Source organism: Miniopterus natalensis, chromosome 11, assembly GCF_054644295.1.
Source record: "Miniopterus natalensis isolate mMinNat1 chromosome 11, mMinNat1.hap1, whole genome shotgun sequence".
NCBI lineage: Eukaryota > Metazoa > Chordata > Mammalia > Chiroptera > Miniopteridae > Miniopterus > Miniopterus natalensis.
The window spans coordinates 46033618-46105706 of record NC_142091.1 but is presented as its reverse complement, the minus strand read 5'-3'; positions in this window follow the sequence as shown (position 1 = coordinate 46105706).

The following is a 72089-nucleotide window of genomic DNA, read 5'->3' as shown; positions in this document are numbered from 1 at the left end:
TCGCTAACCCTAGCCCTCAACATAACCCTAACCCTAGGTCCCATCCTAACCCTAACCGTCTCGCTAACCCTAGCCCACAACATAACCCTAACCCTAGGTCCCATCCGAACTCTCACCGTCTCGATAACCCTAGCCCTCAACATAACCCTAACCCTAGGTCCCATCCTAACCCTAACCTTCTCTCTAACCCTAGCCCTCAACAAAACCCTAAACCTAGGTCCCATCCGAACCACAACCGTCTCGCTAAGCCTAGCCCTCAACATAACCCTAACCCTAGGTCCCATACTAACCCTAACAGTCTCGCTAACCCTAGCCCTCAACATAACCCTAACCCTAGGTCCCATCCTAACCCTAACCGTCTCTCTAACCCTAGCCCTCAACATAACCCTAACCCTAGGTCCCATCCTAACCCTAACCGTCTCGCTAACCCTAGCCCTCAACATAACCCTAACCCTAGGTCCCATCCTAACCCTAACCGTCTCGCTAACCCTAGCCCTCAACATAACCCTAACCCTAGGTCCCATCCTAACCCTAACCGTCTCGCTAACCCTAGCCCTCAACATAACCCTAACCCTAGGTCCCATCCTAACCCTAACCGTCTCGCTAACCCTAGCCCTCAACATAACCCTAACCCTAGGTCTCATCCTAACCCTAACCGTCTCGCTAACCCTAGCCCTCAACATAACCCTAACCCTAGGTCCCATCCTAACCCTAACCGTCTCGCTAACCCTAGCCCTCAACATAACCCTAACCCTAGGTCTCATCCTAACCCTAGCCGTCTCGCTAACCCTAGCCCTCAACATAACCCTAACCCTAGGTCCCATCCGAACCCTAACCGTCTCGCTAACCCTAGCCATCAACATAACCCTAACCCTAGTTCCCATCCTAACCCTAACCGTCTCGCTAACCCTAGCCCTCAACATAACCCTAACCCTAGGTCCCATCCTAACCCTAACCGTCTCGCTAACCCTAGCCCTCAACATAACCCTAACCCTAGGTCCCATCCTAACCCTAACCGTCTCGCTAACCCTAGCCCTCAACATAACCCTAACCCTAGGTCCTATCTGAACCCTAACCGTCTCGCTAACCCTAGCCCTCAACATAACCCTAACCCTAGGTCCCATCCTAACCCTAACCGTCCTGCTAACCCTAGCCCTCAACATAACCCTAACCCTAGGTCCCATCCTAACCGTAACCGTCTCGCTAACCCTAGCCCTCAACATAACCCTAACCCTAGGTCCCATCTTAACCCTAACCGTCTCGCTAACCCTAGCCCTCAACATAACCCTAACCCTAGGTCCCATCCGAACCCCAACCGTCTCTCTAACCCTAGCCCTCAACATAACCCTACCCCTAGGTCCCATCCAAACCCTAACCGTCTCGCTAACCCTAGCCCTCAACATAACCCTAACCCTAGGTCCCATCCTAACCGTAACGGTCTCACTAACCCTACCCCTCAACATAACCCTAACCCTAGATCCAAACTGAACCCTAACTGTCTCGCTAACCCTAGCCCTCAACATAACCCTAACCCTAGGTCCCATCCTAACCCTAACCGTCTCGCTAACCCTAGCCCTCAACATAACCCTAACCCTAGGTCCCATCCTAACCCTAACCGTCTCGCTAACCCTAGCCCTCAACATAATCCTAATCCTAGGTCCCATCCGAACCCTAACCGTCTCGCTAACCCTAGCCCTCAACATAACCCTAAACCTAGGTCCCATCCGAACCCTAACTGTCTCGCTAACCCTAGCCCTCAACATAACCCTAACCCTAGGTCCCATCCTAACCCTAACCCTCTCGCTAACCCTAGCCCTCAACATAACCCTAACCCTAGGTCCCATCCTAACCCTAACCGTCTCGCTAACCCTAGCCCTCAACATAACCCTAACCCTAGGTCCCATCCGAACCCCAACCGTCTCTATAAACCTAGCCCTTAACATACCCCTAACCCTAGGTCCCATCCGAACCCTAACCGTCACGCTAACCCTAGCCCTCAACATAACCCTAACCCTAGGTCCTATCTGAACCCTAACCGTCTCGCTAACCCTAGCCCTCAACATAACCCTAAGCCTAGGTCCCATCCTAACCCTAACTGTCCTGCTAACCCTAGCCCTCAACATAACCCTAACCCTAGGTCCCATCCTAACCGTAACCGTCTCGCTAACCCTAGCCCTCAACATAACCCTAACCCTAGGTCCCATCCTAACCCTAACCGTCTCGCTAGCCCTAGCCCTCAACATAACCCTAACCCTAGGTCCCATCCTAACCCTAACCGTCTCGCTAACCCTAGCCCTCAACATAACCCTAAGCCTAGGTCCCATCCTAACCCTAACCGTCTCGCTAACCCTAGCCCTCAACATAACCCTAACCCTAGGTCCCATCCGAACCCCAACCATCTCTATAAACCTAGCCCTCAACATAACCCTAACACTAGGTCCCATCCGAACCCTAACCGTCACGCTAACCCTAGCCCTCAACATAACCCTAACCCTAGGTCCCATCAGAACCCTAACCGTCTCGCTAACCCTAGCCCTCAACATAACCCTAACCCTAGGTCCCATCCTAACCCTAACCGTCTCGCTAACCCTAGCCCTCAACATAACCCTAACCCTAGGTCCCATCCTAACCGTAACCATCTCGCTAACCCTAGCCCTCAACATAACCCTAACCCTAGTTCCCATCCTAACCCTACCCGTCTCGCTAACCCTAGCCCTCAACATAACCCTAACCCTAGGTCCCATCGGAACCCTAACCGTCTCTCTAACCCTAGCCCTGAACATAACCCTAACCCTAGGTCCCATCCTAACCCCAACCGTCTCGCTAACCCTAGCCCTCAACATAACCCTACCCCTAGGTCCCATCCAAACCCTAACCGTCTCGCTAACCCTAGCCCTCAACATAACCCTAACCCTAGGTCCCATCCTAACCCTAACGGTCTCGCTAACCCTATCCCTCAACATAACCCTAACCCTAGATCCAAACCGAACGCTAACCCTCTCGCTAACCCTAGCCCTCAACATAACCCTAAACCTAGGTCCAATCTGAACCCCAACCGTCTCTCTAACCCTAGCCCTCAACATAACCCTAACCCTAGGTCCCATCCTAACCCTAACCGTCTCGCTAACCCTAGCCCTCAACATAACCCTAACCCTAGGTCCCATCCTAACCCCAACCGTCTCTCTAACCCTAGCCCTCAACATAACCCTAACCCTAGGTCCCATCCTAACCCTAACCGTCTCGCTAACCCTAGCCCTCAACATAACCCTAACCCTAGGTCCCATCCTAACCCTAACTGTCTCGCTAACCCTAGCCCTCAACATAACCCTAACCCTAGGTCCCATCCTAACCCTAACCGTCTCGCTAACCCTAGCCCTCAACATAACCCTAACCCTAGGTCCCATCCTAACCCTAACCGTCTCGCTAACCCTAGCCCTCAACATAACCCTAACCCTAGGTCCCATCCGAACACTAACCGTCTCGCTAAACCTAGGCCTCAACATAACCCCAACCCTAGGTCCCATCCTAACCCTAACCGTCTCGCTAACCCTAGCCCTCAACATAACCCTAATCCTAGGTCCCATCCGAACCCTAACCGTCTCGCTAACCCTAGCCCTCAACATAACCCTAACCCTAGGTCCCATCCTAACCCTAACCGTCTCGCTAACCCTAGCCCTCAACATAACCCTAACCCTAGGTCCCATCCTAACCCTAACCGTCTCGCTAACCCTAGCCCTCAACATAACCCTAACCCTAGGTCCCATCCTAACCCTAACCGTCTCGCTAACCCTAGCCCTCAACATAACCCTAATCCTAGGTCCCATCCTAACCCTAACCGTCTCTCGAACCCTAGCCCTCAACATAACCCTAACCCTAGGTCCCATCCGAACCCCAACCATCTCTATAAACCTAGCCCTCAACATAACCCTAACACTAGGTCCCATCCGAACCCTAACCGTCACGCTAACCCTAGCCCTCAACATAACCCTAACCCTAGGTCCCATCCGAACCCTAACCGTCTCGCTAACCCTAGCCCTCAACATAACCCTAACCCTAGGTCCCATCCTAACCCTAACCGTCTCGCTAACCCTAGCCCTCAACATAACCCTAACCCTAGGTCCCATCCTAACCGTAACCGTCTCGCTAACCCTAGCCCTCAACATAACCCTAAGCCTAGGTCCCATCCTAACCCTAACCGTCTCGCTAACCCTAGCCCTCAACATAACCCTAAGCCTAGGTCCCATCCTAACCCTAACCGTCTCGCTAACCCTAGCCCTCAACATAACCCTAACCCTAGGTCCCATCGGAACCCTAACCGTCTCTCTAACCCTAGCCCTGAACATAACCCTAACCCTAGGTCCCATCCTAACCCTAACCGTCTCGCTAACCCTAGCCCTCAACATAACCCTAACCCTAGGTCCCATCCTAACCCCAACCGTCTCTCTAACCCTAGCCCTCAACATAACCCTAACCCTAGGTCCCATCCTAACCCTAACCGTCTCGCTAACCCTAGCCCTCAACATAACCCTAACCCTAGGTCCCATCCTAACCCTAACCGTCTCGCTAACCCTGGCCCTCAACATAACCCTAACCCTAGGTTCCATCCTAACCCTAACCGTCTCGCTAACCCTAGCCCTCAACATAACCCTAACCCTAGGTCCCATCCTAACCCTAACCGTCTCGCTAACCCTAGCCCTCAACATAACCCTAACCCTAGGTCCCATCCGAACCCTAACCGTCTCGCTAACCCTAGCCCTCAACATAACCCTAACCCTAGGTCCCATCCTAACCCTAACCGTCTCGCTAACGCTAGCCCTCAACATAACCCTAATCCTAGGTCCCATCCGAACCCCAACCGTCTCGCTAACCCTAGCGCTCAACATAACCCTAACCCTAGGTCCCATCCGAACCCCAACCGTCTCTATAAACCTAGCCCTTAACATAACCCTAACCCTAGGTCCCATCCGAACCCTAACCGTCACGCTAACCCTAGCCCTCAACATAACCCTAACCCTAGGTCCCATCCTAACCCTAACCGTCTCGCTAACCCTAGCCCTCAACATAACCCTAACCCTAGGTCCCATCCGAACCCTAACCGTCTCGCTAACCCTAGCCCTCAACATAACCCTAACCCTAGGTCCCATCCGAACTCTAACCGTCTCGATAACCCTAGCCCTCAACATAACCCTAACCCTAGGTCCCATCCTAACCCTAACCTTCTCTCTAACCCTAGCCCTCAACATAACCCTAAACCTAGGTCGCATCCGAACCACAACCGTCCCGCTAACCCTAGCCCTCAACGTAACCCTAACCCTAGGTCCCATCCTAACCCTAACCGTCTCGCTAACCATAGGCCTCAACATATCCCTAACCCTAGGTCCCATCCTAACCCTAACCGTCTCGCTAACCCTAGCCCTCAACATAACCCTAACCCTAGGTCCCATCCGAACCCTAACCGTCTCGCTAACCCTAGCCCTCAACATAACCCTAACCCTAGGTCCCATCCGAACCCCAACCGTCTCTCTAAACCTAGCCCTTAACATAACCCTAACCCTAGGTCCCATCTGAACCCTAACCGTCACGCTAACCCTAGCCCTCAACATAACCCTAACCCTAGGTCCTATCTGAACCCTAACCGTCTCGCTAACCCCAGCCCTCAACATAACCCTAACCCTAGTTCCCATCCTAACCCTAACCGTCTCGCTAACCCTAGCCCTCAACATAACCCTAACCCTAGGTCCCATCCTAACCCTAACCGTCTCGCTAACCCTAGCCCTCAACATAACCCTAACCCTAGGTCCCATCCTAACCCTAACCGTCTCGCTAACCCTAGCCCTCAACATAACCCTAACCCTAGGTCCCATCCTAACGCTAACCGTCTCGTTAACCCTAGCCCTCAACATAACAATAACCCTAGGTCCCATCCGAACCCTAACCGTCTCTCTAACCCTAGCCCTCAACATAACCCTAACCCTAGGTCCCATCCGAACCCTAACCGTCTCGCTAACCCTAGCCCTCAACATAACCCTAACCCTAGGTCCTATCTGAACCCTAACCGTCTCGCTAACCCTAGCCCAGAACTTAAACCTAACCCTAGGTCCCATCTTAACCCTAACCGTCTCGCTAACCCTAGCCCACAACATAACCCTAACCCTAGGTCCCATCCGAACTCTCACCGTCTCGATAACCCTAGCCCTCAACATAACCCTAACCCTAGGTCCCATCCTAACCCTAACCTTCTCTCTAACCCTAGCCCTCAACAAAACCCTAAACCTAGGTCCCATCCGAACCACAACCGTCTCGCTAAGCCTAGCCCTCAACATAACCCTAACCCTAGGTCCCATACTAACCCTAACAGTCTCGCTAACCCTAGCCCTCAACATAACCCTAACCCTAGGTCCCATCCTAACCCTAACCGTCTCTCTAACCCTAGCCCTCAACATAACCCTAACCCTAGGTCCCATCCTAACCCTAACCGTCTCGCTAACCCTAGCCCTCAACATAACCCTAACCCTAGGTCCCATCCTAACCCTAACCGTCTCGCTAACCCTAGCCCTCAACATAACCCTAACCCTAGGTCCCATCCTAACCCTAACCGTCTCGCTAACCCTAGCCCTCAACATAACCCTAACCCTAGGTCCCATCCTAACCCTAACCGTCTCGCTAACCCTAGCCCTCAACATAACCCTAACCCTAGGTCTCATTCTAACCCTAACCGTCTCGCTAACCCTAGCCCTCAACATAACCCTAACCCTAGGTCCCATCCTAACCCTAACCGTCTCGCTAACCCTAGCCCTCAACATAACCCTAACCCTAGGTCTCATCCTAACCCTAACCGTCTCGCTAACCCTAGCCCTCAACATAACCCTAACCCTAGGTCCCATCCGAACCCTAACCGTCTCGCTAACCCTAGCCATCAACATAACCCTAACCCTAGTTCCCATCCTAACCCTAACCGTCTCGCTAACCCTAGCCCTCAACATAACCCTAACCCTAGGTCCCATCCTAACCCTAACCGTCTCGCTAACCCTAGCCTTCAACATAACCCTAACCCTAGGTCCCATCCTAACCCTAACCGTCTCGCTAACCCTAGCCCTCAACATAACCCTAACCCTAGGTCCCATCCGAACCCTAACCGTCTCGCTAACCCTAGCCTTCAACATAACCCTAACCCTAGGTCCCATCCTAACCCTAACCGTCTCGCTAACCCTAGCCCTCAACATAACCCTAACCCTAGGTCCCATCCGAACCCTAACCGTCTCGCTAACCCTAGCCCTCAATATAAACCTAACCCTAGGTCCCATCCGAACCCTAACCGTCTCGCTAAGCCTAGCCCTCAACATAACCCTAACCCTAGGTCCCATCCGAACCCCAACCGTCTCTATAAACCTAGCCCTTAACATAACCCTAACCCTAGGTCCCATCCGAACCCTAACCGTCACGCTAACCCTAGCCCTCAACATAACCCTAACCCTAGGTCCTATCTGAACCCTAACCGTCTCGCTAACCCTAGCCCTCAACATAACCCTAACCCTAGGTCCCATCCTAACCCTAACCGTCTCGCTAACCCTAGCCCTCAACATAACCCTAACCCTAGGCCCCATCCGAACCCTAACCGTCTCTCTGAACCTAGCCCTCAACATAACCCTAACCCTAGGTCCCATCCTAACCCTAACCGTCTCGCTAACCCTAGCCCTCAACATAACCCTAACCCTAGGTCCCATCCTAACCCTAACCGTCTCGCTAACCCTAGCCCTCAACATAACCCTAACCCTAGGTCCCATCCTAACCCTAACCGTCTCGCTAACCCTAGCAATCAACATAACCCTAATCCTAGGTCCCATCCGAACCCTGACCGTCTCGCTAACCCCAGCCCTCAACATAACCCTAAACCTAGGTCCCATCCGAACCCTAACCGTCTCGCTAACCCTAGCCTTCAACATAACCCTAACCCTAGGTCCCATCCTAACCCTAACCGTCTCGCTAACCCTAGCCCTCAACATAACCCTAACCCTAGGTCCCATCCTAACCCTAACCGTCTCGCTAACCCTAGCCCTCAACATAACCCTAACCCTAGGTCCCATCCGAACCCTAACCGTCTCGCTAACCCTAGCCCTCAATATAAACCTAACCCTAGGTCCCATCCGAACCCTAACTGTCTCGCTAACCCTAGCCCTCAACATAACCCTAACCCTAGGTCCCATCCGAACCCCAACCGTCTCTATAAACCTAGCCCTTAACATAACCCTAACCCTAGGTCCCATCCGAACCCTAACCGTCACGCTAACCCTAGCCCTCAACATAACCCTAACCCTAGGTCCTATCTGAACCCTAACCGTCTCGCTAACCCTAGCCCTCAACATAACCCTAACCCTAGGTTCCATCCTAACCCTAACCGTTTCGCTAACCCTAGCCCTCAACATAACCCTAACCCTAGGTCCCATCCTAACCCTAACCGTCACGCTAACCCTAGCCCTCAACATAACCCTAACCCTAGGTCCTATCTGAACCCTAACCGTCTCGCTAACCCTAGCCCTCAACATAACCCTAACCCTAGGTCCCATCCTAACCCTAACCGTCTCGCTAACCCTAGCCCTCAACATAACTCTAACCCTAGGTCCCATCCTAACCCTAACCGTCTCGCTAACCCTAGCAATCAACATAACCCTAATCCTAGGTCCCATCCGAACCCTAACCGTCTCGCTAACCCTAGCCCTCAACATAACCCTAAACCTAGGTCCCATCCGAACCCTAACCGTCTCGCTAACCCTAGCCCTCAACATAACCCTAACCCTAGGTCCCATCCTAACCCTAACCGTCTCGCTAACCCTAGCCCTCAACATAACCCTAACCCTAGGTCCCATCCTAACCCTAACCGTCTCGCTAACCCTAGCCCTCAACATAACCCTAACCCTAGGTCCCATCCTAATCCTAACCGTCTCGCTAACCCTAGCCCTCAACATAACCCTAACCCTAGGTCCCATCCAAACCCTAACCGTCTCGATCACCCTAGCCCTCAACGTAACCCTAACCCTAGACCCTTCCGAAACCTAACCGTCTCGCTAACCCTAGCCCCCAACATAACCCTAACCCTAGGTGCCATCCGAACCCCAACCGTCTCTCTAAACCTAGCCCACAACATAACCCTAACCCTAGGTCCCATCCGAACACTAACCGTCACGCTAACCCTAGCCTTCAACATAACCCTAACCCTAGGTCCCATCCGAACCCTAACCGTCTCGCTAACCCTAGCCCTCAACATAACCCTAACCCTAGGTCCCATCCTAACCCTAACCGTCTCGCTAACCCTAGCCCTCAACATAACCCTAATCCTAGGTCCCATCCGAACCCCAACCGTCTCGCTAACCCTAGCGCTCAACATAACCCTAACCCTAGGTCCCATCCGAACCCCAACCGTCTCTATAAACCTAGCCCTTAACATAACCCTAACCCTAGGTCCCATCCGAACCCTAACAGTCACGCTAACCCTAGCCCTCAACATAACCCTAACCCTAGGTCCCATCCTAACCCTAACCGTCTCGCTAACCCTAGCCCTCAACATAACCCTAACCCTAGGTCCCATCCGAACCCTAACCGTCTCGCTAACCCTAGCCCTCAACATAACCCTAACCCTAGGTCCCATCCGAACTCTAACCGTCTCGATAACCCTAGCCCTCAACATAACCCTAACCCTAGGTCCCATCCTAACCCTAACCTTCTCTCTAACCCTAGCCCTCAACATAACCCTAAACCTAGGTCCCATCCGAACCACAACCGTCTCACTAACCCTAGCCCTCAACGTAACCCTAACCCTAGGTCCCATCCTAACCCTAACCGTCTCGCTAACCCTAGGCCTCAACATATCCCTAACCCTAGGTCCCATCCTAACCCTAACCGTCTCGCTAACCCTAGCCCTCAACATAACCCTAACCCTAGGTCCCATCCGAACCCCAACCGTCTCTATAAACCTAGCCCTTAACATAACCCTAACCCTAGGTCCCATCCGAACCCTAACCGTCACGCTAACCCTAGCCCTCAACATAACCCTAACCCTAGGTCCCATCCTAACCCTAACCGTCTCGCTAACCCTAGCCCTCAACATAACCCTAACCCTAGGTCCCATCCGAACCCTAACCGTCTCGCTAACCCTAGCCCTCAACATAACCCTAACCCTAGGTCCCATCCGAACTCTAACCGTCTCGATAACCCTAGCCCTCAACATAACCCTAACCCTAGGTCCCATCCTAACCCTAACCTTCTCTCTAACCCTAGCCCTCAACATAACCCTAAACCTAGGTCCCATCCGAACCACAACCGTCCCGCTAACCCTAGCCCTCAACGTAACCCTAACCCTAGGTCCCATCCTAACCCTAACCGTCTCGCTAACCATAGGCCTCAACATATCCCTAACCCTAGGTCCCATCCTAACCCTAACCGTCTCGCTAACCCTAGCCCTCAACATAACCCTAACCCTAGGTCCCATCCGAACCCTAACCGTCTCGCTAACCCTAGCCCTCAACATAACCCTAACCCTAGGTCCCATCCGAACCCCAACCGTCTCTCTAAACCTAGCCCTTAACATAACCCTAACCCTAGGTCCCATCGGAACCCTAACCGTCACGCTAACCCTAGCCCTCAACATAACCCTAACCCTAGGTCCTATCTGAACCCTAACCGTCTCGCTAACCCCAGCCCTCAACATAACCTAACCCTAGTTCCCATCCTAACCCTAACCGTCTCGCTAACCCTAGCCCTCAACATAACCCTAACCCTAGGTCCCATCCTAACCCTAACCGTCTCGCTAACCCTAGCCCTCAACATAACCCTAACCCTAGGTCCCATCCTAACCCTAACCGTCTCGCTAACCCTAGCCCTCAACATAACCCTAACCCTAGGTCCCATCCTAACGCTAACCGTCTCGTTAACCCTAGCCCTCAACATAACAATAACCCTAGGTCCCATCCGAACCCTAACCGTCTCTCTAACCCTAGCCCTCAACATAACCCTAACCCTAGGTCCCATCCGAACCCTAACCGTCTCGCTAACCCTAGCCCTCAACATAACCCTAACCCTAGGTCCTATCTGAACCCTAACCGTCTCGCTAACCCTAGCCCACAACTTAAACCTAACCCTAGGTCCCATCTTAACCCTAACCGTCTCGCTAACCCTAGCCCACAACATAACCCTAACCCTAGGTCCCATCCGAACTCTCACCGTCTCGATAACCCTAGCCCTCAACATAACCCTAACCCTAGGTCCCATCCTAACCCTAACCTTCTCTCTAACCCTAGCCCTCAACAAAACCGTAAACCTAGGTCCCATCCGAACCACAACCGTCTCGCTAAGCCTAGCCCTCAACATAACCCTAACCCTAGGTCCCATACTAACCCTAACAGTCTCGCTAACCCTAGCCCTCAACATAACCCTAACCCTAGGTCCCATCCTAACCCTAACCGTCTCTCTAACCCTAGCTCTCAACATAACCCTAACCCTAGGTCCCATCCTAACTCTAACCGTCTCGCTAACCCTAGCCCTCAACATAACCCTAACCCTAGGTCCCATCCTAACCCTAACCGTCTCGCTAACCCTAGCCCTCAACATAACCCTAACCCTAGGTCCCATCCTAACCCTAACCGTCTCGCTAACCCTAGCCCTCAACATAACCCTAACCCTAGGTCCCATCCTAACCCTAACCGTCTCGCTAACCCTAGCCCTCAAAATAACCCTAACCCTAGGTCTCATCCTAACCCTAACCGTCTCGCTAACCCTAGCCCTCAACATAACCCTAACCCTAGGTCCCATCCTAACCCTAACCGTCTCGCTAACCCTAGCCCTCAACATAACCCTAACCCTAGGTCTCATCCTAACCCTAACCGTCTCGCTAACCCTAGCCCTCAACATAACCCTAACCCTAGGTCCCATCCGAACCCTAACCGTCTCGCTAACCCTAGCCATCAACATAACCCTAACCCTAGTTCCCATCCTAACCCTAACCGTCTCGCTAACCCTAGCCCTCAACATAACCCTAACCCTAGGTCCCATCCTAACCCTAACTGTCTCGCTAACCCTAGCCCTCAACATAACCCTAACCCTAGGTCCCATCCTAACCCTAACCGTCTCGCTAACCCTAGCCCTCAACATAACCCTAACCCTAGGTCCCATCCTAACCCTAACCGTCTCGCTAACCCTAGCCCTCAACATAACCCTAACCCTAGGTCCCATCCGAACCCCAACCGTCTCTATAAACCTAGCCCTTAACATAACCCTAACCCTAGGTCCCATCCGAACCCTAACCGTCACGCTAACCCTAGCCCTCAACATAACCCTAACCCTAGGTCCTATCTGAACCCTAACCGTCTCGCTAACCCTAGCCCTCAACATAACCCTAACCCTAGGTCCCATCCTAACCCTAACCGTCTCGCTAACCCTAGCCCTCAACATAACCCTAACCCTAGGCCCCATCCGAACCCTAACCGTCTCTCTGAACCTAGCCCTCAACATAACCCTAACCCTAGGTCCCATCCTAACCCTAACCGTCTCGCTAACCCTAGCCCTCAACATAACCCTAACCCTAGGTCCCATCCTAACCCTAACCGTCTCGCTAACCCTAGCCCTCAACATAACCCTAACCCTAGGTCCCATCCTAACCCTAACCGTCTCGCTAACCCTAGCAATCAACATAACCCTAATCCTAGGTCCCATCCGAACCCTGACCGTCTCGCTAACCCCAGCCCTCAACATAACCCTAAACCTAGGTCCCATCCGAACCCTAACCGTCTCGCTAAACCTAGCCTTCAACATAACCCTAACCCTAGGTCCCATCCTAACCCTAACCGTCTCGCTAACCCTAGCCCTCAACATAACCCTAACCCTAGGTCCCATCCTAACCCTAACCGTCTCGCTAACCCTAGCCCTCAACATAACCCTAACCCTAGGTCCCATCCGAACCCTAACCGTCTCGCTAACCCTAGCCCTCAATATAAACCTAACCCTAGGTCCCATCCGAACCCTAACTGTCTCGCTAACCCTAGCCCTCAACATAACCCTAACCCTAGGTCCCATCCGAACCCCAACCGTCTCTATAAACCTAGCCCTTAACATAACCCTAACCCTAGGTCCCATCCGAACCCTAACCGTCACGGTAACCCTAGCCCTCAACATAACCCTAACCCTAGGTCCTATCTGAACCCTAACCGTCTCGCTAACCCTAGCCCTCAACATAACCCTAACCCTAGGTTCCATCCTAACCCTAACCGTCTCGCTAACCCTAGCCCTCAACATAACCCTAACCCTAGGTCCCATCCTAACCCTAACCGTCACGCTAACCCTAGCCCTCAACATAACCCTAACCCTAGGTCCTATCTGAACCCTAACCGTCTCGCTAACCCTAGCCCTCAACATAACCCTAACCCTAGGTCCCATCCTAACCCTAACCGTCTCGCTAACCCTAGCCCTCAACATAACTCTAACCCTAGGTCCCATCCTAACCCTAACCGTCTCGCTAACCCTAGCAATCAACATAACCCTAATCCTAGGTCCCATCCGAACCCTAACCGTCTCGCTAACCCTAGCCCTCAACATAACCCTAAACCTAGGTCCCATCCGAACCCTAACCGTCTCGCTAACCCTAGCCCTAAACATAACCCTAACCCTAGGTCCCATCCTAACCCTAACCGTCTCGCTAACCCTAACCCTCAACATAACCCTAACCCTAGGTCCCATCCTAACCCTAACCGTCTCGCTAACCCTAGCCCTCAACATAACCCTAACCCTAGGTCCCATCCTAATCCTAACCGTCTCGCTAACCCTAGCCCTCAACATAACCCTAACCCTAGGTCCCATCCAAACCCTAACCGTCTCGATCACCCTAGCCCTCAACGTAACCCTAACCCTAGACCCTTCCGAAACCTAACCGTCTCGCTAACCCTAGCCCCCAACATAACCCTAACCCTAGGTGCCATCCGAACCCCAACCGTCTCTCTAAACCTAGCCCACAACATAACCCTAACCCTAGGTCCCATCCGAACACTAACCGTCACGCTAACCCTAGCCTTCAACATAACCCTAACCCTAGGTCCCATCCGAACCCTAACCGTCACGCTAACCCTAGCCCACAACATAACCCTAACCCTAGGTCCCATCCGAACCCTAACCGTCTCGCTAACCGTAGCCCTCAACATAACCCTAACCCTAGGTCCCATCCTAACCCTAACCGTCTCGCTAACCCTAGCCCTCAACATAACCCTAACCCTAGGTCCCATCCTAACCCTAACCATCTCGCTAACCCTAGCCCTCAACATAACCCTAACACTAGGTCCCATCGGAACCCCAACCGTCTCTCTAAACCTAGCCCTTAACATAACCCTAACCCTAGGTCCCATCGGAACCCTAACCGTCACGCTAACGCTAGCCCTCAACATAACCCTAACCCTAGGTCCTATCTGAACCCTAACCGTCTCGCTAACCCCAGCCCTCAACATAACCCTAACCCTAGGTCCCATCCTAACCCTAACCGTCTCGCTAACCCTAGCCCTCAACATAACCCTAACCCTAGGTCCCATCCTAACCCTAACCGTCTCGCTAACCCTAGCCCTCAACATAACCCTAACCCTAGGTCCCATCCTAACCCTAACCGTCTCGCTAACCCTAGCCCTCAACATAACCCTAACCCTAGGTCCCATCCTAACCCTAAACGTCTCGTTAACCCTAGCCCTCAACATAACAATAACCCTAGGTCCCATCCGAACCCTAACCGTCTCTCTAACCCTAGCCCTCAACATAACCCTAACCCCAGGTCCCATCCGAACCCTAACCGTCTCGCTAACCCTAGCCCTCAACATAACCCTAACCCTAGGTCCTATCTGAACCCTAACCGTCTTGCTAACCCTAGCCCACAACTTAAACCTAACCCTAGGTCCCATCCTAACCCTAACCGTCTCGCTAACCCTAGCCCTCAACATAACCCTAACCCTAGGTCCCATCCGAACTCTAACCGTCTCGATAACCCTAGCCCTCAACATAACCCTAACCCTAGGTCCCATCCTAACCCTAACCTTCTCTCTAACCCTAGCCCTCAACATAACCCTAAACCTAGGTCCCATCCGAACCACAACCGTCTCGCTAAGCCTAGCCCTCAACATAACCCTAACCCTAGGTCCCATACTAACCCTAACCGTCTCTCTAACCCTAGCCCTCAACATAACCCTAACCCTAGGTCCCATCCTAACCCTAATCGTCTCGCTAACCCTAGCCCTCAACATAACCCTAACCCTAGGTCCCATCCTAACCCTAACCATCTCGCTAACCCTAGCCCTCAACATAACCCTAACCCTAGATCCCATCCGAACCCCAACCGTCTCTCTAAACCTAGCCCTTAACATAACCCTAACCCTAGGTCCCATCGGAACCCTAACCGTCACGCTAACGCTAGCCCTCAACATAACCCTAACCCTAGGTCCTATCTGAACCCTAACCGTCTCGCTAACCCCAGCCCTCAACATAACCCTAACCCTAGGTCCCATCCTAACCCTAACCGTCTCGCTAACCCTAGCTCTCAACATAACCCTAACCCTAGGTCCCATCCTAACCCTAACCGTCTCGCTAAACCTAGCCCTCAACATAACCCTAACCCTAGGTCCCATCCTAACCCTAACCATCTCGCAAACCCTAGCCCTGAACATAACCCTAACCCTAGGTCCCATCCTAACCCTAACCGTCTCGTTAACCCTAGCCCTCAACATAACAATAACCCTAGGTCCCATCCGAACCCTAACCGTCTCTCTAACCCTAGCCCTCAACATAACCCTAACCCTAGGTCCCATCCGAACCCTAACCGTCTCGCTAACCCTAGCCCTCAACATAACCCTAACCCTAGGTCCCATCCTAACCCTAACCGTCTCGCTAACCCTAGCCCTCAACATAACCCTAACCCTAGGCCCCATCCGAACCCTAACCGTCTCTCTGAACCTAGCCCTCAACATAACCCTAACCCTAGGTCCCATCCTAACCCTAACCGTCTCGCTAACCCTAGCCCTCAACATAACCCTAACCCTAGGTCCCATCCTAACCCTAACCGTCTCGCTAACCCTAGCCCTCAACATAACCCTAACCCTAGGTCCCATCCTAACCCTAACCGTCTCGCTAACCCTAGCAATCAACATAACCCTAATCCTAGGTCCCATCCGAACCCTGACCGTCTCGCTAACCCCAGCCCTCAACATAACCCTAAACCTAGGTCCCATCCGAACCCTAACCGTCTCGCTAAACCTAGCCTTCAACATAACCCTAACCCTAGGTCCCATCCTAACCCTAACCGTCTCGCTAACCCTAGCCCTCAACATAACCCTAACCCTAGGTCCCATCCTAACCCTAACCGTCTCGCTAACCCTAGCCCTCAACATAACCCTAACCCTAGGTCCCATCCGAACCCTAACCGTCTCGCTAAACCTAGCCCTCAATATAAACCTAACCCTAGGTCCCATCCGAACCCTAACTGTCTCGCTAACCCTAGCCCTCAACATAACCCTAACCCTAGGTCCCATCCGAACCCCAACCGTCTCTATAAACCTAGCCCTTAACATAACCCTAACCCTAGGTCCCATCCGAACCCTAACCGTCACGCTAACCCTAGCCCTCAACATAACCCTAACCCTAGGTCCTATCTGAACCCTAACCGTCTCGCTAACCCTAGCCCTCAACATAACCCTAACCCTAGGTTCCATCCTAACCCTAACCGTCTCGCTAACCCTAGCCCTCAACATAACCCTAACCCTAGGTCCCATCCTAACCCTAACCGTCACGCTAACCCTAGCCCTCAACATAACCCTAACCCTAGGTCCTATCTGAACCCTAACCGTCTCGCTAACCCTAGCCCTCAACATAACCCTAACCCTAGGTCCCATCCTAACCCTAACCGTCTCGCTAACCCTAGCCCTCAACATAACTCTAACCCTAGGTCCCATCCTAACCCTAACCGTCTCGCTAACCCTAGCAATCAACATAACCCTAATCCTAGGTCCCATCCGAACCCTAACCGTCTCGCTAACCCTAGCCCTCAACATAACCCTAAACCTAGGTCCCATCCGAACCCTAACCGTCTCGCTAACCCTAGCCCTAAACATAACCCTAACCCTAGGTCCCATCCTAACCCTAACCGTCTCGCTAACCCTAGCCCTCAACATAACCCTAACCCTAGGTCCCATCCTAACCCTAACCGTCTCGCTAACCCTAGCCCTCAACATAACCCTAAACCTAGGTCCCATCCTAATCCTAACCGTCTCGCTAACCCTAGCCCTCAACATAACCCTAACCCTAGGTCCCATCCAAACCCTAACCGTCTCGATCACCCTAGCCCTCAACGTAACCCTAACCCTAGACCCTTCCGAAACCTAACCGTCTCGCTAACCCTAGCCCCCAACATAACCCTAACCCTAGGTGCCATCCGAACCCCAACCGTCTCTCTAAACCTAGCCCACAACATAACCCTAACCCTAGGTCCCATCCGAACACTAACCGTCACGCTAACCCTAGCCTTCAACATAACCCTAACCCTAGGTCCCATCCGAACCCTAACCGTCACGCTAACCCTAGCCCACAACATAACCCTAACCCTAGGTCCCATCCGAACCCTAACCGTCTCGCTAACCGTAGCCCTCAACATAACCCTAACCCTAGGTCCCATCCTAACCCTAACCGTCTCGCTAACCCTAGCCCTCAACATAACCCTAACCCTAGGTCCCATCCTAACCCTAACCATCTCGCTAACCCTAGCCCTCAACATAACCCTAACACTAGGTCCCATCCGAACCCCAACCGTCTCTCTAAACCTAGCCCTTAACATAACCCTAACCCTAGGTCCCATCGGAACCCTAACCGTCACGCTAACGTTAGCCCTCAACATAACCCTAAGCCTAGGTCCTATCTGAACCCTAACCGTCTCGCTAACCCCAGCCCTCAACATAACCCTAACCCTAGGTCCCATCCTAACCCTAACCGTCTCGCTAACCCTAGCCCTCAACATAACCCTAACCCTAGGTCCCATCCTAACCCTAACCGTCTCGCTAACCCTAGCCCTCAACATAACCCTAACCCTAGGTCCCATCCTAACCCTAACCGTCTCGCTAACCCTAGCCCTCAACATAACCCTAACCCTAGGTCCCATCCTAACCCTAAACGTCTCGTTAACCCTAGCCCTCAACATAACAATAACCCTAGGTCCCATCCGAACCCTAACCGTCTCTCTAACCCTAGCCCTCAACATAACCCTAACCCCAGGTCCCATCCGAACCCTAACCGTCTCGCTAACCCTAGCCCTCAACATAACCCTAACCCTAGGTCCTATCTGAACCCTAACCGTCTTGCTAACCCTAGCCCACAACTTAAACCTAACCCTAGGTCCCATCCTAACCCTAACCGTCTCGCTAACCCTAGCCCTCAACATAACCCTAACCCTAGGTCCCATCCGAACTCTAACCGTCTCGATAACCCTAGCCCTCAACATAACCCTAACCCTAGGTCCCATCCTAACCCTAACCTTCTCTCTAACCCTAGCCCTCAACATAACCCTAAACCTAGGTCCCATCCGAACCACAACCGTCTCGCTAAGCCTAGCCCTCAACATAACCCTAACCCTAGGTCCCATACTAACCCTAACCGTCTCTCTAACCCTAGCCCTCAACATAACCCTAACCCTAGGTCCCATCCTAACCCTAATCGTCTCGCTAACCCTAGCCCTCAACATAACCCTAACCCTAGGTCCCATCCTAACCCTAACCATCTCGCTAACCCTAGCCCTCAACATAACCCTAACCCTAGGTCCCATCCGAACCCCAACCGTCTCTCTAAACCTAGCCCTTAACATAACCCTAACCCTAGGTCCCATCGGAACCCTAACCGTCACGCTAACGCTAGCCCTCAACATAACCCTAACCCTAGGTCCTATCTGAACCCTAACCGTCTCGCTAACCCCAGCCCTCAACATAACCCTAACCCTAGGTCCCATCCTAACCCTAACCGTCTCGCTAACCCTAGCTCTCAACATAACCCTAACCCTAGGTCCCATCCTAACCCTAACCGTCTCGCTAAACCTAGCCCTCAACATAACCCTAACCCTAGGTCCCATCCTAACCCTAACCATCTCGCAAACCCTAGCCCTGAACATAACCCTAACCCTAGGTCCCATCCTAACCCTAACCGTCTCGTTAACCCTAGCCCTCAACATAACAATAACCCTAGGTCCCATCCGAACCCTAACCGTCTCTCTAACCCTAGCCCTCAACATAACCCTAACCCTAGGTCCCATCCGAACCCTAACCGTCTCGCTAACCCTAGCCCTCAACATAACCCTAACCCTAGGTCCTATCTGAACCCTAACCGTCTCGCTAACCCTAGCCCACAACTTAAACCTAACCCTAGGTCCCATCCTAACCCTAACCGTCTCGCTAACCCTAGCCCTCAACATAACCCTAACCCTAGGTCCCATCCGAACTCTAACCGTCTCGATAACTCTAGCCCTCTACATAACCCTAACCCTAGGTCCCATCCTAACCCTAACCATCTCTCTAACCCTAGCCCTCAACATAACCCTAAACCTAGGTCCCATCCGAACCACAACCGTCTCGCTAAGCCTAGCCCTCAACATAACCCTAACCCTAGGTCCCATACTAACCCTAACCGTCTCTCTAACCCTAGCCCTCAACATAACCCTAACCCTAGGTCCCATCCTAACCCTAATCGTCTCGCTAACCCTAGCCCTCAACATAACCCTAACCCTAGGTCCCATCCTAACCCTAACCGTCTCGCTAACCCTAGCCCTCAACATAACTCTAACCCTAGGTCCCATCCTAACCCTCACCGTCTCTCTAACCCTAGCCCTCAACATAACCCTAACCCTAGGTCCCATCCTAACCCTAACGGTCTCGCTAACCCTAGCCCTCAACATAACCCTAACCCTAGGTCCCATCCTAACCCTAACCGTCTCGCTAACCCTAGCCCTCAACATAACCCTAACCCTAGGTCCCATCCTAACCCTAACCGTCTCGCTAACCCTAGCAATCAACATAACCCTAATCCTAGGTCCCATCCGAACCCTGACCGTCTCGCTAACCCTAGCCCACAACATAACCCTAAACCTATGTCCCATCCGAACCCTAACCGTCTCGCTAACCCTAGCCTTCAACATAACCCTAACCCTAGGTCCCATCCTAACCCTAACCGTCTCGCTAACCCTAGCCCTCAACATAACCCTAACCCTAGGTCCCATCCTAACCCTAACCGTCTCGCTAACCCTAGCCCTCAACATAACCCTAACCCTAGGTCCCATCCGAACCCTAACCGTCTCGCTAACCCTAGCCCTCAATATAAACCTAACCCTAGGTCCCATCCGAACCCTAACCGTCTCGCTAACCCTAGCCCTCAACATAACCCTAACCCTAGGTCCCATCCGAACCCCAACCGTCTCTATAAACCTAGCCCTTAACATAACCCTAACCCTAGGTCCCATCCGAACCCTAACCGTCACGCTAACCCTAGCCCTCAACATAACCCTAACCCTAGGTCCTATCTGAACCCTAACCGTCTCGCTAACCCTAGCCCTCAACATAACCCTAACCCTAGGTCCCATCCTAACCCTAACCGTCTCGCTAACCCTAGCCCTCAACATAACCCTAACCCTAGGTCCCATCCTAACCCTAACCGTCTCGCTAACCCTAGCCCTCAACATACCTCTAACCCTAGGTCCCATCCTAACCCTAACCGTCTCGCTAACCCTAGCAATCAACATAACCCTAATCCTGGGTCCCATCCGAACCCTAACCGTCTCGCTAACCCTAGCCCTCAACATAACCCTAACCCTAGGTCCCATCCTAACCCTAACCGTCTCGCTAACCCTAGCCCTCAACATAACCCTAACCCTAGGTCCCATCCTAACCCTAACCATCTCGCTAACCCTAGCCCTCAACATAACCCTAACCCTAGGTCCCATCCTAATCCTAACCGTCTCGCTAACCCTAGCCCTCAACATAACCCTAACCCTAGTCCAATCCAAACCCTAACCGTCTCGATCACCCTAGCCCTCAACGTAACCCTAACCCTAGACCCTTCCGAAACCTAACCGTCTCGCTAACCCTAGCCCCCAACATAACCCTAACCCTAGGTGCCATCCTAACCCCAACCGTCTCTCTAAACCTAGCCCACAACATAACCCTAACCCTAGGTCCCATCCGAACCCTAACCGTCACGCTAACCCTAGCCTTCAACATAACCCTAACCCTAGGTCCGATCTGAACCCTAACCGTCTCGCTAACCTTAGCCCTCAACATAACCCTAACCCTAGGTCCCATCCTAACCCTAACCGTCTCGCTAACCCTAGCCCTCAACATAACCCTAACCCTAGGTCCCATCCTAACCCTAACCATCTCGCTAACCCTAGCCCTCAACATAACCCTAACACTAGGTCCCATCCGAACCCCAACCGTCTCTCTAAACCTAGCCCTTAACATAACCCTAACCCTAGGTCCCATCGGAACCCTAACCCTCACGCTAACGCTAGCCCTCAACATAACCCTAACCCTAGGTCCTATCTGAACCCTAACCGTCTCGCTAACCCCAGCCCTCAACATAACCCTAACCCTAGGTCCCATCCTAACCCTAACCGTCTCGCTAACCCTAGCCCTCAACATAACCCTAACCCTAGGTCCCATCCTAACCCTAACCGTCTCGCTAACCCTAGCCCTCAACATAACCCTAACCCTAGGTCCCATCCTAACCCTAACCGTCTCGCTAACCCTAGCCCTCAACATAACCCTAACCCTAGGTCCCATCCTAACCCTACCCGTCTCGTTAACCCTAGCCCTCAACATAACAATAACCCTAGGACCCATCCGAACCCTAACCGTCTCTCTAACCCTAGCCCTCAACATAACCCTAACCCTAGGTCCCATCCGAACCCTAACCGTCTCGCTAACCCTAGCCCTCAACATAACCCTAACCCTAGGTCCTATCTGAACCCTAACCGTCTCGCTAACCCTAGCCCACAACTTAAACCTAACCCTAGGTCCCATCCTAACCCTAACCGTCTCGCTAACCCTAGCCCTCAACATAACCCTAACCCTAGGCCCCATCCGAACTCTAACCGTCTCGATAACCCTAGCCCTCAACATAACCCTAACCCTAGGTCCCATCCTAATCCTAACCTTCTCTCTAACCCTAGCCCTCAACATAACCCTAAACCTAGGTCCCATCCGAACCACAACCGTCTCGCTAAGCCTAGCCCTCAACATAACCCTAACCCTAGGTCCCATACTAACCCTAACCGTCTCTCTAACTCTAGCCCTCAACATAACCCTAACCCTAGGTCCCATCCTAACCCTAATCGTCTCGCTAACCCTAGCCCTCAACATAACCCTAACCCTAGGTCCCATCCTAACCCTAACCATCTCGCTAACCCTAGCCCTCAACATAACCCTAACCCTAGGTCCCATCCGAACCCCAACCGTCTCTCTAAACCTAGCCCTTAACATAACCCTAACCCTAGGTCCCATTGGAACCCTAACCGTCACGCTAACGCTAGCCCTCAACATAACCCTAACCCTAGGTCCTATCTGAACCCTAACCGTCTCGCTAACCCCAGCCCTCAACATAACCCTAACCCTAGGTCCCATCCTAACCCTAACCGTCTCGCTATCCCTAGCTCTCAACATAACCCTAACCCTAGGTCCCATCCTAACCCTAACCGTCTCGCTAACCCTAGCCCTCTACATAACCCTAACCCTAGGTCCCATCCTAACCCTAACCATCTCGCTAACCCTAGCCCTCAACATAACCCTAACCCTAGGTCCCATCCTAACCCTAACCGTCTCGTTAACCCTAGCCCTCAACATAACAATAACCCTAGGTCCCATCCGAACCCTAACCGTCTCTCTAACCCTAGCCCTCAACATAACCCTAACCCTAGGTCCCATCCGAACCCTAACCGTCTCGCTAACCCTAGCCCTCAACATAACCCTAACTCTAGGTCCTATCTGAACCCTAACCGTCTCTCTAACCCTAGCCCACAACTTAAACCTAACCCTAGGTCCCATCCTAACCCTAACCGTCTCGCTAACCCTAGCCCTCAACATAACCCTAACCCTAGGTCCCATCCGAACTCTAACCGTCTCGATAACTCTAGCCCTCAACATAACCCTAACCCTAGTTCCCATCCTAACCCTAACCATCTCTCTAACCCTAGCCCTCAACATAACCCTAAACCTAGGTCCCATCCGAACCACAACCGTCTCGCTTAGCCTAGCCCTCAACATAACCCTAACGCTAGGTCCCATACTAACCCTAACCGTCTCTCTAACCCTAGCCCTCAACATAACCCTAACCCTAGGTCCCATCCTAACCCTAATCGTCTCGCTAACCCTAGCCCTCAACATAACCCTAACCCTAGGTCCCATCCTAACCCTAACCGTCTCGCTAACCCTAGCCCTCAACATAACTCTAACCCTAGGTCCCATCCTAACCCTAACCGTCTCTCTAACCCTAGCCCTCAACATAACTCTAACCCTAGGTCCCATCCTAACCCTAACGGTCTCGCTAACCCTAGCCCTCAACATAACCCTAACCCTAGGTCCCATCCTAACCCTAACCGTCTCGCTAACCCTAGCCCTCAACATAACCCTAACCCTAGGTCCCATCCTAACCCTAACCGTCTCGCTAACCCTAGCCCTCAACATAACCCTAACCCTAGGTCCCATCCTAACCCTAACCGTCTCGCTAACCCTAGCCCTCAACATACCTCTAACCCTAGGTCCCATCCTAACCCTAACCGTCTCGCTAACCCTAGCAATCAACATAACCCTAATCCTGGGTCCCATCCGAACCCTAACCGTCTCGCTAACCCTAGCCCTCAACATAACCCTAACCCTAGGTCCCATCCTAACCCTAACCGTCTCGCTAACCCTAGCCCTCAACATAACCCTAACCCTAGGTCCCATCCTAACCCTAACCATCTCGCTAACCCTAGCCCTCAACATAACCCTAACACTAGGTCCCATCCGAACCCCAACCGTCTCTCTAAACCTAGCCCTTAACATAACCCTAACCCTAGGTCCCATCGGAACCCTAACCGTCACGCTAACGCTAGCCCTCAACATAACCCTAACCCTAGGTCCTATCTGAACCCTAACCGTCTCGCTAACCCCAGCCCTCAACATAACCCTAACCCTAGGTCCCATCCTAACCCTAACCGTCTCGCTAACCCTAGCCCTCAACATAACCCTAACCCTAGGTCCCATCCTAACCCTAACCGTCTCGCTAACCCTAGCCCTCAACATAACCCTAACCCTAGGTCCCATCCTAACCCTAACCGTCTCGCTAACCCTAGCCCTCAACATAACCCTAACCCTAGGTCCCATCCTAACCCTAAACGTCTCGTTAACCCTAGCCCTCAACATAACAATAACCCTAGGTCCCATCCGAACCCTAACCGTCTCTCTAACCCTAGCCCTCAACATAACCCTAACCCCAGGTCCCATCCGAACCCTAACCGTCTCGCTAACCCTAGCCCTCAACATAACCCTAACCCTAGGTCCTATCTGAACCCTAACCGTCTTGCTAACCCTAGCCCACAACTTAAACCTAACCCTAGGTCCCATCCTAACCCTAACCGTCTCGCTAACCCTAGCCCTCAACATAACCCTAACCCTAGGTCCCATCCGAACTCTAACCGTCTCGATCACCCTAGCCCTCAACATAACCCTAACCCTAGGTCCCATCCTAACCCTAACCTTCTCTCTAACCCTAGCCCTCAACATAACCCTAAACCTAGGTCCCATCCGAACCACAACCGTCTCGCTAAGCCTAGCCCTCAACATAACCCTAACCCTAGGTCCCATACTAACCCTAACCGTCTCTCTAACCCTAGCCCTCAACATAACCCTAACCCTAGGTCCCATCCTAACCCTAATCGTCTCGCTAACCCTAGCCCTCAACATAACCCTAACCCTAGGTCCCATCCTAACCCTAACCATCTCGCTAACCCTAGCCCTCAACATAACCCTAACCCTAGGTCCCATCCGAAACCCAACCGTCTCTCTAAACCTAGCCCTTAACATAACCCTAACCCTAGGTCCCATCGGAACCCTAACCGTCACGCTAACGCTAGCCCTCAACATAACCCTAACCCTAGGTCCTATCTGAACCCTAACCGTCTCGCTAACCCCAGCCCTCAACATAACCCTAACCCTAGGTCCCATCCTAACCCTAACCGTCTCGCTAACCCTAGCTCTCAACATAACCCTAACCCTAGGTCCCATCCTAACCCTAACCGTCTCGCTAAACCTAGCCCTCAACATAACCCTAACCCTAGGTCCCATCCTAACCCTAACCATCTCGCAAACCCTAGCCCTGAACATAACCCTAACCCTAGGTCCCATCCTAACCCTAACCGTCTCGTTAACCCTAGCCCTCAACATAACAATAACCCTAGGTCCCATCCGAACCCTAACCGTCTCTCTAACCCTAGCCCTCAACATAACCCTAACCCTAGGTCCCATCCGAACCCTAACCGTCTCGCTAACCCTAGCCCTCAACATAACCCTAACCCTAGGTCCTATCTGAACCCTAACCGTCTCGCTAACCCTAGCCCACAACTTAAACCTAACCCTAGGTCCCATCCTAACCCTAACCGTCTCGCTAACCCTAGCCCTCAACATAACCCTAACCCTAGGTCCCATCCGAACTCTAACCGTCTCGATAACTCTAGCCCTCTACATAACCCTAACCCTAGGTCCCATCCTAACCCTAACCATCTCTCTAACCCTAGCCCTCAACATAACCCTAAACCTAGGTCCCATCCGAACCACAACCGTCTCGCTAAGCCTAGCCCTCAACATAACCCTAACCCTAGGTCCCATACTAACCCTAACCGTCTCTCTAACCCTAGCCCTCAACATAACCCTAACCCTAGGTCCCATCCTAACCCTAATCGTCTCGCTAACCCTAGCCCTCAACATAACCCTAACCCTAGGTCCCATCCTAACCCTAACCGTCTCGCTAACCCTAGCCCTCAACATAACTCTAACCCTAGGTCCCATCCTAACCCTCACCGTCTCTCTAACCCTAGCCCTCAACATAACCCTAACCCTAGGTCCCATCCTAACCCTAACGGTCTCGCTAACCCTAGCCCTCAACATAACCCTAACCCTAGGTCCCATCCTAACCCTAACCGTCTCGCTAACCCTAGCCCTCAACATAACCCTAACCCTAGGTCCCATCCTAACCCTAACCGTCTCGCTAACCCTAGCAATCAACATAACCCTAATCCTAGGTCCCATCCGAACCCTGACCGTCTCGCTAACCCTAGCCCACAACATAACCCTAAACCTATGTCCCATCCGAACCCTAACCGTCTCGCTAACCCTAGCCTTCAACATAACCCTAACCCTAGGTCCCATCCTAACCCTAACCGTCTCGCTAACCCTAGCCCTCAACATAACCCTAACCCTAGGTCCCATCCTAACCCTAACCGTCTCGCTAACCCTAGCCCTCAACATAACCCTAACCCTAGGTCCCATCCGAACCCTAACCGTCTCGCTAACCCTAGCCCTCAATATAAACCTAACCCTAGGTCCCATCCGAACCCTAACCGTCTCGCTAACCCTAGCCCTCAACATAACCCTAACCCTAGGTCCCATCCGAACCCCAACCGTCTCTATAAACCTAGCCCTTAACATAACCCTAACCCTAGGTCCCATCCGAACCCTAACCGTCACGCTAACCCTAGCCTTCAACATAACCCTAACCCTAGGTCCTATCTGAACCCTAACTGTCTCGCTAACCCTAGCCCTCAACATAACCCTAACCCTAGGTCCCATCCTAACCCTAACCGTCTCGCTAACCCTAGCCCTCAACATAACCCTAACCCTAGGTCCCATCCTAACCCTAACCGTCTCGCTAACCCTAGCCCTCAACATACCTCTAACCCTAGGTCCCATCCTAACCCTAACCGTCTCGCTAACCCTAGCAATCAACATAACCCTAATCCTGGGTCCCATCCGAACCCTAACCGTCTCGCTAACCCTAGCCCTCAACATAACCCTAACCCTAGGTCCCATCCTAACCCTAACCGTCTCGCTAACCCTAGCCCTCAACATAACCCTAACCCTAGGTCCCATCCTAACCCTAACCATCTCGCTAACCCTAGCCCTCAACATAACCCTAACCCTAGGTCCCATCCTAATCCTAACCGTCTCGCTAACCCTAGCCCTCAACATAACCCTAACCCTAGGTCCAATCCAAACCCTAACCGTCTCGATCACCCTAGCCCTCAACGTAACCCTAACCCTAGACCCTTCCGAAACCTAACCGTCTCGCTAACCCTAGCCCCCAACATAACCCTAACCCTAGGTGCCATCCTAACCCCAACCGTCTCTCTAAACCTAGCCCACAACATAACCCTAACCCTAGGTCCCATCCGAACCCTAACCGTCACGCTAACCCTAGCCTTCAACATAACCCTAACCCTAGGTCCGATCTGAACCCTAACCGTCTCGCTAACCTTAGCCCTCAACATAACCCTAACCCTAGGTCCCATCCTAACCCTAACCGTCTCGCTAACCCTAGCCCTCAACATAACCCTAACCCTAGGTCCCATCCTAACCCTAACCATCTCGCTAACCCTAGCCCTCAACATAACCCTAACACTAGGTCCCATCCGAACCCCAACCGTCTCTCTAAACCTAGCCCTTAACATAACCCTAACCCTAGGTCCCATCGGAACCCTAACCCTCACGCTAACGCTAGCCCTCAACATAACCCTAACCCTAGGTCCTATCTGAACCCTAACCGTCTCGCTAACCCCAGCCCTCAACATAACCCTAACCCTAGGTCCCATCCTAACCCTAACCGTCTCGCTAACCCTAGCCCTCAACATAACCCTAACCCTAGGTCCCATCCTAACCCTAACCGTCTCGCTAACCCTAGCCCTCAACATAACCCTAACCCTAGGTCCCATCCTAACCCTAACCGTCTCGCTAACCCTAGCCCTCAACATAACCCTAACCCTAGGTCCCATCCTAACCCTACCCGTCTCGTTAACCCTAGCCCTCAACATAACAATAACCCTAGGTCCCATCCGAACCCTAACCGTCTCTCTAACCCTAGCCCTCAACATAACCCTAACCCTAGGTCCCATCCGAACCCTAACCGTCTCGCTAACCCTAGCCCTCAACATAACCCTAACCCTAGGTCCTATCTGAACCCTAACCGTCTCGCTAACCCTAGCCCACAACTTAAACCTAACCCTAGGTCCCATCCTAACCCTAACCGTCTCGCTAACCCTAGCCCTCAACATAACCCTAACCCTAGGTCCCATCCGAACTCTAACCGTCTCGATAACCCTAGCCCTCAACATAACCCTAACCCTAGGTCCCATCCTAATCCTAACCTTCTCTCTAACCCTAGCCCTCAACATAACCCTAAACCTAGGTCCCATCCGAACCACAACCGTCTCGCTAAGCCTAGCCCTCAACATAACCCTAACCCTAGGTCCCATACTAACCCTAACCGTCTCTCTAACTCTAGCCCTCAACATAACCCTAACCCTAGGTCCCATCCTAACCCTAATCGTCTCGCTAACCCTAGCCCTCAACATAACCCTAACCCTAGGTCCCATCCTAACCCTAACCATCTCGCTAACCCTAGCCCTCAACATAACCCTAACCCTAGGTCCCATCCGAACCCCAACCGTCTCTCTAAACCTAGCCCTTAACATAACCCTAACCCTAGGTCCCATTGGAACCCTAACCGTCACGCTAACGCTAGCCCTCAACATAACCCTAACCCTAGGTCCTATCTGAACCCTAACCGTCTCGCTAACCCCAGCCCTCAACATAACCCTAACCCTAGGTCCCATCCTAACCCTAACCGTCTCGCTATCCCTAGCTCTCAACATAACCCTAACCCTAGGTCCCATCCTAACCCTAACCGTCTCGCTAACCCTAGCCCTCTACATAACCCTAACCCTAGGTCCCATCCTAACCCTAACCATCTCACTAACCCTAGCCCTCAACATAACCCTAACACTAGGTCCCATCCGAACCCCAACCGTCTCTCTAAACCTAGCCCTTAACATAACCCTAACCCTAGGTCCCATCGGAACCCTAACCCTCACGCTAACGCTAGCCCTCAACATAACCCTAACCCTAGGTCCTATCTGAACCCTAACCGTCTCGCTAACCCCAGCCCTCAACATAACCCTAACCCTAGGTCCCATCCTAACCCTAACCGTCTCGCTAACCCTAGCCCTCAACATAACCCTAACCCTAGGTCCCATCCTAACCCTAACCGTCTCGCTAACCCTAGCCCTCAACATAACCCTAACCCTAGGTCCCATCCTAACCCTAACCGTCTCGCTAACCCTAGCCCTCAACATAACCCTAACCCTAGGTCCCATCCTAACCCTACCCGTCTCGTTAACCCTAGCCCTCAACATAACAATAACCCTAGGTCCCATCCGAACCCTAACCGTCTCTCTAACCCTAGCCCTCAACATAACCCTAACCCTAGGTCCCATCCGAACCCTAACCGTCTCGCTAACCCTAGCCCTCAACATAACCCTAACCCTAGGTCCTATCTGAACCCTAACCGTCTCGCTAACCCTAGCCCACAACTTAAACCTAACCCTAGGTCCCATCCTAACCCTAACCGTCTCGCTAACCCTAGCCCTCAACATAACCCTAACCCTAGGTCCCATCCGAACTCTAACCGTCTCGATAACCCTAGCCCTCAACATAACCCTAACCCTAGGTCCCATCCTAATCCTAACCTTCTCTCTAACCCTAGCCCTCAACATAACCCTAAACCTAGGTCCCATCCGAACCACAACCGTCTCGCTAAGCCTAGCCCTCAACATAACCCTAACCCTAGGTCCCATACTAACCCTAACCGTCTCTCTAACTCTAGCCCTCAACATAACCCTAACCCTAGGTCCCATCCTAACCCTAATCGTCTCGCTAACCCTATCCCTCAACATAACCCTAACCCTAGGTCCCATCCTAACCCTAACCATCTCGCTAACCCTAGCCCTCAACATAACCCTAACCCTAGGTCCCATCCGAACCCCAACCGTCTCTCTAAACCTAGCCCTTAACATAACCCTAACCCTAGGTCCCATTGGAACCCTAACCGTCACGCTAACGCTAGCCCTCAACATAACCCTAACCCTAGGTCCTATCTGAACCCTAACCGTCTCGCTAACCCCAGCCCTCAACATAACCCTAACCCTAGGTCCCATCCTAACCCTAACCGTCTCGCTATCCCTAGCTCTCAACATAACCCTAACCCTAGGTCCCATCCTAACCCTAACCGTCTCGCTAACCCTAGCCCTCTACATAACCCTAACCCTAGGTCCCATCCTAACCCTAACCATCTCGCTAACCCTAGCCCTCAACATAACCCTAACCCTAGGTCCCATCCTAACCCTAACCGTCTCGTTAACCCTAGCCCTCAACATAACAATAACCCTAGGTCCCATCCGAACCCTAACCGTCTCTCTAACCCTAGCCCTCAACATAACCCTAACCCTAGGTCCCATCCGAACCCTAACCGTCTCGCTAACCCTAGCCCTCAACATAACCCTAACTCTAGGTCCTATCTGAACCCTAACCGTCTCTCTAACCCTAGCCCACAACTTAAACCTAACCCTAGGTCCCATCCTAACCCTAACCGTCTCGCTAACCCTAGCCCTCAACATAACCCTAACCCTAGGTCCCATCCGAACTCTAACCGTCTCGATAACTCTAGCCCTCAACATAACCCTAACCCTAGTTCCCATCCTAACCCTAACCATCTCTCTAACCCTAGCCCTCAACATAACCCTAAACCTAGGTCCCATCCGAACCACAACCGTCTCGCTTAGCCTAGCCCTCAACATAACCCTAACGCTAGGTCCCATACTAACCCTAACCGTCTCTCTAACCCTAGCCCTCAACATAACCCTAACCCTAGGTCCCATCCTAACCCTAATCGTCTCGCTAACCCTAGCCCTCAACATAACCCTAACCCTAGGTCCCATCCTAACCCTAACCGTCTCGCTAACCCTAGCCCTCAACATAACTCTAACCCTAGGTCCCATCCTAACCCTAACCGTCTCTCTAACCCTAGCCCTCAACATAACTCTAACCCTAGGTCCCATCCTAACCCTAACGGTCTCGCTAACCCTAGCCCTCAACATAACCCTAACCCTAGGTCCCATCCTAACCCTAACCGTCTCGCTAACCCTAGCCCTCAACATAACCCTAACCCTAGGTCCCATCCTAACCCTAACCGTCTCGCTAACCCTAGCCCTCAACATAACCCTAACCCTAGGTCCCATCCTAACCCTAACCGTCTCGCTAACCCTAGCCCTCAACATACCTCTAACCCTAGGTCCCATCCTAACCCTAACCGTCTCGCTAACCCTAGCAATCAACATAACCCTAATCCTGGGTCCCATCCGAACCCTAACCGTCTCGCTAACCCTAGCCCTCAACATAACCCTAACCCTAGGTCCCATCCTAACCCTAACCGTCTCGCTAACCCTAGCCCTCAACATAACCCTAACCCTAGGTCCCATCCTAACCCTAACCATCTCGCTAACCCTAGCCCTCAACATAACCCTAACACTAGGTCCCATCCGAACCCCAACCGTCTCTCTAAACCTAGCCCTTAACATAACCCTAACCCTAGGTCCCATCGGAACCCTAACCGTCACGCTAACGCTAGCGCTCAACATAACCCTAACCCTAGGTCCTATCTGAACCCTAACCGTCTCGCTAACCCCAGCCCTCAACATAACCCTAACCCTAGGTCCCATCCTAACCCTAACCGTCTCGCTAACCCTAGCCCTCAACATAACCCTAACCCTAGGTCCCATCCTAACCCTAACCGTCTCGCTAACCCTAGCCCTCAACATAACCCTAACCCTAGGTCCCATCCTAACCCTAACCGTCTCGCTAACCCTAGCCCTCAACATAACCCTAACCCTAGGTCCCATCCTAACCCTAAACGTCTCGTTAACCCTAGCCCTCAACATAACAATAACCCTAGGTCCCATCCGAACCCTAACCGTCTCTCTAACCCTAGCCCTCAACATAACCCTAACCCCAGGTCCCATCCGAACCCTAACCGTCTCGCTAACCCTAGCCCTCAACATAACCCTAACCCTAGGTCCTATCTGAACCCTAACCGTCTTGCTAACCCTAGCCCACAACTTAAACCTAACCCTAGGTCCCATCCTAACCCTAACCGTCTCGCTAACCCTAGCCCTCAACATAACCCTAACCCTAGGTCCCATCCGAACTCTAACCGTCTCGATAACCCTAGCCCTCAACATAACCCTAACCCTAGGTCCCATCCTAACCCTAACCTTCTCTCTAACCCTAGCCCTCAACATAACCCTAAACCTAGGTCCCATCCGAACCACAACCGTCTCGCTAAGCCTAGCCCTCAACATAACCCTAACCCTAGGTCCCATACTAACCCTAACCGTCTCTCTAACCCTAGCCCTCAACATAACCCTAACCCTAGGTCCCATCCTAACCCTAATCGTCTCGCTAACCCTAGCCCTCAACATAACCCTAACCCTAGGTCCCATCCTAACCCTAACCATCTCGCTAACCCTAGCCCTCAACATAACCCTAACCCTAGGTCCCATCCGAACCCCAACCGTCTCTCTAAACCTAGCCCTTAACATAACCCTAACCCTAGGTCCCATCGGAACCCTAACCGTCACGCTAACGCTAGCCCTCAACATAACCCTAACCCTAGGTCCTATCTGAACCCTAACCGTCTCGCTAACCCCAGCCCTCAACATAACCCTAACCCTAGGTCCCATCCTAACCCTAACCGTCTCGCTAACCCTAGCTCTCAACATAACCCTAACCCTAGGTCCCATCCTAACCCTAACCGTCTCGCTAAACCTAGCCCTCAACATAACCCTAACCCTAGGTCCCATCCTAACCCTAACCATCTCGCAAACCCTAGCCCTGAACATAACCCTAACCCTAGGTCCCATCCTAACCCTAACCGTCTCGTTAACCCTAGCCCTCAACATAACAATAACCCTAGGTCCCATCCGAACCCTAACCGTCTCTCTAACCCTAGCCCTCAACATAACCCTAACCCTAGGTCCCATCCGAACCCTAACCGTCTCGCTAACCCTAGCCCTCAACATAACCCTAACCCTAGGTCCTATCTGAACCCTAACCGTCTCGCTAACCCTAGCCCACAACTTAAACCTAACCCTAGGTCCCATCCTAACCCTAACCGTCTCGCTAACCCTAGCCCTCAACATAACCCTAACCCTAGGTCCCATCCGAACTCTAACCGTCTCGATAACTCTAGCCCTCTACATAACCCTAACCCTAGGTCCCATCCTAACCCTAACCATTTCTCTAACCCTAGCCCTCAACATAACCCTAAACCTAGGTCCCATCCGAACCACAACCGTCTCGCTAAGCCTAGCCCTCAACATAACCCTAACCCTAGGTCCCATACTAACCCTAACCGTCTCTCTAACCCTAGCCCTCAACATAACCCTAACCCTAGGTCCCATCCTAACCCTAATCGTCTCGCTAACCCTAGCCCTCAACATAACCCTAACCCTAGGTCCCATCCTAACCCTAACCGTCTCGCTAACCCTAGCCCTCAACATAACTCTAACCCTAGGTCCCATCCTAACCCTCACCGTCTCTCTAACCCTAGCCCTCAACATAACCCTAACCCTAGGTCCCATCCTAACCCTAACGGTCTCGCTAACCCTAGCCCTCAACATAACCCTAACCCTAGGTCCCATCCTAACCCTAACCGTCTCGCTAACCCTAGCCCTCAACATAACCCTAACCCTAGGTCCCATCCTAACCCTAACCGTCTCGCTAACCCTAGCAATCAACATAACCCTAATCCTAGGTCCCATCCGAACCCTGACCGTCTCGCTAACCCTAGCCCACAACATAACCCTAAACCTATGTCCCATCCGAACCCTAACCGTCTCGCTAACCCTAGCCTTCAACATAACCCTAACCCTAGGTCCCATCCTAACCCTAACCGTCTCGCTAACCCTAGCCCTCAACATAACCCTAACCCTAGGTCCCATCCTAACCCTAACCGTCTCGCTAACCCTAGCCCTCAACATAACCCTAACCCTAGGTCCCATCCGAACCCTAACCGTCTCGCTAACCCTAGCCCTCAATATAAACCTAACCCTAGGTCCCATCCGAACCCTAACCGTCTCGCTAACCCTAGCCCTCAACATAACCCTAACCCTAGGTCCCATCCGAACCCCAACCGTCTCTATAAACCTAGCCCTTAACATAACCCTAACCCTAGGTCCCATCCGAACCCTAACCGTCACGCTAACCCTAGCCCTCAACATAACCCTAACCCTAGGTCCTATCTGAACCCTAACCGTCTCGCTAACCCTAGCCCTCAACATAACCCTAACCCTAGGTCCCATCCTAACCCTAACCGTCTCGCTAACCCTAGCCCTCAACATAACCCTAACCCTAGGTCCCATCCTAACCCTAACCGTCTCGCTAACCCTAGCCCTCAACATACCTCTAACCCTAGGTCCCATCCTAACCCTAACCGTCTCGCTAACCCTAGCAATCAACATAACCCTAATCCTGGGTCCCATCCGAACCCTAACCGTCTCGCTAACCCTAGCCCTCAACATAACCCTAACCCTAGGTCCCATCCTAACCCTAACCGTCTCGCTAACCCTAGCCCTCAACATAACCCTAACCCTAGGTCCCATCCTAACCCTAACCATCTCGCTAACCCTAGCCCTCAACATAACCCTAACCCTAGGTCCCATCCTAATCCTAACCGTCTCGCTAACCCTAGCCCTCAACATAACCCTAACCCTAGGTCCAATCCAAACCCTAACCGTCTCGATCACCCTAGCCCTCAACGTAACCCTAACCCTAGACCCTTCCGAAACCTAACCGTCTCGCTAACCCTAGCCCCCAACATAACCCTAACCCTAGGTGCCATCCTAACCCCAACCGTCTCTCTAAACCTAGCCCACAACATAACCCTAACCCTAGGTCCCATCCGAACCCTAACCGTCACGCTAACCCTAGCCTTCAACATAACCCTAACCCTAGGTCCGATCTGAACCCTAACCGTCTCGCTAACCTTAGCCCTCAACATAACCCTAACCCTAGGTCCCATCCTAACCCTAACCGTCTCGCTAACCCTAGCCCTCAACATAACCCTAACCCTAGGTCCCATCCTAACCCTAACCATCTCGCTAACCCTAGCCCTCAACATAACCCTAACACTAGGTCCCATCCGAACCCCAACCGTCTCTCTAAACCTAGCCCTTAACATAACCCTAACCCTAGGTCCCATCGGAACCCTAACCCTCACGCTAACGCTAGCCCTCAACATAACCCTAACCCTAGGTCCTATCTGAACCCTAACCGTCTCGCTAACCCCAGCCCTCAACATAACCCTAACCCTAGGTCCCATCCTAACCCTAACCGTCTCGCTAACCCTAGCCCTCAACATAACCCTAACCCTAGGTCCCATCCTAACCCTAACCGTCTCGCTAACCCTAGCCCTCAACATAACCCTAACCCTAGGTCCCATCCTAACCCTAACCGTCTCGCTAACCCTAGCCCTCAACATAACCCTAACCCTAGGTCCCATCCTAACCCTACCCGTCTCGTTAACCCTAGCCCTCAACATAACAATAACCCTAGGTCCCATCCGAACCCTAACCGTCTCTCTAACCCTAGCCCTCAACATAACCCTAACCCTAGGTCCCATCCGAACCCTAACCGTCTCGCTAACCCTAGCCCTCAACATAACCCTAACCCTAGGTCCTATCTGAACCCTAACCGTCTCGCTAACCCTAGCCCACAACTTAAACCTAACCCTAGGTCCCATCCTAACCCTAACCGTCTCGCTAACCCTAGCCCTCAACATAACCCTAACCCTAGGTCCCATCCGAACTCTAACCGTCTCGATAACCCTAGCCCTCAACATAACCCTAACCCTAGGTCCCATCCTAATCCTAACCTTCTCTCTAACCCTAGCCCTCAACATAACCCTAAACCTAGGTCCCATCCGAACCACAACCGTCTCGATAAGCCTAGCCCTCAACATAACCCTAACCCTAGGTCCCATACTAACCCTAACCGTCTCTCTAACTCTAGCCCTCAACATAACCCTAACCCTAGGTCCCATCCTAACCCTAATCGTCTCGCTAACCCTAGCCCTCAACATAACCCTAACCCTAGGTCCCATCCTAACCCTAACCATCTCGCTAACCCTAGCCCTCAACATAACCCTAACCCTAGGTCCCATCCGAACCCCAACCGTCTCTCTAAACCTAGCCCTTAACATAACCCTAACCCTAGGTCCCATTGGAACCCTAACCGTCACGCTAACGCTAGCCCTCAACATAACCCTAACCCTAGGTCCTATCTGAACCCTAACCGTCTCGCTAACCCCAGCCCTCAACATAACCCTAACCCTAGGTCCCATCCTAACCCTAACCGTCTCGCTATCCCTAGCTCTCAACATAACCCTAACCCTAGGTCCCATCCTAACCCTAACCGTCTCGCTAACCCTAGCCCTCTACATAACCCTAACCCTAGGTCCCATCCTAACCCTAACCATCTCGCTAACCCTAGCCCTCAACATAACCCTAACCCTAGGTCCCATCCTAACCCTAACCGTCTCGTTAACCCTAGCCCTCAACATAACAATAACCCTAGGCCCCATCCGAACCCTAACCGTCTCTCTAACCCTAGCCCTCAACATAACCCTAACCCTAGGTCCCATCCGAACCCTAACCGTCTCGCTAACCCTAGCCCTCAACATAACCCTAACTCTAGGTCCTATCTGAACCCTAACCGTCTCTCTAACCCTAGCCCACAACTTAAACCTAACCCTAGGTCCCATCCTAACCCTAACCGTCTCGCTAACCCTAGCCCTCAACATAACCCTAACCCTAGGTCCCATCCGAACTCTAACCGTCTCGATAACTCTAGCCCTCAACATAACCCTAACCCTAGTTCCCATCCTAACCCTAACCATCTCTCTAACCCTAGCCCTCAACATAACCCTAAACCTAGGTCCCATTCGAACCACAACCGTCTCGCTTAGCCTAGCCCTCAACATAACCCTAACGCTAGGTCCCATACTAACCCTAACCGTCTCTCTAACCCTAGCCCTCAACATAACCCTAACCCTAGGTCCCATCCTAACCCTAATCGTCTCGCTAACCCTAGCCCTCAACATAACCCTAACCCTAGGTCCCATCCTAACCCTAACCGTCTCGCTAACCCTAGCCCTCAACATAACTCTAACCCTAGGTCCCATCCTAACCCTAACCGTCTCTCTAACCCTAGCCCTCAACATAACTCTAACCCTAGGTCCCATCCTAACCCTAACGGTCTCGCTAACCCTAGCCCTCAACATAACCCTAACCCTAGGTCCCATCCTAACCCTAACCGTCTCGCTAACCCTAGCCCTCAACATAACCCTAACCCTAGGTCCCATCCTAACCCTAACCGTCTCGCTAACCCTAGCCCTCAACATAACCCTAACCCTAGGTCCCATCCTAACCCTAACCGTCTCGCTAACCCTAGCCCTCAACATACCTCTAACCCTAGGTCCCATCCTAACCCTAACCGTCTCGCTAACCCTAGCAATCAACATAACCCTAATCCTGGGTCCCATCCGAACCCTAACCGTCTCGCTAACCCTAGCCCTCAACATAACCCTAACCCTAGGTCCCATCCTAACCCTAACCGTCTCGCTAACCCTAGCCCTCAACATAACCCTAACCCTAGGTCCCATCCTAACCCTAACCATCTCGCTAACCCTAGCCCTCAACATAACCCTAACCCTAGGTCCCATCCTAATCCTAACCGTCTCGCTAACCCTAGCCCTCAACATAACCCTAACCCTAGGTCCCATCCAAACCCTAACCGTCTCGATCACCCTAGCCCTCAACGTAACCCTAACCCTAGACCCTTCCGAAACCTAACCGTCTCGCTAACCCTAGCCCCCAACATAACTCTAACCCTAGGTGCCATCCGAACCCCAACCGTCTCTCTAAACCTAGCCCACAACATAACCCTATCCCTAGGTCCCATCCGAACCCTAACCGTCACGCTAACCCTAGCCTTCAACATAACCCTAACCCTAGGTCCGATCTGAACCCTAACCGTCTCGCTAACCGTAGCCCTCAACATAACCCTAACCCTAGGTCCCATCCTAACCCTAACCGTCTCGCTAACCCTAGCCCTCAACATAACCCTAACCCTAGGTCCCATCCTAACCCTAACCATCTCGCTAACCCTAGCCCTCAACATAACCCTAACACTAGGTCCCATCCGAACCCCAACCGTCTCTCTAAACCTAGCCCTTAACATAACCCTAACCCTAGGTCCCATCGGAACCCTAACCCTCACGCTAACGCTAGCCCTCAACATAACCCTAACCCTAGGTCCTATCTGAACCCTAACCGTCTCGCTAACCCCAGCCCTCAACATAACCCTAACCCTAGGTCCCATCCTAACCCTAACCGTCTCGCTAACCCTAGCCCTCAACATAACCCTAACCCTAGGTCCCATCCTAACCCTAACCGTCTCGCTAACCCTAGCCCTCAACATAACCCTAACCCTAGGTCCCATCCTAACCCTAACCGTCTCGCTAACCCTAGCCCTCAACATAACCCTAACCCTAGGTCCCATCCTAACCCTAACCGTCTCGTTAACCCTAGCCCTCAACATAACAATAACCCTAGGTCCCATCCGAACCCTAACCGTCTCTCTAACCCTAGCCCTCAACATAACCCTAACCCTAGGTCCCATCCGAACCCTAACCGTCTCGCTAACCCTAGCCCTCAACATAACCCTAACCCTAGGTCCTATCTGAACCCTAACCGTCTCGCTAACCCTAGCCCACAACTTAAACCTAACCCTAGGTCCCATCCTAACCCTAACCGTCTCGCTAACCCTAGCCCTCAACATAACCCTAACCCTAGGTCCCATCCGAACTCTAACCGTCTCGATAACCCTAGCCCTCAACATAACCCTAACTCTAGGTCCCATCCTAATCCTAACCTTCTCTCTAACCCTAGCCCTCAACATAACCCTAAACCTAGGTCCCATCCGAACCACAACCGTCTCGCTAAGCCTAGCCCTCAACATAACCCTAACCCTAGGTCCCATACTAACCCTAACCGTCTCTCTAACTCTAGCCCTCAACATAACCCTAACCCTAGGTCTCATCCTAACCCTAACCGTCTCGCTAACCCTAGCCCTCAACATAACCCTAACCCTAGGTCTCATCCTAACCCTAACCGTCTCGCTAACCCTAGCCCTCAACATAACCCTAACCCTAGGTCCCATCCGAACCCTAACCGTCTCGCTAACCCTAGCCATCAACATAACCCTAACCCTAGTTCCCATCCTAACCCTAACCGTCTCGCTAACCCTAGCCCTCAACATAACCCTAACCCTAGGTCCCATCCTAACCCTAACCGTCTCGCTAACCCTAGCCCTCAACATAACCCTAACCCTAGGTCCCATCCTAACCCTAACCGTCTCGCTAACCCTAGCCCTCAACATAACCCTAACCCTAGGTCCCATCCTAACCCTAACCGTCTCGCTAACCCTAGCCCTCAACATAACCCTAACCCTAGGTCCCATCCGAACCCTAACCGTCTCGCTAACCCTAGCCCTCAATATAAACCTAACCCTAGGTCCCATCCGAACCCTAACCGTCTCGCTAACCCTAGCCCTCAACATAACCCTAACCCTAGGTCCCATCCGAACCCCAACCGTCTCTATAAACCTAGCCCTTAACATAACCCTAACCCTAGGTCCCATCCGAACCCTAACCGTCACGCTAACCATAGCCCTCAACATAACCCTAACCCTAGGTCCTATCTGAACCCTAACCGTCTCGCTAAACCTAGCCCTCAACATAACCCTAACCCTAGGTCCCATCCTAACCCTAACCGTCTCGCTAACCCTAGCCCTCAACATAACCCTAACCCTAGGCCCCATCCGAACCCTAACCGTCTCTCTGAACCTAGCCCTCAACATAACCCTAACCCTAGGTCCCATCCTAACCCTAACCGTCTCGCTAACCCTAGCCCTCAACATAACCCTAACCCTAGGTCCCATCCTAACCCTAACCGTCTCGCTAACCCTAGCCCTCAACATAACCCTAACCCTAGGTCCCATCCTAACCCTAACCGTCTCGCTAACCCTAGCCCTCAACATAACCCTAACCCTAGGTCCCATCCTAACCCTAACCGTCTCGCTAACCCTAGCCCTCAACATAACCCTAACCCTAGGTCCCATCCGAACCCTAACCGTCTCGCTAACCCTAGCCCTCAACATAACCCTAACCCTAGGTCCCATCCTAACCCTAACCGTCTCGCTAACCCTAGCCCTCAACATAACCCTAACCCTAGGTCCCATCCGAACCCTAACCGTCTTGCTAACCCTAGCCCTCAATATAAACCTAACCCTAGGTCCCATCCGAACCCTAACCGTCTCGCTAACCCTAGCCCTCAACATAACCCTAACCCTAGGTCCCATCCGAACCCTAACCATCGCGCTAACCCTAGCCCTCAACATAACCCTAACCCTAGGTCCCATCCGAACCCTAACCGTCTCGCTAAACCTAGGCCTCAACATAACCCTAACCCTAGGTCCCATCCTAACCCTAACCGTCTCGCTAACCCTAGCCCTCAACATAACCCTAATCCTAGGTCCCATCCGAACCCTAACCGTCTCGCTAACCCTAGCCCTCAACATAACCCTAACCCTAGGTCCCATCCGAACCCCAACCGTCTCTATAAACCTAGCCCTTAACATAACCCTAACCCTAGGTCGCATCCGAACCCTAACCGTCACGCTAACCCTACCCCTCAACATAACCCTAACCCTAGGTCCTATCTGAACCCTAACCGTCTCGCTAACCCTAGCCCTCAACATAACCCTAACCCTAGGTTCCATCCTAACCCTAACCGTCTCGCTAAACCTAGCCCTCAACATAACCCTAACCCTAGGTCCCATCCTAACCCTAACCGTCTCGCTAACCCTAGCCCTCAACATATCCCTAACCCTAGGTCCCATCCTAACCCTAACCGTCTCGCTAACCCTAGCCCTCAACATAACCCTAACCCTAGGTCCCATCCTAACCCTAACCGTCTCGCTAACCCTAGCCCTCAACATAACCCTAACCCTAGGTCCCATCCTAACCCTAACCGTCTCGCTAAACCTAGCAATCAACATAACCCTAATCCTAGGTCCCATCCGAACCCTAACCGTCTCGCTAACCCTAGCCCTCAACATAACCCTAAAAATAGGTCCCATCCGAACCCTAACCGTCTCGCTAACCCTAGCCCTCAACATAACCCTAACTCTAGGTTCCATCCTAACCCTAACCGTCTCGCTAACCCTAGCCCTCAACATAACCCTAACCCTAGGTCCCATCCTAACCCTAACCGTCTCGCTAACCCTAGCCCTCAACATAACCCTAACCCTAGGTCCCATCCTAATCCTAACCGTCTCGCTAACCCTAGCCCTCAACATAACCCTAACCCTAGGTACCATCCAAACCCTAACCGTCTCGATCACCCTAGCCCTCAACGTAACCCTAACCCTAGACCCTTCCGAAACCTAACCGTCTCGCTAACCCTAGCCCCCAACATAACCCTAACCCTAGGTGCCATCCGAACCCCAACCGTCTCTCTAAACCTAGCCCTCAACATAACCCTAACCCTAGGTCCCATCCGAACCCTAACCGTCACGCTAACCCTAGCCCTCAACATAACCCTAACCCTAGGTCCGATCTGAACCCTAACCGTCTCGCTAACCGTAGCCCTCAACATAACCCTAACCCTAGGTCCCATCCTAACCCTAACCGTCTCGCTAACCCTAGCCCTCAACATAACCCTAACCCTAGGTCCCATCCTAACCCTAACCGTCTCGCTAACCCTAGGCCTCAACATATACCTAACCCTAGGTCCCATCCTAACCCTAACCGTCTCGCTAACCCTAGCCCTCAACATAACCCTAACCCTTGGTCCCATCCGAACCCTAACCGTCTCGCTAACCCAAGCCCTCAACATAACCCTAACCCTAAGTCCCATCCGAACCCCAACCGTCTCTCTAAACCTAGCCCTTAACATAACCCTAACCCTAGGTCCCATCGGAACCCTAACCGTCTCGCTAACCCCAGCCCTCAACATAACCCTAACCCTAGGTCCCATCCTAACCCTAACCGTCTCGCTAACCCTAGCCCTCAACATAACCCTAACCCTAGGTCCCATCCTAACCCTAACCGTCTCGCTAACCCTAGCCCTCAACATAACCCTAACCCTAGGTCCCATCCTAACCCTAACCGTCTCGCTAACCCTAGCCCTCAACATAACCCTAACCCTAGGTCCCATCCTAACCCTAACCGTCTCGTTAACCCTAGCCCTCAACATAACAATAACCCTAGGTCCCATCCGAACCCTAACCGTCTCTCTAACCCTAGCCCTCAACATAACCCTAACCCTAGGTCCCATCCGAACCCTAACCGTCTCGCTAACCCTAGCCCTCAACATAACCCTAACCCTAGGTCCTATGTGAACCCTAACCGTCTCGCTAACCCTAGCCCACAACTTAAACCTAACCCTAGGTCCATCCTAACCCTAACCGTCTCGCTAACCCTAGCCCTCAACATAAACCTAACCCTAGGTCCCATCCGAACTCTAACCGTCTCGATAACCCTAGCCCTCAACATAACCCTAACCCTAGGTCCCATCCTAACCCTAACCTTCTCTCTAACCCTAGCCCTCAACATAACCCTAAACCTAGGTCCCATCCGAACCACAACCGTCTCGCTAAGCCTAGCCCTCAACATAACCCTAACCCTAGGTCCCATACTAACCCTAACCGTCTCTCTAACCCTAGCCCTCAACATAACCCTAACCCTAGGTCCCATCCTAACCCTAATCGTCTCGCTAACCCTAGCCCTCAACATAACCCTAACCCTAGGTCCCATCCTAACCCTAACCGTCTCGCTAACCCTAGCCCTCAACATAACTCTAACCCTAGGTCCCATCCTAACCCTAACCGTCTCTCTAACCCTAGCCCTCAACATAACCCTAACCCTAGGTCCCATCCTAACCCTAACCGTCTCGCTAACCCTAGCCCTCAACATAACCCTAACCCTAGGTCCCATCCTAACCCTAACCATCTCGCTAACCCTAGCCCTCAACATAACCCTAACCCTAGGTCCCATCCTAACCCTAACCGTCTCGCTAACCCTAGCCCTCAACATAACCCTAACCCTAGGTCCCATCCTAACCCTAACCGTCTCGCTAACCCTAGCCCTCAACATAACCCTAACCCTAGGTCTCATCCTAACCCTAACCGTCTCGCTAACCCTAGCCCTCAACATAACCCTAACCCTAGGTCCCATCCTAACCCTAACCGTCTCGCTAACCCTAGCCCTCAACATAACCCTAACCCTAGGTCCCATCCGAACCCTAACCGTCTCGCTTACCCTAGCCATCAACATAACCCTAACCCTAGGTCCCATCCTAACCCTAACCGTCTCGCTAACCCTAGCCCTCAACATAACCCTAACCCTAGGTCCCATCCTAACCCTAACCGTCTCGCTAACCCTAGCCCTCAACATAACCCTAACCCTAGGTCCCATCCTAACCCTAACCGTCTCGCTAACCCTAGCCCTCAACATAACCCTAACCCTAGGTCCCATCCTAACCCTAACCGTCTCGCTAACCCTAGCCCTCAACATAACCCTAACCCTAGGTCCCATCCGAACCCTAACCGTCTCGCTAACCCTAGCCCTCAATATAAACCTAACCCTAGGTCCCATCCGAACCCTAACCGTCTCGCTAACCCTAGCCCTCAACATAACCCTAACCCTAGGTCCCATCCGAACCCTAACCGTCTCGCTAACCCTAGCCCTCAACATAACCCTAACCCTAGGTCCCATCCGAACCCTAACCGTCTCGCTAACCCTAGGCCTCAACATAACCCTAACCCTAGGTCCCATCCTAACCCTAACCGTCTCGCTAACCCTAGCCCTCAACATAACCCTAATCCTAGGTCCCATCCGAACCCTAACCGTCTCGCTAACCCTAGCCCTCAACATAACCCTAACCCTAGGTCCCATCCGAACCCCAACCGTCTCTATAAACCTAGCCCTTAACATAACCCTAACCCTAGGTCCCATCCGAACCCTAACCGTCACGCTAACCCTAGCCCTCAACATAACCCTAACCCTAGGTCCTATCTGAACCCTAACCGTCTCGCTAACCCTAGCCCTCAACATAAACCTAACCCTAGGTCCCATCCTAACCCTGACCGTCTCGCTAACCCTAGCCCTCAACATAACCCTAACCCTAGGTCCCATCCTAACCCTAACCGTCTCGCTAACCCTAGCCCTCAACATAACCCTAACCCTAGGTCCCATCCTAACCCTAACCGTCTCGCTAACCCTAGTCCTCAACATAACCCTAATCCTAGGTCCCATCCGAACCCTAACCGTCTCGCTAACCCTAGCCCTCAACATAACCCTAACCCTAGGTCCCATCCTAACCCTAACAGTCTCGCTAACCCTAGCCCTCAACATAACCCTAACCCTAGGTCCCATCCGAACCCCAACCGTCTCTATAAACCTAGCCCTTAACATACCCCTAACCCTAGGTCCCATCCGAACCCTAACCGTCTCGCTAACCCTAGCCCTCAACATAACCCTAACCCTAGGTCCCATCCGAACCCTAACCATCTCGCTAACCCTAGCCCTCAATATAAACCTAACCCTAGGTCCCATCCGAACCCTAACCGTCTCGCTAACCCTAGCCCTCAACATAACCCTAACCCTAGGTCCCATCCGAACCCTAACCATCTCGCTAACCCTAGCCCTCAACATAACCCTAACCCTAGGTCCCATCCGAACCCCAACCGTCTCTATAAACCTAGCCCTTAACATAACCCTAACCCTAGGTCCCATCCGAACCCTAACCGTCACGCTAACCCTAGCCCTCAACATAACCCTAACCCTAGGTCCTATCTGAACCCTAACCGTCTTGCTAACCCTAGCCCTCAACATAACCCTAACCCTAGGTCCTATCTGAACCCTAACCGTCTTGCTAACCCTAGCCCTCAACATAACCCTAACCCTAGGTCCCATCCTAACCCTAACCGTCTCGCTAACCCTAGGCCTCAACATATCCCTAACCCTAGGTCCCATCCTAACCCTAACCGTCTCGCTAACCCTAGCCCTCAACATAACCCTAACCCTTGGTCCCATCCGAACCCTAACCGTCTCGCTAACCCAAGCCCTCAACATAACCCTAACCCTAAGTCCCATCCGAACCCCAACCGTCTCTCTAAACCTAGCCCTTAACATAACCCTAACCCTAGGTCCCATCGGAACCCTAACCGTCACGCTAACCCTAGCCCTCAACATAACCCTAACCCTAGGTCCTATCTGAACCCTAACCGTCTCGCTAACCCCAGCCCTCAACATAACCCTAACCCTAGGTCCCATCCTAACCCTAACCGTCTCGCTAACCCTAGCCCTCAACATAACCCTAACCCTAGGTCCCATCCTAACCCTAACCGTCTCGCTAACCCTAGCCCTCAACATAACCCTAACCCTAGGTCCCATCCTAACCCTAACCGTCTCGCTAACCCTAGCCCTCAACATAACCCTAACCCTAGGTCCCATCCTAACCCTAACCGTCTCGTTAACCCTAGCCCTCAACATAACAATAACCCTAGGTCCCATCCGAACCCTAACCGTCTCTCTAACCCTAGCCCTCAACATAACCCTAACCCTAGGTCCCATCCGAACCCTAACCGTCTCGCTAACCCTAGCCCTCAACATAACCCTAACCCTAGGTCCTATGTGAACCCTAACCGTCTCGCTAACCCTAGCCCACAACTTAAACCTAACCCTTGGTCCCATCCGAACCCTAACCGTCTCGCTAACCCAAGCCCTCAACATAACCCTAACCCTAAGTCCCATCCGAACCCCAACCGTCTCTCTAAACCTAGCCCTTAACATAACCCTAACCCTAGGTCCCATCGGAACCCTAACCGTCACGCTAACCCTAGCCCTCAACATAACCCTAACCCTAGGTCCTATCTGAACCCTAACCGTCTCGCTAACCCCAGCCCTCAACATAACCCTAACCCTAGGTCCCATCCTAACCCTAACCGTCTCGCTAACCCTAGCCCTCAACATAACCCTAACCCTAGGTCCCATCCTAACCCTAACCGTCTCGCTAACCCTAGCCCTCAACATAACCCTAACCCTAGGTCCCATCCTAACCCTAACCGTCTCGCTAACCCTAGCCCTCAACATAACCCTAACCCTAGGTCCCATCCTAACCCTAACCGTCTCGTTAACCCTAGCCCTCAACATAACAATAACCCTAGGTCCCATCCGAACCCTAACCGTCTCTCTAACCCTAGCCCTCAACATAACCCTAACCCTAGGTCCCATCCGAACCCTAACCGTCTCGCTAACCCTAGCCCTCAACATAACCCTAACCCTAGGTCCTATGTGAACCCTAACCGTCTCGCTAACCCTAGCCCACAACTTAAACCTAACCCTAGGTCCATCCTAACCCTAACCGTCTCGCTAACCCTAGCCCTCAACATAACCCTAACCCTAGGTCCCATCCGAACTCTAACCGTCTCGATAACCCTAGCCCTCAACATAACCCTAACCCTAGGTCCCATCCTAACCCTAACCTTCTCTCTAACCCTAGCCCTCAACATAACCCTAAACCTAGGTCCCATCCGAACCACAACCGTCTCGCTAAGCCTAGCCCTCAACATAACCCTAACCCTAGGTCCCATACTAACCCTAACCGTCTCTCTAACCCTAGCCCTCAACATAACCCTAACCCTAGGTCCCATCCTAACCCTAATCGTCTCGCTAACCCTAGCCCTCAACATAACCCTAACCCTAGGTCCCATCCTAACCCTAACCGTCTCGCTAACCCTAGCCCTCAACATAACTCTAACCCTAGGTCCCATCCTAACCCTAACCGTCTCTCTAACCCTAGCCCTCAACATAACCCTAACCCTAGGTCCCATCCTAACCCTAACCGTCTCGCTAACCCTAGCCCTCAACATAACCCTAACCCTAGGTCCCATCCTAACCCTAACCATCTCGCTAACCCTAGCCCTCAACATAACCCTAACCCTAGGTCCCATCCTAACCCTAACCGTCTCGCTAACCCTAGCCCTCAACATAACCCTAACCCTAGGTCCCATCCTAACCCTAACCGTCTCGCTAACCCTAGCCCTCAACATAACCCTAACCCTAGGTCCCATCCTAACCCTAACCGTCTCGCTAACCCTAGCCCTCAACATAACCCTAACCCTAGGTCCCATCCTAACCCTAACCGTCTCGCTAACCCTAGCCCTCAACATAACCCTAACCCTAGGTCCCATCCTAACGCTAACCGTCTCGCTAACCCTAGCCCTCAACATAACCCTAACCCTAGGTCCCATCCGAACCCTAACCGTCTCGCTAACCCTAGCCCTCAATATAAACCTAACCCTAGGTCCCATCCGAACCCTAACCGTCTCGCTAACCCTAGCCCTCAACATAACCCTAACCCTAGGTCCCATCCGAACCCTAACCGTCTCGCTAACCCTAGCCCTCAACATAACCCTAACCCTAGGTCCCATCCGAACCCTAACCGTCTCGCTAACCCTAGGCCTCAACATAACCCTAACCCTAGGTCCCATCCTAACCCTAACCGTCTCGCTAACCCTAGCCCTCAACATAACCCTAATCCTAGGTCCCATCCGAACCCTAACCGTTTCGCTAACCCTAGCCCTCAACATAACCCTAACCCTAGGTCCCATCCGAACCCCAACCGTCTCTATAAACCTAGCCCTTAACATAACCCTAACCCTAGGTCCCATCCGAACCCTAACCGTCACGCTAACCCTAGCCCTCAACATTAACCCTAACCCTAGGTCCTATCTGAACCCTAACCGTCTCGCTAACCCTAGCCCTCAACATAACCCTAACCCTAGGTCCCATCCTAACCCTGACCGTCTCGCTAACCCTAGCCCTCAACATAACCCTAACCCTAGGTCCCATCCTAACCCTAACCGTCTCGCTAACCCTAGCCCCAACATAACCCTAACCCTAGGTCCCATCCTAACCCTAACCGTCTCGCTAACCCTAGTCCTCAACATAACCCTAATCCTAGGTCCCATCCGAACCCTAACCGTCTCGCTAACCCTAGCCCTCAACATAACCCTAACCCTAGGTCCCATCCTAACCCTAACAGTCTCGCTAACCCTAGCCCTCAACATAACCCTAACCCTAGGTCCCATCCGAACCCCAACCGTCTCTATAAACCTAGCCCTTAACATACCCCTAACCCTAGGTCCCATCCGAACCCTAACCGTCTCGCTAACCCTAGCCCTCAACATAACCCTAACCCTAGGTCCCATCCTAACCCTAACAGTCTCGCTAACCCTAGCCCTCAACATAACCCTAACCCTAGGTCCCATCCGAACCCCAACCGTCTCTATAAACCTAGCCCTTAACATACCCCTAACCCTAGGTCCCATCCGAACCCTAACCGTCTCGCTAACCCTAGCCCTCAACATAACCCTAACCCTAGGTCCCATCCGCACCCTCACCATCTCGCTAACCCTAGCCCTCAACATAACCCTAACCCTAGGTCCCATCCGAACCCTAACCGTCTCGCTAACCCTAGCCCTCAACATAACCCTAACCCTAGGTCCCATCCGAACCCTAACCGTCTCGCTAACCCTAGGCCTCAACATAACCCTAACCCTAGGTCCCATCCTAACCCTAACCGTCTCGCTAACCCTAGCCCTCAACATAACCCTAATCCTAGGTCCCATCCGAACCCTAACCGTTTCGCTAACCCTAGCCCTCAACATAACCCTAACCCTAGGTCCCATCCGAACCCCAACCGTCTCTATAAACCTAGCCCTTAACATAACCCTAACCCTAGGTCCCATCCGAACCCTAACCGTCACGCTAACCCTAGCCCTCAACATAACCCTAACCCTAGGTCCTATCTGAACCCTAACCGTCTCGCTAACCCTAGCCCTCAACATAACCCTAACCCTAGGTCCCATCCTAACCCTGACCGTCTCGCTAACCCTAGCCCTCAACATAACCCTAACCCTAGGTCCCATCCTAACCCTAACCGTCTCGCTAACCCTAGCCCCAACATAACCCTAACCCTAGGTCCCATCCTAACCCTAACCGTCTCGCTAACCCTAGTCCTCAACATAACCCTAATCCTAGGTCCCATCCGAACCCTAACCGTCTCGCTAACCCTAGCCCTCAACATAACCCTAACCCTAGGTCCCATCCTAACCCTAACAGTCTCGCTAACCCTAGCCCTCAACATAACCCTAACCCTAGGTCCCATCCGAACCCCAACCGTCTCTATAAACCTAGCCCTTAACATACCCCTAACCCTAGGTCCCATCCGAACCCTAACCGTCTCGCTAACCCTAGCCCTCAACATAACCCTAACCCTAGGTCCCATCCGCACCCTCACCATCTCGCTAACCCTAGCCCTCAATATAAACTTAACCCTAGGTCCCATCCGAACCCTAACCGTCTCGCTAACCCTAGCCCTCAACATAACCCTAACCCTAGGTCCCATCCGAACCCTAACCATCTCGCTAACCCTAGCCCTCAACATAACCCTAACCCTAGGTCCCATCCGAACCCCAACCGTCTCTATAAACCTAGCCCTTAACATAACCCTAACCCTAGGTCCCATCCGAACCCTAACCGTCTCGCTAACCCTAGCCCTCAACATAACCCTAACCCTAGGTCCCATCCGCACCCTCACCATCTCGCTAACCCTAGCCCTCAATATAAACCTAACCCTAGGTCCCATCCGAACCCTAACCGTCTCGCTAACCCTAGCCCTCAACATAACCCTAACCCTAGGTCCCATCCGAACCCTAACCATCTCGCTAACCCTAGCCCTCAACATAACCCTAACCCTAGGTCCCATCCGAACCCCAACCGTCTCTATAAACCTAGCCCTTAACATAACCCTAACCCTAGGTCCCATCCGAACCCTAACCGTCACGCTAACCCTAGCCCTCAACATAACCCTAACCCTAGGTCCTATCTGAACCCTAACCGTCTTGCTAACCCTAGCCCTCAACATAACCCTAACCCTATTTCCCATCATAACCCTGACCGTCTCGCTAACCCTAGCCCTCAACATAACCCTAACCCTAGGTCCCATCCTAACCCTAACCGTCTCGCTAACCCTAGCCCTCAACATAACCCTAACCCTAGGTCCCATCCTAACCCTAACCGTCTCGCTAACCCTAGCCCTCAACATAAGCCTAACCCTAGGTCCCATCCGAACCCTAACTGTCTCGCTAACCCTAGCCCTCAACATAACCCTAACCCTAGGTCCCATCCTAACCCTAACCGTCTCGCTAACCCTAGCCCTCAACATAACCCTAACCCTAGGTCCCATCCTAACCCTAACCGTCTCGCTAACCCTAGCCCTCAACATAACCCTAATCCTAGGTCCCATCCGAACCCTAACCGTCTCGCTAACCCTAGCCCTCAACATAACCCTAACCCTAGGTCCCATCCTAACCCTAACAGTCTCGCTAACCCTAGCCCTCAACATAACCCTAACCCTAGGTCCCATCCGAACCCCAACCGTCTCTATAAACCTAGCCCTTAACATACCCCTAACCATAGGTCCCATCCGAACCCTAACCGTCACGCTAACCCTAGCCCTCAACATAACCCTAACCCTAGGTCCTATCTGAACCCTAACCGTCTCGCTAACCCTATCCCTCAACATAACCCTAACCCTAGGTCCCATCCTAACCCTAACCGTCCTGCTAACCCTAGCCCTCAACATAACCCTAACCCTAGGTCCCATCCTAACCGTAACCGTCTCACTAACCCTAGCCCTCAACATAACCCTAACCCTAGGTCCCATCCTAACCCTAACCGTCTCGCTAACCCTAGCCCTCAACATAACCCTAACCCTAGGTCCCATCCTAACCCTAACCGTCTCGCTAACCCTAGCCCTCAACATAACCCAAACCCTAGGTCCCATCCTAACCCTAACCGTCTCGCTAACCCTAGCCCTCAACATAACCCAAACCCTAGGTCCCATCCTAACCCTAACAGTCTCGCTAACCCTAGCCCTCAACATAAGCCTAACCCTAGGTCCCATCCGAACCCCAACCGTCTCTATAAACCTAGCCCTTAACATACCCCTAACCCTAGGTCCCATCCGAACCCTAACCGTCACGCTAACCCTAGCCCTCAACATAACCCTAACCCTAGGTCCTATCTGAACCCTAACCGTCTCGCTAACCCTAGCCCTCAACATAACCCTAACCCTAGGTCCCATCCTAACCCTAACCGTCCTGCTAACCCTAGCCCTCAACATAACCCTAACCCTAGGTCCCATCCTAACCGTAACCGTCTCACTAACCCTAGCCCTCAACATAACCCTAACCCTAGGTCCCATCCTAACCCTAACCGTCTCGCTAACCCTAGCCCTCAACATAACCCTAACCCTAGGTCCCATCCTAACCCTAACCGTCTCGCTAACCCTAGCCCTCAACATAACCCTAACCCTAGGTCCCATCCGAACCCCAACCGTCTCTCTAACCCTCGCCCTCAACATAACCCTACCCCTAGGTCCCATCCAAACCCTAACCGTCTCGCTAACCCTAGCCCTCAACATAACCCTAACCCTAGGTCCCATCCGAACCCCAACCACCTCTATAAACCTAGCCCTCAACATAACCCTAACCCTAGGTCCCATCCTAACCCTAACCGTCTCGCTAACCCTAGCCCTCAACATAACCCTAACCCTAGGTCCCATCCGAACCCCAACCGTCTCTCTAACCCTAGCCCTCAACATAACCCTAACCCTAGGTCCTATCTGAACCCCAACCGTCTCGCTAACCCTAGCCCTCAACATAACCCTAACCCTAGGTCCTATCTGAACCCTAACCGTCTCGCTAACCCTAGCCCTCAACATAACCCTAACCCTAGGTCCCATCCGAACCCTAACCGTCTCGCTAACCCTAGCCCTCAACATAACCCTAACCCTAGGTCCCATCCTAACCCTAACCGTCTCGCTAACCCTAGCCCTCAACATAACCCTAACCCTAGGTCCCATCCTAACCCTAACCGTCTCGCTAACCCTAGCCCTCAACATAACCCTAACCCTAGGTCCCATCCAAACCCTAACCGTCTCGATCACCCTAGCCCTCAACATAACCCTAACCCTAGGTCCCATCCTAACCCTAACCGTCTCGCCAACCCTAGCCCTCAACATAACCCTAACCCTAGGTCCCATCCTAACCCTAAGCGTCTCGCCAACCCTAGCCCTCAACATAACCCTAACCCTAGGTCCCATCCTAACCCTAACCGTCTCGCCAACCCTAGCCCTCAACATAACCCTAACCCTAGGTCCCATCCTAACCCTAACCGTCTCGCTAACCCTAGCAATCAACATAACCCTAATCCTAGGTCCCATCCGAACCCTAACCGTCTCGCTAACCCTAGCCCTCAACATAACCCTAACCCTAGGTCCCATACTAACCCTAACCGTCTCGCTAACCCTAGCCCTCAACATAACCCTAACCCTAGGTCCCATCCGAACCCTAACCGTCTCGCTACCCTAGCCCTCAACATAACCCTAACCCTAGGTCCCATACTAACCCTAACCGTCTCGCTAACCCTAGCCCTCAACATAACCCTAACCCTAGGTCCCATCCTAACCCTAACCGTCTCGCTAACCCTAGCCCTCAACATAACCCTAACCCTTGGTCCCATCCTAATCCTAACCGTCTCGCTAACCCTAGCCCTCAACATAACCCTAACCCTAGGTCCCATCCAAACCCTAACCGTCTCGATCACCCTAGCCCACAACGTAACCCTAACCCTAGACCCTTCCTAAACCTAACCGTCTCGCTAACCCTAGCCCCCAACATAACCCTAACCCTAGGTCCCATCCTAACCCTAACCGTCTCGCTAACCCTAGCAATCAACATAACCCTAATCCTAGGTCCCATCCGAACCCTAACCGTCTCGCTAACCCTAGCCCTCAACATAACCCTAAACCTAGGTCCCATCCGAACCCTAACCGTCTCGCTAACCCTAGCCCTCAACATAACCCTAACCCTAGGTTCCATCCTAACCCTAACCGTCTCGCTAAACCTAGCCCTCAACATAACCCTAACCCTAGGTCCCATCCTAACCCTAACCGTCTCGCTAACCCTAGCCCTCAACATAACCCTAACCCTTGGTCCCATCCTAATCCTAACCGTCTCGCTAACCCTAGCCCTCAACATAACCCTAACCCTAGGTCCCATCCAAACCCTAACCGTCTCGATCACCCTAGCCCTCAACGTAACCCTAACCCTAGACCCTTCCGAAACCTAACCGTCTCGCTAACCCTAGCCCCCAACATAACCCTAACCCTAGGTGCCATCCAAACCCCAACCGTCTCTCTAAACCTAGCCCTCAACATAACCCTAACCCTAGGTCCCATCCGAACCCTAACCGTCACGCTAACCCTAGCCCTCAACATAACCCTAACCCTAGGTCCGATCTGAACCCTAACCGTCTCGCTAACCGTAGCCCTCAACATAACCCTAACCCTAGGTCCCATCCTAACCCTAACCGTCTCGCTAACCCTAGCCCTCAACATAACCCTAACCCTAGGTCCCATCCTAACCCTAACCGTCTCGCTAACCCTAGGCCTCAACATAACCCTAACCCTAGGTCCCTTCCGAACCCTAACCGGCACGCTAACCCTAGCCCTCAACATAACCCTAACCCTAGGTCCCATCCTAACCCTAACCGTCTCGCTAACCCTAGCCCTCAACATAACCCTAACCCTAGGTCCCATCCTACCCTAACCGTCTCGCTAACCCTAGCCCTCAACATAACCCTAACCCTAGGTCCCATCCGAACGCTAACCGTCTCTCTAACCCTAGCCCTCAACATAACCCTAACCCTAGGTCCCATCCGAACCCCAACCGTCTCTCTAAACCGAGCCCTCAACATAACCCTAACCCTAGGTCCCATCGTAACCCTAACCGTCACGCTAACCCTAGCCCTCAACATAACCCTAACCCTAGGTCCCATTCTAACCCTAACCGTCTCGCTAACCCTAGCCCTCAACATAACCCTAACCCTAGGTCCCATCCTAACCCTAACCGTCTCGCTAACCCTAGCCCTCAACATAACCCTAACCCTAGGTCCCATCCTAACCCTAACCGTCTCGCTAACCCTAGCCCTCAACATAACCCTAACCCTAGGTCCCATCCGAACCCTAACCGTCTCGCTAACCCTAGCCCTCAACATAACCCTAACCCTAGGTCCCATCCGAACCCCAACCGTCTCTCTAACCCTAGCCCTCAACATAACCCTAACCCTAGGTCCTATCTGAACCCCAACCGTCTCGCTAACCCTAGCCCTCAACATAACCCTAACCCTAGGTCCTATCTGAACCCTAACCGTCTCGCTAACCCTAGCCCTCAACATAACCCTAACCCTAGGTCCCATCCGAACCCTAACCGTCTCGCTAACCCTAGCCCTCAACATAACCCTAACCCTAGGTCCCATCCGAACCCTAACCGTCTCGCTAACCCTAGCCTTCAACATAACCCTAACCCTAGGTCCCATCCTAACCCTAACCGTCTCGCTAACCCTAGCCCTCAACATAACCCTAACCCTAGGTCCCATCCAAACCCTAACCGTTTCGATCACCCTAGCCCTCAACATAACCCTAACCCTAGGTCCCATCCTAACCCTAACCGTCTCGCCAACCCTAGCCCTCAACATAACCCTAACCCTAGGTCCCATCCTAACCCTAACCGTCTCGCCAATCCTAGCCCTCAACATAACCCTAACCCTAGGTCCCATCCTAACCCTAACCGTCTCGCTAACCCTAGCCCTCAACATAACCCTAACCCTAGGTCCCATCCTAACCCTAACCGTCTCGCTAACCCTAGCCCTCAACATAACCCTAACCCTAGGTCCCATCCTAACCCTAACCGTCTCGCTAACCCTAGCCCTCAACATAACCCTAACCCTAGGTCCCATCCTAACCCTAACCGTCTCGCTAACCCTAGCCCTCAACATAACCCTAACCGAAGGTCTCATCCTAACCCTAACCGTCTCGCTAACCCTAGCCCTCAACATAACCCTAACCCTAGGTCCCATCCTAACCCTAACCGTCTCGCTAACCCTAGCCCTCAACATAACCCTAACCCTAGGTCCCATCCTAACCCTAACCGTCTCGCTAACCCTAGCCATCAACATAACCCTAACCCTAGGTCCCATCCTAACCCTAACCGTCTCGCTAACCCTAGCCCTCAACATAACCCTAACCCTAGGTCCCATCCTAACCCTAACCGTCTCGCTAACCCTAGCCCTCAACATAACCCTAACCCTAGGTCCCATCCTAACCCTAACCGTCTCGCTAACCCTAGCCCTCAACATAACCCTAACCCTAGGTTCCATCCTAACCCTAACCGTCTCGCTAACCCTAACCCTCAACATAACCCTAACCCTAGGTCCCATCCGAACCCTAACCGTCTCGCTAACCCTAGCCCTCAATATAAACCTAACCCTAGGTCCCATCCGAACCCTAACCATCTCGCTAACCCTAGCCCTCAACATAACCCTAACCCTAGGTCCCATCCGAACCCTAACCGTGTCGCTAACCCTAGGCCTCAACATAACCCTAACCCTAGGTCCCATCCTAACCCTAACCGTCTCGCTAACCCTAGCCCTCAACATAACCCTAATCCTAGGTCCCATCCGAACCCTAACCGTCTCGCTAACCCTAGCCCTCAACATAACCCTAACCCTAGGTCCCATCCGAACCCTAACCGTCTCGCTAACCCTAGCCCTCAACATAACCCTAACCCTAGGTCCCATCCTAACCCTAACCGTCTCGCTAACCCTAGCCCTCAACATAACCCTAATCCTAGGTCCCATCCGAACCCTAACCGTCTCGCTAACCCTAGCCCTCAACATAACCCTAACCCTAGGTTCCATCCTAACCCTAACCGTCTCGCTAACCCTAGCCCTCAACATAACCCTAACCCTAGGTTCCATCCGAACCCTAACTGTCTCGCTAACCCTAGCCCTCAACATAACCCTAACCCTAGGTCCCATCCTAACCCTAACCGTCTCGCTAACCCTAGCCCTCAACATAACCCTAACCCTAGGTCCCATCCTAACCCTAACCGTCTCGCTAACCCTAGCCCTCAACATAACCCTAACCCTAGGTCCCATCCGAACCCTAACCGTCACGCTAACCCTAGCCCTCAACATAACCCTAACCCTAGGTCCGATCTGAACCCTAACCGTCTCGCTAACCGTAGCCCTCAACATAACCCTAACCCTAGGTCCCATCCTAACCCTAACCATCTCGCTAACCCTAGCCCTCAACATAACCCTAACCCTAGGTCCCATCCTAACCCTAACCGTCTCGCTAACCCTAGGCCTCAACATAACCCTAACCCTAGGTCCCTTCCGAACCCTAACCGGCACGCTAACCCTAGCCCTCAACATAACCCTAACTCTAGGTCCTATCTGAACCCTAAACGTCACCCTAACCCTAGCCCTCAACATAACCCTAACCCTAGGTCCCATCCTAACCCTAACCGTCTCGCTAACCCTAGGCCTCAACATAACCCTAACCCTAGGTCCCATCCTAACCCTAACCGTCTCGCCAACCCTAGCCCTCAACATAACCCTAACCCTAGGTCCCATCCTAACCCTAACCGTCTCGCCAATCCTAGCCCTCAACATAACCCTAACCCTAGGTCCCATCCTAACCCTAACCGTCTCGCTAACCCTAGCCCTCAACATAACCCTAACCCTAGGTCCCATCCTAACCCTAACCGTCTCGCTAACCCTAGCCCTCAACATAACCCTAACCCTAGGTCCCATCCTAACCCTAACCGTCTCGCTAACCCTAGCCCTCAACATAACCCTAACCCTAGGTCCCATCCTAACCCTAACCGTCTCGCTAACCCTAGCCCTCAACATAACCCTAACCGAAGGTCTCATCCTAACCCTAACCGTCTCGCTAACCCTAGCCCTCAACATAACCCTAACCCTAGGTCCCATCCTAACCCTAACCGTCTCGCTAACCCTAGCCCTCAACATAACCCTAACCCTAGGTCCCATCCTAACCCTAACCGTCTCGCTAACCCTAGCCATCAACATAACCCTAACCGTAGGTCCCATCCTAACCCTAACCGTCTCGCTAACCCTAGCCCTCAACATAACCCTAACCCTAGGTCCCATCCTAACCCTAACCGTCTCGCTAACCCTAGCCCTCAACATAACCCTAACCCTAGGTCCCATCCTAACCCTAACCGTCTCGCTAACCCTAGCCCTCAACATAACCCTAACCCTAGGTTCCATCCTAACCCTAACCGTCTCGCTAACCCTAACCCTCAACATAACCCTAACCCTAGGTCCCATCCTAACCCTAACCGTCTCGCTAACCCTAGCCCTCAATATAAACCTAACCCTAGGTCCCATCCGAACCCTAACCATCTCGCTAACCCTAGCCCTCAACATAACCCTAACCCTAGGTCCCATCCGAACCCTAACCGTGTCGCTAACCCTAGGCCTCAACATAACCCTAACCCTAGGTCCCATCCTAACCCTAACCGTCTCGCTAACCCTAGCCCTCAACATAACCCTAATCCTAGGTCCCATCCGAACCCTAACCGTCTCGCTAACCCTAGCCCTCAACATAACCCTAACCCTAGGTCCCATCCGAACCCTAACCGTCTCGCTAACCCTAGCCCTCAACATAACCCTAACCCTAGGTCCCATCCGAACCCCAACCGTCTCTCTAACCCTAGCCCTCAACATAACCCTAACCCTAGGTCCTATCTGAACCCCAACCGTCTCGCTAACCCTAGCCCTCAACATAACCCTAACCCTAGGTCCTATCTGAACCCTAACCGTCTCGCTAACCCTAGCCCTCAACATAACCCTAACCCTAGGTCCCATCCGAACCCTAACCGTCTCGCTAACCCTAGCCCTCAACATAACCCTAACCCTAGGTCCCATCCGAACCCTAACCGTCTCGCTAACCCTAGCCTTCAACATAACCCTAACCCTAGGTCCCATCCTAACCCTAACCGTCTCACTAACCCTAGCCCTCAACATAACCCTAACCCTAGGTCCCATCCAAACCCTAACCGTTTCGATCACCCTAGCCCTCAACATAACCCTAACCCTAGGTCCCATCCTAACCCTAACCGTCTCGCCAACCCTAGCCCTCAACATAACCCTAACCCTAGGTCCCATCCTAACCCTAACCGTCTCGCCAATCCTAGCCCTCAACATAACCCTAACCCTAGGTCCCATCCTAACCCTAACCGTCTCGCTAACCCTAGCCCTCAACATAACCCTAACCCTAGGTCCCATCCTAACCCTAACCGTCTCGCTAACCCTAGCCCTCAACATAACCCTAACCCTAGGTCCCATCCTAACCCTAACCGTCTCGCTAACCCTAGCCCTCAACATAACCCTAACCCTAGGTCCCATCCTAACCCTAACCGTCTCGCTAACCCTAGCCCTCAACATAACCCTAACCGAAGGTCTCATCCTAACCCTAACCGTCTCGCTAACCCTAGCCCTCAACATAACCCTAACCCTAGGTCCCATCCTAACCCTAACCGTCTCGCTAACCCTAGCCCTCAACATAACCCTAACCCTAGGTCCCATCCTAACCCTAACCGTCTCGCTAACCCTAGCCATCAACATAACCCTAACCCTAGGTCCCATCCTAACCCTAACCGTCTCGCTAACCCTAGCCCTCAACATAACCCTAACCCTAGGTCCCATCCTAACCCTAACCGTCTCGCTAACCCTAGCCCTCAACATAACCCTAACCCTAGGTCCCATCCTAACCCTAACCGTCTCGCTAACCCTAGCCCTCAACATAACCCTAACCCTAGGTTCCATCCTAACCCTAACCGTCTCGCTAACCCTAACCCTCAACATAACCCTAACCCTAGGTCCCATCCGAACCCTAACCGTCTCGCTAACCCTAGCCCTCAATATAAACCTAACCCTAGGTCCCATCCGAACCCTAACCATCTCGCTAACCCTAGCCCTCAACATAACCCTAACCCTAGGTCCCATCCGAACCCTAACCGTGTCGCTAACCCTAGGCCTCAACATAACCCTAACCCTAGGTCCCATCCTAACCCTAACCGTCTCGCTAACCCTAGCCCTCAACATAACCCTAATCCTAGGTCCCATCCGAACCCTAACCGTCTCGCTAACCCTAGCCCTCAACATAACCCTAACCCTAGGTCCCATCCGAACCCTAACCGTCTCGCTAACCCTAGCCCTCAACATAACCCTAACCCTAGGTCCCATCCTAACCCTAACCGTCTCGCTAACCCTAGCCCTCAACATAACCCTAATCCTAGGTCCCATCCGAACCCTAACCGTCTCGCTAACCCTAGCCCTCAACATAACCCTAACCCTAGGTTCCATCCTAACCCTAACCGTCTCGCTAACCCTAGCCCTCAACATAACCCTAACCCTAGGTTCCATCCGAACCCTAACTGTCTCGCTAACCCTAGCCCTCAACATAACCCTAACCCTAGGTCCCATCCTAACCCTAACCGTCTCGCTAACCCTAGCCCTCAACATAACCCTAACCCTAGGTCCCATCCTAACCCTAACCGTCTCGCTAACCCTAGCCCTCAACATAACCCTAACCCTAGGTCCCATCCGAACCCTAACCGTCACGCTAACCCTAGCCCTCAACATAACCCTAACCCTAGGTCCGATCTGAACCCTAACCGTCTCGCTAACCGTAGCCCTCAACATAACCCTAACCCTAGGTCCCATCCTAACCCTAACCGTCTCGCTAACCCTAGCCCTCAACATAACCCTAACCCTAGGTCCCATCCTAACCCTAACCGTCTCGCTAACCCTAGGCCTCAACATAACCCTAACCCTAGGTCCCTTCCGAACCCTAACCGGCACGCTAACCCTAGCCCTCAACATAACCCTAACTCTAGGTCCTATCTGAACCCTAAACGTCACCCTAACCCTAGCCCTCAACATAACCCTAACCCTAGGTCCCATCCTAACCCTAACCGTCTCGCTAACCCTAGGCCTCAACATAACCCTAAACCTAGGTCCCATCCTAACCCTAACCGTCTCGCCAACCCTAGCCCTCAACATAACCCTAACCCTAGGTCCCATCCTAACCCTAACCGTCTCGCCAATCCTAGCCCTCAACATAACCCTAACCCTAGGTCCCATCCTAACCCTAACCGTCTCGCTAACCCTAGCCCTCAACATAACCCTAACCCTAGGTCCCATCCTAACCCTAACCGTCTCGCTAACCCTAGCCCTCAACATAACCCTAACCCTAGGTCCCATCCTAACCCTAACCGTCTCGCTAACCCTAGCCCTCAACATAACCCTAACCCTAGGTCCCATCCTAACCCTAACCGTCTCGCTAACCCTAGCCCTCAACATAACCCTAACCGAAGGTCTCATCCTAACCCTAACCGTCTCGCTAACCCTAGCCCTCAACATAACCCTAACCCTAGGTCCCATCCTAACCCTAACCGTCTCGCTAACCCTAGCCCTCAACATAACCCTAACCCTAGGTCCCATCCTAACCCTAACCGTCTCGCTAACCCTAGCCATCAACATAACCCTAACCGTAGGTCCCATCCTAACCCTAACCGTCTCGCTAACCCTAGCCCTCAACATAACCCTAACCCTAGGTCCCATCCTAACCCTAACCGTCTCGCTAACCCTAGCCCTCAACATAACCCTAACCCTAGGTCCCATCCTAACCCTAACCGTCTCGCTAACCCTAGCCCTCAACATAACCCTAACCCTAGGTTCCATCCTAACCCTAACCGTCTCGCTAACCCTAACCCTCAACATAACCCTAACCCTAGGTCCCATCCTAACCCTAACCGTCTCGCTAACCCTAGCCCTCAATATAAACCTAACCCTAGGTCCCATCCGAACCCTAACCATCTCGCTAACCCTAGCCCTCAACATAACCCTAACCCTAGGTCCCATCCGAACCCTAACCGTGTCGCTAACCCTAGGCCTCAACATAACCCTAACCCTAGGTCCCATCCTAACCCTAACCGTCTCGCTAACCCTAGCCCTCAACATAACCCTAATCCTAGGTCCCATCCGAACCCTAACCGTCTCGCTAACCCTAGCCCTCAACATAACCCTAACCCTAGGTCCCATCCGAACCCTAACCGTCTCGCTAACCCTAGCCCTCAACATAACCCTAACCCTAGGTCCCATCCTAACCCTAACCGTCTCGCTAACCCTAGCCCTCAACATAACCCTAATCCTAGGTCCCATCCGAACCCTAACCGTCTCGCTAACCCTAGCCCTCAACATAACCCTAACCCTAGGTTCCATCCTAACCCTAACCGTCTCGCTAACCCTAGCCCTCAACATAACCCTAACCCTAGGTTCCATCCGAACCCTAACTGTCTCGCTAACCCTAGCCCTCAACATAACCCTAACCCTAGGTCCCATCCTAACCCTAACCGTCTCGCTAACCCTAGCCCTCAACATAACCCTAACCCTAGGTCCCATCCTAACCCTAACCGTCTCGCTAACCCTAGCCCTCAACATAACCCTAACCCTAGGTCCCATCCGAACCCTAACCGTCACGCTAACCCTAGCCCTCAACATAACCCTAACCCTAGGTCCGATCTGAACCCTAACCGTCTCGCTAACCGTAGCCCTCAACATAACCCTAACCCTAGGTCCCATCCTAACCCTAACCGTCTCGCTAACCCTAGCCCTCAACATACCCCTAACCCTAGGTCCCATCCTAACCCTAACCGTCTCGCTAACCCTAGGCCTCAACATAACCCTAACCCTAGATCCCTTCCGAACCCTAACCGGCACGCTAACCCTAGCCCTCAACATAACCCTAACTCTAGGTCCTATCTGAACCCTAAACGTCACCCTAACCCTAGCCCTCAACATAACCCTAACCCTAGGTCCCATCCTAACCCTAACCGTCTCGCTAACCCTAGGCCTCAACATAACCCTAACCCTAGGTCCCATCCTACCCTAACCGTCTCGCTAACCCTAGCCCTCAACATAACCCTAACCCTAGGTCCCATCCGAACTCTAACCGTCTCGATAACCCTAGCCCTCAACATAACCCTAACCCTAGGTCCCATCCTAACCCTAACCTTCTCTCTAACCCTAGCCCTCAACATAACCCTAAACCTAGGTCCCATCCGAACCACAACCGTCTCGCTAAGCCTAGCCCTCAACATAACCCTAACCCTAGGTCCCATACTAACCCTAACCGTCTCTCTAACCCTAGCCCTCAACATAACCCTAACCCTAGGTCCCATCCTAACCCTAATCGTCTCGCTAACCCTAGCCCTCAACATAACCCTAACCCTAGGTCCCATCCTAACCCTAACCATCTCGCTAACCCTAGCCCTCAACGTAACCCTAACCCTAGGTCCCATCCGAACCCCAACCGTCTCTCTAAACCTAGCCCTTAACATAACCCTAACCCTAGGTCCCATCGGAACCCTAACCGTCACGCTAACGCTAGCCCTCAACATAACCCTAACCCTAGGTCCTATCTGAACCCTAACCGTCTCGCTAACCCCAGCCCTCAACATAACCCTAACCCTAGGTCCCATCCTAACCCTAACCGTCTCGCTAACCCTAGCTCTCAACATAACCCTAACCCTAGGTCCCATCCTAACCCTAACCGTCTCGCTAAACCTAGCCCTCAACATAACCCTAACCCTAGGTCCCATCCTAACCCTAACCATCTCGCAAACCCTAGCCCTGAACATAACCCTAACCCTAGGTCCCATCCTAACCCTAACCGTCTCGTTAACCCTAGCCCTCAACATAACAATAACCCTAGGTCCCATCCGAACCCTAACCGTCTCTCTAACCCTAGCCCTCAACATAACCCTAACCCTAGGTCCCATCCGAACCCTAACCGTCTCGCTAACCCTAGCCCTCAACATAACCCTAACCCTAGGTCCCATCCTAACCCTAACCGTCTCGCTAACCCTAGCCCTCAACATAACCCTAACCCTAGGCCCCATCCGAACCCTAACCGTCTCTCTGAACCTAGCCCTCAACATAACCCTAACCCTAGGTCCCATCCTAACCCTAACCGTCTCGCTAACCCTAGCCCTCAACATAACCCTAACCCTAGGTCCCATCCTAACCCTAACCGTCTCGCTAACCCTAGCCCTCAACATAACCCTAACCCTAGGTCCCATCCTAACCCTAACCGTCTCGCTAACCCTAGCAATCAACATAACCCTAATCCTAGGTCCCATCCGAACCCTGACCGTCTCGCTAACCCCAGCCCTCAACATAACCCTAAACCTAGGTCCCATCCGAACCCTAACCGTCTCGCTAAACCTAGCCTTCAACATAACCCTAACCCTAGGTCCCATCCTAACCCTAACCGTCTCGCTAACCCTAGCCCTCAACATAACCCTAACCCTAGGTCCCATCCTAACCCTAACCGTCTCGCTAACCCTAGCCCTCAACATAACCCTAACCCTAGGTCCCATCCGAACCCTAACCGTCTCGCTAACCCTAGCCCTCAATATAAACCTAACCCTAGGTCCCATCCGAACCCTAACTGTCTCGCTAACCCTAGCCCTCAACATAACCCTAACCCTAGGTCCCATCCGAACCCCAACCGTCTCTATAAACCTAGCCCTTAACATAACCCTAACCCTAGGTCCCATCCGAACCCTAACCGTCACGCTAACCCTAGCCCTCAACATAACCCTAACCCTAGGTCCTATCTGAACCCTAACCGTCTCGCTAACCCTAGCCCTCAACATAACCCTAACCCTAGGTCCCATCCTAACCCTAACCGTCTCGCTAACCCTAGCCCTCAACATAACCCTAACCCTAGGTCCCATCCTAACCCTAACCGTCACGCTAACCCTAGCCCTCAACATAACCCTAACCCTAGGTCCTATCTGAACCCTAACCGTCTCGCTAACCCTAGCCCTCAACATAACCCTAACCCTAGGTCCCATCCTAACCCTAACCGTCTCGCTAACCCTAGCCCTCAACATAACTCTAACCCTAGGTCCCATCCTAACCCTAACCGTCTCGCTAACCCTAGCAATCAACATAACCCTAATCCTAGGTCCCATCCGAACCCTAACCGTCTCGCTAACCCTAGCCCTCAACATAACCCTAAACCTAGGTCCCATCCGAACCCTAACCGTCTCGCTAACCCTAGCCCTAAACATAACCCTAACCCTAGGTCCCATCCTAACCCTAACCGTCTCGCTAACCCTAGCCCTCAACATAACCCTAACCCTAGGTCCCATCCTAACCCTAACCGTCTCGCTAACCCTAGCCCTCAACATAACCCTAACCCTAGGTCCCATCCTAATCCTAACCGTCTCGCTAACCCTAGCCCTCAACATAACCCTAACCCTAGGTCCCATCCAAACCCTAACCGTCTCGATCACCCTAGCCCTCAACGTAACCCTAACCCTAGACCCTTCCGAAACCTAACCGTCTCGCTAACCCTAGCCCCCAACATAACCCTAACCCTAGGTCCCATCCGAACACTAACCGTCACGCTAACCCTAGCCTTCAACATAACACTAACCCTAGGTCCCATCCGAACCCTAACCGTCTCGCTAACCGTAGCCCTCAACATAACCCTAACCCTAGGTCCCATCCTAACCCTAACCGTCTCGCTAACCCTAGCCCTCAACATAACCCTAACCCTAGGTCCCATCCTAACCCTAACCATCTCGCTAACCCTAGCCCTCAACATAACCCTAACACTAGGTCCCATCCGAACCCCAACCGTCTCTCTAAACCTAGCCCTTAACATAACCCTAACCCTAGGTCCCATCGGAACCCTAACCGTCACGCTAACGTTAGCCCTCAACATAACCCTAAGCCTAGGTCCTATCTGAACCCTAACCGTCTCGCTAACCCCAGCCCTCAACATAACCCTAACCCTAGGTCCCATCCTAACCCTAACCGTCTCGCTAACCCTAGCCCTCAACATAACCCTAACCCTAGGTCCCATCCTAACCCTAACCGTCTCGCTAACCCTAGCCCTCAACATAACCCTAACCCTAGGTCCCATCCTAACCCTAACCGTCTCGCTAACCCTAGCCCTCAACATAACCCTAACCCTAGGTCCCATCCTAACCCTAAACGTCTCGTTAACCCTAGCCCTCAACATAACAATAACCCTAGGTCCCATCCGAACCCTAACCGTCTCTCTAACCCTAGCCCTCAACATAACCCTAACCCCAGGTCCCATCCGAACCCTAACCGTCTCGCTAACCCTAGCCCTCAACATAACCCTAACCCTAGGTCCTATCTGAACCCTAACCGTCTTGCTAACCCTAGCCCACAACTTAAACCTAACCCTAGGTCCCATCCTAACCCTAACCGTCTCGCTATCCCTAGCCCTCAACATAACCCTAACCCTAGGTCCCATCCGAACTCTAACCGTCTCGATAACCCTAGCCCTCAACATAACCCTAACCCTAGGTCCCATCCTAACCCTACCCTTCTCTCTAACCCTAGCCCTCAACATAACCCTAAACCTAGGTCCCATCCGAACCACAACCGTCTCGCTAAGCCTAGCCCTCAACATAACCCTAACCCTAGGTCCCATACTAACCCTAACCGTCTCTCTAACCCTAGCCCTCAACATAACCCTAACCCTAGGTCCCATCCTAACCCTAATCGTCTCGCTAACCCTAGCCCTCAACATAACCCTAACCCTAGGTCCCATCCTAACCCTAACCATCTCGCTAACCCTAGCCCTCAACATAACCCTAACCCTAGGTCCCATCCGAACCCCAACCGTCTCTCTAAACCTAGCCCTTAACATAACCCTAACCCTAGGTCCCATCGGAACCCTAACCGTCACGCTAACGCTAGCCCTCAACATAACCCTAACCCTAGGTCCTATCTGAACCCTAACCGTCTCGCTAACCCCAGCCCTCAACATAACCCTAACCCTAGGTCCCATCCTAACCCTAACCGTCTCGCTAACCCTAGCTCTCAACATAACCCTAACCCTAGGTCCCATCCGAACCCTGACCGTCTCGCTAACCCTAGCCCACAACATAACCCTAAACCTATGTCCCATCCGAACCCTAACCGTCTCGCTAACCCTAGCCTTCAACATAACCCTAACCCTAGGTCCCATCCTAACCCTAACCGTCTCGCTAACCCTAGCCCTCAACATAACCCTAACCCTAGGTCCCATCCTAACCCTAACCGTCTCGCTAACCCTAGCCCTCAACATAACCCTAACCCTAGGTCCCATCCGAACCCTAACCGTCTCGCTAACCCTAGCCCTCAATATAAACCTAACCCTAGGTCCCATCCGAACCCTAACCGTCTCGCTAACCCTAGCCCTCAACATAACCCTAACCCTAGGTCCCATCCGAACCCCAACCGTCTCTATAAACCTAGCCCTTAACATAACCCTAACCCTAGGTCCCATCCGTACCCTAACCGTCACGCTAACCCTAGCCCTCAACATATCCCTAACCCTAGGTCCTATCTGAACCCTAACCGTCTCGCTAACCCTAGCCCTCAACATAACCCTAACCCTAGGTCCCATCCTAACCCTAACCGTCTCGCTAACCCTAGCCCTCAACATAACCCTAACCCTAGGTCCCATCCTAACCCTAACCGTCTCGCTAACCCTAGCCCTCAACATACCTCTAACCCTAGGTCCCATCCTAACCCTAACCGTCTCGCTAACCCTAGCAATCAACATAACCCTAATCCTGGGTCCCATCCGAACCCTAACCGTCTCGCTAACCCTAGCCCTCAACATAACCCTAACCCTAGGTCCCATCCTAACCCTAACCGTCTCGCTAACCCTAGCCCTCAACATAACCCTAACCCTAGGTCCCATCCTAACCCTAACCATCTCGCTAACCCTAGCCCTCAACATAACCCTAACCCTAGGTCCCATCCTAATCCTAACCGTCTCGCTAAACCTAGCCCTCAACATAACCCTAACCCTAGGTCCAATCCAAACCCTAACCGTCTCGATCACCCTAGCCCTCAACGTAACCCTAACCCTAGACCCTTCCGAAACCTAACCGTCTCGCTAACCCTAGCCCCCAACATAACCCTAACCCTAGGTGCCATCCTAACCCCAACCGTCTCTCTAAACCTAGCCCACAACATAACCCTAACCCTAGGTCCCATCCGAACCCTAACCGTCACGCTAACCCTAGCCTTCAACATAACCCTAACCCTAGGTCCGATCTGAACCCTAACCGTCTCGCTAACCTTAGCCCTCAACATAACCCTAACCCTAGGTCCCATCCTAACCCTAACCGTCTCGCTAACCCTAGCCCTCAACATAACCCTAACCCTAGGTCCCATCCTAACCCTAACCATCTCGCTAACCCTAGCCCTCAACATAACCCTAACACTAGGTCCCATCCGAACCCCAACCGTCTCTCTAAACCTAGCCCTTAACATAACCCTAACCCTAGGTCCCATCGGAACCCTAACCCTCACGCTAACGCTAGCCCTCAACATAACCCTAACCCTAGGTCCTATCTGAACCCTAACCGTCTCGCTAACCCCAGCCCTCAACATAACCCTAACCCTAGGTCCCATCCTAACCCTAACCGTCTCGCTAACCCTAGCCCTCAACATAACCCTAACCCTAGGTCCCATCCTAACCCTAACCGTCTCGCTAACCCTAGCCCTCAACATAACCCTAACCCTAGGTCCCATCCTAACCCTAACCGTCTCGCTAACCCTAGCCCTCAACATAACCCTAACCCTAGGTCCCATCCTAACCCTACCCGTCTCGTTAACCCTAGCCCTCAACATAACAATAACCCTAGGTCCCATCCGAACCCTAACCGTCTCTCTAACCCTAGCCCTCAACATAACCCTAACCCTAGGTCCCATCCGAACTCTAACCGTCTCGCTAACCCTAGCCCTCAACATAACCCTAACCCTAGGTCCTATCTGAACCCTAACCGTCTCGCTAACCCTAGCCCACAACTTAAACCTAACCCTAGGTCCCATCCTAACCCTAACCGTCTCGCTAACCCTAGCCCTCAACATAACCCTAACCCTAGGTCCCATCCGAACTCTAACCGTCTCGATAACCCTAGCCCTCAACATAACCCTAACCCTAGGTCCCATCCTAATCCTAACCTTCTCTCTAACCCTAGCCCTCAACATAACCCTAAACCTAGGTCCCATCCGAACCACAACCGTCTCGCTAAGCCTAGCCCTCAACATAACCCTAACCCTAGGTCCCATACTAACCCTAACCGTCTCTCTAACTCTAGCCCTCAACATAACCCTAACCCTAGGTCCCATCCTAACCCTAATCGTCTCGCTAACCCTATCCCTCAACATAACCCTAACCCTAGGTCCCATCCTAACCCTAACCATCTCGCTAACCCTAGCCCTCAACATAACCCTAACCCTAGGTCCCATCCGAACCCCAACCGTCTCTCTAAACCTAGCCCTTAACATAACCCTAACCCTAGGTCCCATTGGAACCCTAACCGTCACGCTAACGCTAGCCCTCAACATAACCCTAACCCTAGGTCCTATCTGAACCCTAACCGTCTCGCTAACCCCAGCCCTCAACATAACCCTAACCCTAGGTCCCATCCTAACCCTAACCGTCTCGCTATCCCTAGCTCTCAACATAACCCTAACCCTAGGTCCCATCCTAACCCTAACCGTCTCGCTAACCCTAGCCCTCTACATAACCCTAACCCTAGGTCCCATCCTAACCCTAACCATCTCGCTAACCCTAGCCCTCAACATAACCCTAACCCTAGGTCCCATCCTAACCCTAACCGTCTCGTTAACCCTAGCCCTCAACATAACAATAACCCTAGGTCCCATCCGAACCCTAACCGTCTCTCTAACCCTAGCCCTCAACATAACCCTAACCCTAGGTCCCATCCGAACCCTAACCGTCTCGCTAACCCTAGCCCTCAACATAACCCTAACCCTAGGTCCCATCCGAACCCCAACCGTCTCTCTAAACCTAGCCCTTAACATAACCCTAACCCTAGGTCCCATCGGAACCCTAACCGTCACGCTAACGCTAGCCCTCAACATAACCCTAACCCTAGGTCCTATCTGAACCCTAACCGTCTCGCTAACCCCAGCCCTCAACATAACCCTAACCCTAGGTCCCATCCTAACCCTAACCGTCTCGCTAACCCTAGCTCTCAACATAACCCTAACCCTAGGTCCCATCCTAACCCTAACCGTCTCGCTAAACCTAGCCCTCAACATAACCCTAACCCTAGGTCCCATCCTAACCCTAACCATCTCGCAAACCCTAGCCCTGAACATAACCCTAACCCTAGGTCCCATCCTAACCCTAACCGTCTCGTTAACCCTAGCCCTCAACATAACAATAACCCTAGGTCCCATCCGAACCCTAACCGTCTCTCTAACCCTAGCCCTCAACATAACCCTAACCCTAGGTCCCATCCGAACCCTAACCGTCTCGCTAACCCTAGCCCTCAACATAACCCTAACCCTAGGTCCTATCTGAACCCTAACCGTCTCGCTAACCCTAGCCCACAACTTAAACCTAACCCTAGGTCCCATCCTAACCCTAACCGTCTCGCTAACCCTAGCCCTCAACATAACCCTAACCCTAGGTCCCATCCGAACTCTAACCGTCTCGATAACTCTAGCCCTCTACATAACCCTAACCCTAGGTCCCATCCTAACCCTAACCATCTCTCTAACCCTAGCCCTCAACATAACCCTAAACCTAGGTCCCATCCGAACCACAACCGTCTCGCTAAGCCTAGCCCTCAACATAACCCTAACCCTAGGTCCCATACTAACCCTAACCGTCTCTCTAACCCTAGCCCTCAACATAACCCTAACCCTAGGTCCCATCCTAACCCTAATCGTCTCGCTAACCCTAGCCCTCAACATAACCCTAACCCTAGGTCCCATCCTAACCCTAACCGTCTCGCTAACCCTAGCCCTCAACATAACTCTAACCCTAGGTCCCATCCTAACCCTCACCGTCTCTCTAACCCTAGCCCTCAACATAACCCTAACCCTAGGTCCCATCCTAACCCTAACGGTCTCGCTAACCCTAGCCCTCAACATAACCCTAACCCTAGGTCCCATCCTAACCCTAACCGTCTCGCTAACCCTAGCCCTCAACATAACCCTAACCCTAGGTCCCATCCTAACCCTAAACGTCTCGCTAACCCTAGCAATCAACATAACCCTAATCCTAGGTCCCATCCGAACCCTGACCGTCTCGCTAACCCTAGCCCACAACATAACCCTAAACCTATGTCCCATCCGAACCCTAACCGTCTCGCTAACCCTAGCCTTCAACATAACCCTAACCCTAGGTCCCATCCTAACCCTAACCGTCTCGCTAACCCTAGCCCTCAACATAACCCTAACCCTAGGTCCCATCCTAACCCTAACCGTCTCGCTAACCCTAGCCCTCAACATAACCCTAACCCTAGGTCCCATCCGAACCCTAACCGTCTCGCTAACCCTAGCCCTCAATATAAACCTAACCCTAGGTCCCATCCGAACCCTAACCGTCTCGCTAACCCTAGCCCTCAACATAACCCTAACCCTAGGTCCCATCCGAACCCCAACCGTCTCTATAAACCTAGCCCTTAACATAACCCTAACCCTAGGTCCCATCCGAACCCTAACCGTCACGCTAACCCTAGCCCTCAACATAACCCTAACCCTAGGTCCTATCTGAACCCTAACCGTCTCGCTAACCCTAGCCCTCAACATAACCCTAACCCTAGGTCCCATCCTAACCCTAACCGTCTCGCTAACCCTAGCCCTCAACATAACCCTAACCCTAGGTCCCATCCTAACCCTAACCGTCTCGCTAACCCTAGCCCTCAACATACCTCTAACCCTAGGTCCCATCCTAACCCTAACCGTCTCGCTAACCCTAGCAATCAACATAACCCTAATCCTGGGTCCCATCCGAACCCTAACCGTCTCGCTAACCCTAGCCCTCAACATAACCCTAACCCTAGGTCCCATCCTAACCCTAACCGTCTCGCTAACCCTAGCCCTCAACATAACCCTAACCCTAGGTCCCATCCTAACCCTAACCATCTCGCTAACCCTAGCCCTCAACATAACCCTAACCCTAGGTCCCATCCTAATCCTAACCGTCTCGCTAACCCTAGCCCTCAACATAACCCTAACCCTAGGTCCAATCCAAACCCTAACCGTCTCGATCACCCTAGCCCTCAACGTAACCCTAACCCTAGACCCTTCCGAAACCTAACCGTCTCGCTAACCCTAGCCCCCAACATAACCCTAACCCTAGGTGCCATCCTAACCCCAACCGTCTCTCTAAACCTAGCCCACAACATAACCCTAACCCTAGGTCCCATCCGAACCCTAACCGTCACGCTAACCCTAGCCTTCAACATAACCCTAACCCTAGGTCCGATCTGAACCCTAACCGTCTCGCTAACCTTAGCCCTCAACATAACCCTAACCCTAGGTCCCATCCTAACCCTAACCGTCTCGCTAACCCTAGCCCTCAACATAACCCTAACCCTAGGTCCCATCCTAACCCTAACCATCTCGCTAACCCTAGCCCTCAACATAACCCTAACACTAGGTCCCATCCGAACCCCAACCGTCTCTCTAAACCTAGCCCTTAACATAACCCTAACCCTAGGTCCCATCGGAACCCTAACCCTCACGCTAACGCTAGCCCTCAACATAACCCTAACCCTAGGTCCTATCTGAACCCTAACCGTCTCGCTAACCCCAGCCCTCAACATAACCCTAACCCTAGGTCCCATCCTAACCCTAACCGTCTCGCTAACCCTAGCCCTCAACATAACCCTAACCCTAGGTCCCATCCTAACCCTAACCGTCTCGCTAACCCTAGCCCTCAACATAACCCTAACCCTAGGTCCCATCCTAAC